General features: G+C 34.5%; 10 protein-coding genes and 1 pseudogene across 14 annotated transcripts; 7 read left to right on the top strand and 4 right to left on the bottom strand.

The window, feature by feature from the left end:
* Positions 1–8,737: 8,737 nt before the first annotated feature.
* On the top strand, positions 8,738–11,707 carry LOC118052375 (protein NRT1/ PTR FAMILY 2.7). 2 transcript variants are annotated; one of them, XM_035063341.2, is made up of 4 exons: positions 8,738–8,895; positions 9,034–9,251; positions 9,414–9,943; positions 10,529–11,707. In XM_035063341.2, the coding sequence occupies exons 1-4, from the start codon at positions 8,799–8,801 to the stop codon at positions 11,361–11,363; spliced, it is 1,680 nt and encodes a 559-aa protein (XP_034919232.1). In that variant the 5' UTR covers positions 8,738–8,798; the 3' UTR covers positions 11,364–11,707. The 2 variants fall into 2 exon arrangements, with proteins under 2 accessions (XP_034919232.1, XP_034919233.1); XM_035063342.2 differs by having other exon boundaries at positions 8,750–8,895; positions 9,021–9,251.
* A 2,630-nt stretch (positions 11,708–14,337) lies between these two features.
* LOC118052396 (uncharacterized) lies at positions 14,338–15,609 on the bottom strand. The gene is made up of 2 exons (XM_035063363.1): positions 14,762–15,609; positions 14,338–14,602 (listed from the first exon to the last, which is right to left on the bottom strand). Exons 1-2 carry the CDS (start codon positions 15,607–15,609, stop codon positions 14,338–14,340), a joined length of 1,113 nt encoding a protein of 370 aa, XP_034919254.1.
* Positions 15,610–18,528: 2,919 nt separating this feature from the next.
* LOC118052411 (nuclear transcription factor Y subunit B-1) lies at positions 18,529–23,310 on the top strand. The gene is made up of 7 exons (XM_035063384.2): positions 18,529–18,705; positions 18,997–19,218; positions 19,559–19,688; positions 19,819–19,824; positions 19,961–20,044; positions 20,150–20,188; positions 23,031–23,310. Exons 2-7 carry the CDS (start codon positions 19,001–19,003, stop codon positions 23,076–23,078), a joined length of 525 nt encoding a protein of 174 aa, XP_034919275.1. The 5' UTR covers positions 18,529–18,705; positions 18,997–19,000; the 3' UTR covers positions 23,079–23,310.
* A 10,089-nt stretch (positions 23,311–33,399) lies between these two features.
* Positions 33,400–36,490, top strand: LOC118052412 (probable RNA-binding protein ARP1). Of its 3 annotated transcripts, none has more exons than XM_035063387.2 (6): positions 33,400–33,875; positions 34,005–34,146; positions 34,572–34,704; positions 34,803–34,845; positions 35,127–35,361; positions 36,200–36,490. In XM_035063387.2, exons 1-6 carry the CDS (start codon positions 33,693–33,695, stop codon positions 36,238–36,240), a joined length of 777 nt encoding a protein of 258 aa, XP_034919278.1. In that variant the 5' UTR covers positions 33,400–33,692; the 3' UTR covers positions 36,241–36,490. The 3 variants fall into 3 exon arrangements, with proteins under 3 accessions (XP_034919278.1, XP_034919280.1, XP_034919281.1); XM_035063389.2 differs by having other exon boundaries at positions 36,174–36,490; XM_035063390.2 differs by having other exon boundaries at positions 33,401–33,875; positions 36,180–36,490.
* A 3,795-nt stretch (positions 36,491–40,285) lies between these two features.
* LOC118052414 (uncharacterized) lies at positions 40,286–46,651 on the top strand. The gene is given in 4 exon segments (XM_035063391.2): positions 40,286–40,306; positions 40,308–40,388; positions 40,577–44,883; positions 46,049–46,651. Coding segments are annotated over 3 exon segments (4,386 nt in total). The 3' UTR covers positions 44,861–44,883; positions 46,049–46,651.
* A 2,079-nt stretch (positions 46,652–48,730) lies between these two features.
* Positions 48,731–51,793, top strand: LOC118052397 (uncharacterized). The gene is made up of 7 exons (XM_035063364.2): positions 48,731–48,959; positions 49,059–49,247; positions 49,378–49,641; positions 50,015–50,049; positions 50,248–50,401; positions 50,480–51,103; positions 51,252–51,793. The coding sequence occupies exons 1-6, from the start codon at positions 48,731–48,733 to the stop codon at positions 50,689–50,691; spliced, it is 1,083 nt and encodes a 360-aa protein (XP_034919255.1). The 3' UTR covers positions 50,692–51,103; positions 51,252–51,793.
* Positions 51,794–52,238: 445 nt separating this feature from the next.
* Positions 52,239–54,246, bottom strand: LOC118052415 (small ribosomal subunit protein uS12). Its single transcript, XM_035063392.2, has 4 exons — positions 54,086–54,246; positions 53,223–53,378; positions 52,984–53,110; positions 52,239–52,650 (listed from the first exon to the last, which is right to left on the bottom strand). The coding sequence occupies exons 1-4, from the start codon at positions 54,088–54,090 to the stop codon at positions 52,510–52,512; spliced, it is 429 nt and encodes a 142-aa protein (XP_034919283.1). The 5' UTR covers positions 54,091–54,246; the 3' UTR covers positions 52,239–52,509.
* Positions 54,247–55,952: 1,706 nt separating this feature from the next.
* LOC118052419 (salt stress-induced hydrophobic peptide ESI3) lies at positions 55,953–56,840 on the bottom strand. Of its 2 annotated transcripts, XM_035063396.2 has the most exons (3): positions 56,652–56,840; positions 56,384–56,542; positions 55,953–56,263 (listed from the first exon to the last, which is right to left on the bottom strand). In XM_035063396.2, the coding sequence occupies exons 2-3, from the start codon at positions 56,462–56,464 to the stop codon at positions 56,180–56,182; spliced, it is 165 nt and encodes a 54-aa protein (XP_034919287.1). In that variant the 5' UTR covers positions 56,465–56,542; positions 56,652–56,840; the 3' UTR covers positions 55,953–56,179. The 2 variants fall into 2 exon arrangements, with proteins under 2 accessions (XP_034919287.1, XP_034919288.1); XM_035063397.2 differs by lacking the exon at positions 56,652–56,840 and having other exon boundaries at positions 56,384–56,635.
* A 970-nt stretch (positions 56,841–57,810) lies between these two features.
* Positions 57,811–59,161, bottom strand: LOC118052418 (uncharacterized). The gene is made up of 2 exons (XM_035063395.2): positions 58,852–59,161; positions 57,811–58,185 (listed from the first exon to the last, which is right to left on the bottom strand). Exons 1-2 carry the CDS (start codon positions 59,068–59,070, stop codon positions 58,072–58,074), a joined length of 333 nt encoding a protein of 110 aa, XP_034919286.1. The 5' UTR covers positions 59,071–59,161; the 3' UTR covers positions 57,811–58,071.
* Positions 59,162–59,242: 81 nt separating this feature from the next.
* On the top strand, positions 59,243–64,591 carry LOC118052416 (protein GET4). Its single transcript, XM_035063394.2, has 12 exons — positions 59,243–59,393; positions 59,695–59,774; positions 60,010–60,088; positions 60,796–60,877; positions 61,402–61,552; positions 62,215–62,305; positions 62,678–62,761; positions 63,130–63,176; positions 63,348–63,476; positions 63,745–63,829; positions 63,923–64,003; positions 64,369–64,591. The coding sequence occupies exons 1-12, from the start codon at positions 59,346–59,348 to the stop codon at positions 64,378–64,380; spliced, it is 969 nt and encodes a 322-aa protein (XP_034919285.1). The 5' UTR covers positions 59,243–59,345; the 3' UTR covers positions 64,381–64,591.
* Positions 64,592–64,727: 136 nt separating this feature from the next.
* On the top strand, positions 64,728–67,928 carry LOC118052417 (uncharacterized; annotated as a pseudogene).
* Positions 67,929–68,827: the final 899 nt, after the last annotated feature.

Genomic DNA, 68,827 nt, shown 5'->3' with positions numbered 1-68,827 from the left:
TCTCTATTTCTCTCTCACCTTTTCTTTTCTTTCTTTTCATATTCTGCTTCTGTCCAGTTGGCAACATATAAAAGAAATGAAGAGCTAATTTGTTTTATTTTTTAATGGAAAATAACAATTTTACTCTTAATGAATCGTTTTGCTTTTATTTGACGGTTTTTTTTATTAACACTATCAAGCTCCGTCCATCTTGAAATTTTAACCAAATTTATTCAATATATTTTAAGATCCCTCGTAAATTTTAGCTTAATTTGATGGCCGGATTGAAAATTACGTTCAATAACGTAAAACTGGTCAAATTATGATTTTTTATCAAATTTATAAATTTCTCCAAATATTCTGAAATTTTAACCCAAGTTAAAGCATCATATTAGAAGGCTTTACACAAATTTTTATAATTTTTTGATAACTCATTCAAGAATTATAATTTTTTTTTTATATATAAAACTAATAAAAAAAATATTGACCGTAGCTATAATTCACCCAAACCTTTAACATTCCGCCCTCGGTGATGGATTTATCTAATTACTTCTTTTTTTTCTTCAACAAAATAATCTTGGTTGGTTAAATGTTTTCTAATTTTCATGGCATGGAAATATGATTTCTAATTCTGAGCAAGTATGCATGCAAGCAGGAGGTGTGATGGGCTTCACACTAGCTGCCAGTGGGTGGTCAAATAATTGCTACTCAAATCAATAATATCATCTTTGGTTGCAACAATCTATTTCCCATTGCCGGAGCAATCATCTCCGACTCCTTCTTCGGCTCCTTTTCTGTCATTACTGTTTTTGCCTTTGTTTCTTAACTGGTGAGTTGCAGGTTTTTCCAGGTCTGCATAATATCGCCGCCTATGAAAAAGGAGCAAACCGCAGATTAGTTTCCCAACTCTCTACTAAATCTCAACCAGGTCCCCAAGCTACCTGTTTTCTCAATTGGGTCACCAAATTATTCCTTTGTCTATATCTGTTGATATCTCGATCTAGATTACATCCATTATGCTATAGAAAAGGGCATTTTTGGGTAAACTATAACCTTTTCGGTAAAAAATGGAAAGATGTTAAACAGGAGGCTTGATTTAGAAATGTATGATGCATTAAGGACCTGATTGAAGAAATTGATATTTTTGGTGACTCAATTCGGGATTTTATGTTTTTATCTTGCAATAAAATTTTTAAGAAAATGTATTTAGGAGCAAAAGAGAAAACGATACTATTCTTTGCATTGTCATCAATATATCCAACTACTATTTTTTTTAAGTATGTTAAGCTACCTTTTACCTTGCTGTAGATTTTCCCCTTCATTTTTTCATCTCTTTGCCCGTTGATAGTGAATTTCGCTGTACATATAACAGCATTTTGATTTCCAGCTAACCTGATATACTGAAAAGAATTTATTCATTGAAAATAAATAAATTTTAACATGTTGTTCTTCTTCTTCTTCTCTTCTTTCAGATTAGAAAACTATATAATTAAGTTGAAAATAATTAAAATTATAAGGAAAGATTATAAGGATAACGTATAAAACTTGTGGATCGATCCTTCACATTCCACTATAAAAAAGCAAGAGTTTATCAGTGAAAAGTGTCAGGCTTCCTTCATTAATGGCCTGCCGATACTTCATCCCTGATCTCTTTCAGGAACATGAGTCACATGACAATTCATAAATTATCTCATCAGCACAAACTTTCCAGCTGGAGAGGCTTGAAAAACGAGTTGGTAATAGCAGGCACATCCACTTCTGAACAAACAAAAGGTCATGTGGTGGGATGTTAAAAGATATCTATCCACATCTATTTTCCTTCTCCATAACATCTTCATCATGCTTGCTGGATATGCAGGGGCACGTCTCAACTTCGATGAAGATATCTCCACCTGCTTATACTGTCAAGTTCGAGAGTGAATTAATTGATAACATCTTTTATCCAGGAAACTCTCCTTACTCAAATGATTTCAGAACTGGTTTAGTATTCCTGGGTGCATGCCGAATAAAAGAGATCAAATCATCAACCAATGACGGGATACGGAAAAAGGCAATTTCCGGCAAAATGCCTTAATGATGTCATTGTATGGTATTTTATGGAGTATTTAGATTACAAGAAACAAGCTAATCTTTAAGGATAAGATGTCAGATTGAAATGCACAGTTTCAATTCATTCTCCATCATCTTATACTTTGGTTAAAGGCTTGGAAGAGGAACTTTACATACGCAAGAAATGATTTAATTAGAAGCTTTGACAGTATTTTATCATGAACTAGTAAGTGACGACTGACGTGTTCTTGATTTAAAAATTTGTCAATGCTTCTTTTTTATATGTCTCTTAATGTGTTTTGAATTATAATTTATTATAGTCTAATGGTATACTGTTTCCATCAATAATATCTCAATTATTATTAAAAAAAAAAAGTTGTACAAAAAGTAAATATTCTTGGTTATTATTATAAGATGCAGCAAGTAAATACTCTTTGTTATTATTATTTGATGCTGGAGCCATAATTGCAGACTCCGTTTTCAGCTCCTTCTCTGTCATCACTGCCTTTTTCTTTGCTTCTTTAGTGGTGAGTTTTATGAGTCCTTTGCTATTATTTTCGTTTTATGTTTTCAAAAATTTAAAGACAAAATAAAAATCGGTGTTTTTTATTTCCCAAATATATAAATCCGACAATTTGTTTTCAAAAAGAGTGGTTTTCAAAAACTATGAATATGATTGAATTTGTCGGTCTTGCTTCTCTCTTTTTTTTAAGCTTAACATAAGATTCCAAAATAAATAAGTTTTTAATTAACCAACGTTAACGACGTTGAACAACCCCTTAATTATCTGCTAGATTACATAATGATCTGATTAACCAATAAAAAGAAATTATAGATTCCTATTAATTAATTCAATAAGTTAAAGATGCCACTCAATAATTTTACTAAAATTTTCAGGGTGGCATCATGTTAACCCTTGCATCTTCAATCCATTCCTTGAGACCTCCACCATGTGTGATCGGTTCATATGCTTGTGAAACCCCGTCAAAATGCTGTACTCTGTGGCATTAGCACTAGCTTCACTAGGACTTGGAGGCACACGATTCACAACTGCAACAATGGGAGCCGATCAATTTGATCAGCCAAATAATCAAGTAACTTTCTTCAGTTGGTATTTTCTTACCTTGTACGTTGCTACTGCCATTAGCCAGCTCCACCGTCGTCGTCTATATTCAGGACAGTGCTAGCTAGGTTTGGGTTTTGACACATTTGTGTCGTTGGTTTTTTGCCGATGTAGCTTATGGTTCAGTTTCTCGTGATTGGCGTTGATGAAGCTTTTCATTTTCCAGGACAAGTTGCCTTGTATTACCAAGAATTCCCCAAGAAGCACTTCTACTGCTATGATATCACTGTTAATTGGGATTGGATATTATCTAAGCAAGGCAATAATCGATTCCGTACGCCGGTCTACAGGATGGTTGCCTGATAACATCAACGACGGGAGATTAGATTATGTATTTTGGTTGTTGACGGCGATAGCGTTCTTGAACTTTGGGTACTACCTGTTATGTACGAAGCTGTTCAAGTACCAGAACACTGAGAATCATGAGAATGAGGCTTCTGCTTAGTAGCCTGCTCTGATTTAAACTTTGTTACATGGGTCTTTTTGCTACGTGGTTATGGTTAAAGTAATATATTTTCAGGATAAAACAAGAATTATAATTTCTATAAGTTTTTTAAAATTTTTTGTTTTGTTTATCACAAACATAAACATAAAATTTATCTTGAAAAAACAAAAAAAAGAATAAAATTGTTTTAAATTATTTCTGTGAATATCAAATTAATATTTATAATAAAAATAATACTCTTTCAAGCCAAAAATATATATAGAGTTAAAAGACACATTATTTTAATCAATATATTTGTAGAATTCAAAATGCAACTCTACAAATAAATTAACTGAATAAATTTGATTAGAGGTGTTATGTATAAATATAACTTATTAGGTATAAAAAGTACAAAAACAATTATCTTCGGCTTGTTTTTAAAGTGTGAGCCAGCATATAAAAAAGTAATCCTATTTTTAATTGCATAAATAAATAAACAAATTGAGACTTGTGAGTACTTGTGAATTTGATTGATATATTGGTCAATTTTCCCAGCACCAATATATACCATAGTCAACCTTCATTAATTTTACTATCATCAATATTGTTTATCCTCGTGGATATAATTCGTTGTATTTTTTTTTTAATTTTTGAAATAGATCTAGGCCAGTTATTCATTGATGAAAAATAGACATGTTAGTAAGTTAATATGAACTTGAATATCTGCTTCGGTTTCATTATTAGTTTGTCATTAGTTTAATGGCTCTGCTAAATAATAACATATTTTAATTATTATATAAACAAATGCTAGTAAGTGTGTTATTGTTTTGTATAGAATATTTTAGATTTAATCTATAGATCTAGTATATTTACTAGTTAGATGACCCGCGCAGATGCCGTAAATCAATTTTGTTTTTGTAAAAAAAATATCAAAAAAAGTTAAGATCTAAAAATATAAATATTTCCTTCTTTTCTTGTATTCATAATATTTTACACCAGCAAAACATGTTTCAGCACTTGTCCTCATAATTAACTAGAATAATTCGTGAACTTGTGATATATGTTATGAAAATCTGATAACTAAATAAAATTTTTTTTAACATTAACAAATAAAAATAAAAAATAAAAAATTAATTAAAAAAAACAAAAAAAATCCGGGTTAACTTGTGAAACTAAGTTAACCTATTAAACTCGGAATCAATATCATGAAAATTTGATAACTAAATAAAAAAATTAACATTAACAAACTAAATTAAAAAAATATTAAAAGAAAAAAAAAAGAAGAAAAAAAACTGAAAGGCATAGAAAATAAAAAAAAAAAAAAAAAACAGTTTAAAAAAAAACACCTCAAAAACCAAAAAAAAAAGAGAAAAAAAAAAAACAACTCATCGTTTCACTGTGGATTGCCACATTAAAAGTGAAAGGCTGAGTAATTTTAGTATTAAAAAAAAAAAAAAGAAAAGAAGAAAGAAAAAACTGAAAGGCATAAAAAAATAAAAAATAAAAAAAAATATAGTTTTTTTTTTAAAAAACAGTTCAAAAAAAATACAAAAAAAAAAAAGACAGATTATTGTTTCACTTAGATTGCCACAGTAAAAATAGTAAGTAGTTTTAATTTATTAGATAATTTTAAAAATATTAACTTTTAAAATTGATTGTAAATTTTTTTTTTCTGACATTTTCAACGCACAAAATCACCACCACCACCTCCTCTTTAATGCATTTTCACCACTATCAACATGTTTGACATTTTTTTTTATTTTTATTTTTATTGGAAGTCGTTTTCATTGCACCCTTGGTGCTAGTGGTAGAGAGTTGACTTCAGTGCACTTTGGCTACGATGATTTCTTTTTCCTATTTGCAGAGCATATCACAGCAAATTCTGCGAAACAGGAAACCCAGCAGATGGCTCGATTAGTGTTTAAATCTGTTCTTGGTCTGTTCGAGACGTCAGGATTTAATTTGTTCTAAATATTTTAGTATCAAATCAATGTCTAGAGATGCAATTTCCTTCAAAGGTTTGCACAGCAGTAAGTTGGCAAGATTTTCTTTCGAGTTCCCTTCATTTTATCTCTGCCCGTTAATAGTGATTTCGCTGTACGTTTGATTTCCGCTAACCTGATACACTGAAAAGAATTATTCATGAAAATAAATAAATTAATTCTGACATTGTGTTTTTTTTTTCAGATTTGTTTTTTAACAGATTAAGTGGGTTTTGATTTCTCAATTAAAAATATATTTCTATCAATTTACATGAAGATATCTAATTAAAAAAATAGACTAAAGAATGACAAAAAATTATATAAATAAGTTGAAAATAATTAGAATTATAAAGAAAGATTTAGGATCACGTATAAAACTCGTGGATCCTTCACATTCCACTATCAATAAGCAATAGCTAATCAGTAAAAAGTGTCGGGCTTTCTTCACTAATGGCCACCAAATAATTCATCCATCTTTTCCAAAAACATGGCAATTCATAGAATGTCTCATTAGCACTGTAGTTGAAGAGACTTTCAAGAATAATTATTTGTCTCCAGTTGGCAAAAACAAGCACAATAACAGGCACATCTGGACAAACAAATAGTTTTATGATAAGATGTTAAAAGAACTATCCACACATATTTTTTCTTGTTCTAAACATTTTCATCATCTTTGATAGATACAGGGAAGCACGCCTTAACTTAGTGTCAGCCTGAAAAAGATACTTACAACCATCCAAAGAGAATTAATTACAAAGTATGACTTAATTGCTAGCAGATATATATAACTCTCCATGAAAACAAAGCTAATACAAGAATGTGGGGGAGAAGAAGCAAATAGTGCTTCTACTATCAAGTCCAAAAATAAATTAATTGATAACTTTTTTTTATCCAGCAAACTTTCCTTACTCGTACCTCTTGTGAAAAGGATTTTCCCTAAGATTAAAATGTTCATATGGTTGCTATTGCACAGCAGAATGTGTATTAGAGTCTTCATAACGCGCCATCATTTGATACATCCAAGTTAAGTAATATATTCCTTTTATGAACATGAAATAGAACATGATAATCATCTTTTTATCCATTACTAACACGCGTGGAGATTGTTGCAATAATTTCAGAACTAGTTTGGTATTTCTAAGTGCATGCTGAATAGAATAGATCAAATTATTAGTTAATGATGGGATATATATAACAAAAAGCAAGTTCCATCAAAATGCCTTAATGATGGTATCATATGATATTTTGTGGAGTATTTAGACTGTAAGGAACAAGCATATCTTTGAGGATAAGATGTTGGATTTGAATACACAGTTTCAACTTATTCTCCATAGTTTTACATTTTAGTTCAAGGTTTGGAACAATAACTTTGCATACACCGGAAATGATTTAATTAGAGGCCTAACAATATTTTATCATGAACTAATAAGTGAAGTATTTTCAGTTTAGAAGCTTGTCAATCCTTATATATATATAATTAATTAATTTATCATAGCTTTAATTAATGGTAAACCGGTTCCACTAATAATATCTTGATTATTATAAAAAAAAATTAAAAGGCACTAGTTCCAGTTCCACAAACCTTAGGATCATTAGAGGTTTACATGTTCATTAACTTCAGAGCCAATAAAATTAGTCGAGATGTATACAAGTTGGACCGAATACCCGTATTAATCAAAAATAAAAATTTATAAGTTAAAGATGCCACTCCATAATTTTACTAAAATTTTCAGGGTGGCATCATGTTAACCCTTGCATCTTCAATCCATTCCTTGAGACCTCCACCATGTGTGATTGGTTCATGTGCACAAACCCTGTCAAAATGATGTACTTTATGTGGCATTAGCACTAGCTTCACTAGGACTTGGAGGCACACGAATCACAATTGCAACAATGGGAGCAGATCAATTTGTAAAGTCAAATAATCAAGGAACATTCTTCAGTCGGTATTTTCTTACCTTGTACGTTGCTACTGCCATTAGCCAGCTCCACCACCACCGTCTATATTGAGGACAGTGTTAGCTAGGGTTTGGGATTTGGCATTTGCCTCACTGCAAATGCTACTGGCTTGGCTGTGGTTTTTTCTGGGAAAACAGTTTTATCGGCATGTCAAGACGAAGGGAAGTCCTTTAGCGAGCATTGCACGTCTAGTTGCTGCTGCAATTCGGAGAAGAAGGGTAGTGGAAACTGTTCAAAGCCAGCAAAATTATTATAATGGATGTGGAAATCCTATTGAAGCAGTTGGCTAGCTGTCCAACTGAAAGTCTCGGGTACGCTAACTCCACTCTTGATATAAATGGAATCAATCAATTAATTAATCCATGCATTAACAAAGAAACTAAATCATATTTTAAAATTATTGTTCATTCAGACTAATGCAACGTCTCTAAATTATAACAATTACTTCAGCCTATATACCTTTTTTTTTAATTGTGTTAGCAAAGAAACTAAATTATATTGTAAAATTACTGTTTATTCATACTTATGCAATTATCGATCATAATAGTTACTTCAATTTGAATATCTTTTTTTTTTGGTGCGTGCCTTATTATTTCTTGAGTTTGCATACCCTTTCTTTTAGTTTGTGTATTATTAAATAAGTGGGGCTGTACTTTTTCAAAAGTCTGTATTTATTGTCGTTTCTATTTGCCGTCAATTTATGCATTAAATAAGTGGGGGGAGTAGCATCATTCAAGATTATCTATAGATACTTGTGAAAGTCTTGACTTAAAAATAATAATTTCCTTTATGTATCATCCCCATCATCAATTAGTAAGTGTAAACATTAATTATCAATCTGTCTTACGTACAAAGCACTTCCAATAAATCAAAATTATATTAATTACAGAAAAAATACATTTTTATTTATTTATGTAGGTGTCCGGGCCAGCTTGCGAGCACCACGACTAATCCCACGGTCCACTGAACATCCTGCAAATCCAATAAGCATGAAAGACACCGCGGGAATAACAGGCGTGCACAATAAAATTTGAATTTTGATGTAGAGAAAAGGAACTCTACCATCACTAGACCAAGATTTCAAGTTACATTTTAAGAAAAAAAGAGATAGGGAGAGAAGTGATTAATTCATAACTCAAATATTTGTCAATTTCAATAATTATTTTGGTCATAATTGTGAGCTTCACGCCAGTATAAAACCAAGTAGATGTCACGCCACCAACAGCACAACTATAGCCCTGTTCCGAGACTGCCTTGAGAAAAAAAAAGAAGAAGAGAGAGAATGGAATCCTTGCAAACCACCTCCATTCCAAGTGACCAAGCACCGTCAATGAAGCACAGCAAACGAGGAGGATGGACTACCTTCCCTTTCATTATAGGTGAATCTTCCCTTTCTTTAATCTCTTTTTGTCAAGTATTTTTCGCAACTCTTGTTCTTAGATAGAGTTAATTATGCTGTTTAAACGTTATATTTACTGATATTGCAATATTTCTAATTTTTTAGCATGTGTACACAGGAGCTGTGATGGGTCTTACACTAGCAGCCGGAGCGGGGTCGTCGAATTTGATAGTATTTCTGGTAACTGTAATGAACATAAAGAGCATTAATGCTACTCAAATCAATAATATCATACTCGGTTGCTACAGCCTCTTTCCCATTGCTGGGGCTGTCATTGCCGACTCTTTCTTCAGCTCCTTCTACGTCGTTAGTGTTTTCGCCTTTGTTTCTTTACTGGTGAGTCTCTGTTCTTTGCAAGTCTGCATAATGGTTTTTTTTTACTGTGTTTTCGCCCTTGTTTTTCTCTTTTGAAATCTCTATATGGATGTTTATAAATTTTTCCTGAACTGTAAATTTTGTCCCTGATCATTTTATGATTTTTAACTCAACTTTCTGCAGAGCTTGATCTTGCTGACTCTAGCATCTACAATCCATTCCTTGAGACCCCCAACATGTGTGATTGGATCACTTGCTTGTGAAGCCCCATCAAAGCTTCAATATGCAGTACTCTACTTGGCGCTAGCATTAGCTTCCTTGGGAGTAGGAGGCACGCGCTTCACGATATCGACCATGGGAGCAGATCAATTCAAGAAGCCAAATGAGCAAGGAACTTTCTTTAGTTGGTATTTCTTCACCCTGTACCTTGCCAGTGCCATAAGCTTGACGGGTATCATCTACGTTCAGGATAGTGTGAGCTGGGTATTAGGGTTTGGCATTGGTGTTGTTGCTAATGCCATTGGATTAGCCGTGCTTTTGTTGGGAAAAAGGTTTTATTGCCATACGAAGCCCAAGGGAAGTCCCTTTGTAGGCATTGCTCGTGTTTTGGTTGCAGCTGTTAGAAAAAGAAGGAAACTGGAAACTGTTCAAAGCCAGGGTTATTTTCACGGAGACAACACAAAGGCGATTAGCAGTCCAACTGAAAGTCTCAGGTGCGCTCCACTCTGCAGTATTGTCATGGAATACAGTTAATTAAATAAATAAATTTTAATAATAGTGGTTCGGTGCTTAACTTTGCTTTCATGGCTTTCAGCAAGGGATTAGTTATTTAATTAATAGTGGTGTTTTTCATGGAGGATCAGCGGTCTGATAAATTATTTATTCAGCCAGTTAAATTGGAGAAGAATGAGTCACGTTAACTTGTATCGTATGTGCAAAATCCAAAGAAATATTCTGTATATTAACTTTAGAGATTCTTCTCCAATTAATTTAGCAATGGTACAGGAGGACATTGACACTTTACCTGCCCCCACATGCAAAGCAAGCTATACTATCAGCAATATGATTTTTGTATTTTTTTTAAAAAAATCAGACTCATAATCGTGTGGCACAACTTATTCCTTTTGAAATTCACAGTAATTTGTAAATATTGTTTGAGAATTGTAGAAATTTTATATGAAATTGAGTTGTTTTTTGACTGAAATTATTACAAACTTTCTTCTTGATCTTCAGTACCTTTCTGGTTGCTTCTCCTTGCCATGAAAAACACTGAGTAGACGACAATAATTTCCACGCAGATTTTTGAATTGTGCAGCGCTAAGATTTGAAGATGACCGAAAATCAGACGGCTCCTATTCAAGTTCCTGGTGGCTATGTACAGTGGAGGAAGTTGAGGATCTCAAGACCCTGATCAAAATCATGCCACTGTGGTCTAGCAGTATCTTATTGAGCACTACCATAGCTATGATTAACAGCCTAACAGTCCTCCAAGCCCTAACCATGGACAGGCACCTCGGACCACACTTCAAAATCCCAGCTGGGTCATTCCTGGTATTTAGCATTTTAGCCACAGCAATCTCAATCTCCATCATCGATCGTTTCCTGCTCCCAATGTGGGAAAAATTGACTCGAAGATCTCTGAAACCCCTCCAACAAATAGGTATTGGCCATGTCATTAACATATTCGCTATGGTGGGATCTGCCTTGGTGGAGACGAGGAGGCTTCGTGTGGTTCGAACCCATCACCTTAACCGCGAACCACCCGGCTCAGTCGTGCCGATGTCAGGTCTATGGCTTATGGTTCAGTTTATCGTGATTGGCGTTGGTGAAGCTTTTCATTTTCCAGGACAAGTTGCCTTGTATTACCAAGAATTCCCAAAGTCGCTAAGAAGCACTTCTACTGCTATGATATCACTGTTAATTGGGATTGGATATTATCTAAGCACAGCAATAATCGATTCCGTACGCCGGTCTACAGGATGGTTGCCTGATAACATCAACGACGGGAGATTAGATTATGTATTTTGGTTGTTGACGGCGATAGCGTTCTTGAACTTTGGGTACTACCTGTTATGTACCAAGATGTTCAAGTACCAGAACACTGAGAATCATGAAAATGAGGCTTCTGCTTAGTAGGCTGATCTGATTTAAATGGGCTGGGCTTAGCCTGCCGTAATGTTTGAACTGTGACGTTGCTTTCTAATAGGCCTAAGCTTATTAATTGAAATTTGTCTTAACACTTGCAGCAGAATAAAGAACAAGGCTTTAGCCTAACAGCCATCAAGTGGGCTTTAGCCCATGAAGAATGCAAACTTGTGAAGAAAATGGGCTCTTGCTTGCATATCTTTTACTTTCCCAACGCTATATTTCGGCTAAGGTTAAATTATAGGAGTGGTCGGTCCATTAAATTGTAGATCTCAGTTTTATTATCGCCTCGTTAGTGGGATACATTGGTCTTTTTGAGACCTGAAAGTGAATATGATCTTGAAATGACTCGAATAGATGTTATGTAAGTGGGAATAGTAAATAAACTTTCATGAGTAAGGATTATCATCTTTAAGATATTAATTGCTTTAAATATATTTTTGCTATATGATTTAAGTAATATGTCTTTAAGATACAACAAGGCAATAATTTTTATAAGTTTCTTAAAAAAAAATTATTTTATTTATCACAAACATGGACATAAAGTTTATCGAGAAAAAATTAGGGGGAAAAGTAAGATTGTTTTTTAATTGATTTCTGTCAACATTAAACTAATATTTATAAGAAAAAATAATACTCTTTCAAGCCAAGATATATATAGAGTTTAAAGAGACATTTTTTTAATCAGTATGTTTGTAAAATTCAAAATGCAACTCTTCAGACAAATTAATTGAATAACTTGGCTAGAGATTTCATGTATAAGTACTTGTAACTAAATCTCTTAAAAGACCTTTAATGAAATGATTTGCTAGATTATTACAAGATCTAATACACAATGATAAGTATCCCATCATAAATTAATTGCCTTATATATTAATGTTTTAAGTGGATATGTCTAGATTTTTCATTATGAATTTTATTAAATGCATCATGCATGGTTGTTTGACTATCACAGTATAAAAAAATAGATGACATCGATTGTAGCCACAACTTAATATCCAATAATATATTTTCCAACCATTTCATTTCCTTGCTCGCAGCTGCAAGAGCTGTAAACTCGGATTTAAGGGTGAGCAAAAAAACCGATAAACCGATTAAACCGAGAAAACCGGAAAAAAAATAACTGAAAAAACCGAACCGAAAAAAAAAACCAAATTAACCGATTAAAAAATCACAAAAAAATTCTGGTTCGGTTCGGTTCTGGTTTCTAAAGTCTGAAACCGATTGAACCGAACCGAACCGGTTCAATCAACCAGCAGGTCCAGCACTTAAAAAAAAAATACAAGTATAAATAGAAACATTTCCTAACCCTAGCCGCCCCGTCTCTCACTTTACCCCCCCGCCCCACCCTCTCTCCCTTCTCTGTCTCTCACAGTCTCACTTTCCCCCCCGCCCCCCCGTCTCTCACTTGAGTCCCCGGATGCAACAAGGCATAGTTTAATCACAAGGCAGCTATTCAATGGATTTAAAAAGCACGACTTGAAAAGACAGTCAAATATGAGCAGCTTGTGGTCTTCAACTTTTAGTAATTGGTTGTGAGAAGATTTCTGCCCAGTCTTCCTAGTTGATCCTTTATCAGTCCAAGATGCCAGCCTTTAAAGGAATTGGTTCAGTTCCTCGGCTTCGGCATAAATGCAGTGCCCGTCATTGAAGTTCTCTGCATCTCTCTCACTTTACCCTCTACTAGTAGATCCCTTCATTTTCTTTTGTTTTTCATTTCCGTGGAACCCCCTGCCATTTGATTAATTACAATGTTTGGGTCTTGGGTTTTTTGCTTGATTTGCAGGGTTGAGATTTGTAGGAGAAGCATAGAGGACCATTGGGTTTAATCGGTTTGGAAGGGAAAAAAACCAAACCGAACCGAAATTAATCGGTTTGAACCGGTTTTCGGTTCGGTTCGGTTCAAAAAATTAAAAAAAATAAATTCGGTTTGGATGTTTATTTTGGTTTAAAACCGGACCGAACCGGAAATGCTCAGCCCTACTCGGATTCCATTGCAAAACTAGGTAGACATGTTTGTTTTTTTAAAATCCAAGAAATAACATCGCCTCCTAGAATAGATATTCATATAGAAGTTGAATTATTACTCGCACTAGTTATCAAACTAACATTAGTATAACCTTCAAGTACAACCATAAAATTATTATAAATAATCTAAAATTCATAATCCTTTTCAAGTAACCAAGTACTTTTGTAATTTTTTTTCAATGATCGATGTTGAGATCTCTTGTGTATCTAGATAATTTGCACATTGTGAAAGCAGTATCTAATCCTATACAATGCATGATATACATTAACCTACCAATTATACTAATATGTTAAATATGAGCAATTGATCTATCAATATTTTTTGTCAACTTAAAAGAAATATCATATGGGGTATGTGCTTATTTGATATTCAAATTATTGGACTTTTAAAAAAAACTTTAACAAATAACAAAATCCCTCACTATGCTTTCTTTTTTCGATACCTAAAATTGTATCTATCCTATTTAAGTTTTTAGTTTTGAATTTTGAGGCTAGATAAAGACATTTTACTATACCAAAATCATTTATAAATTTAGAATAAATACATTTATAAACTCTATTATATTTAAAACCATATTCTAAAATTAGAGAATCAAATCTATAATGTCACTGTTTAAATGTTTATTTTAATCTATATAAAGATTTAATTGACGTGGAGTTTTCTCCCTAATTTTTTTTTTAATATCTAAATCTATTAATTTAGTATTTTTTCGTATTATAAAGCACAACAAAATCTTTTTTTCTTTTTAATGTGAGATAAAATTTTATTTATTTATTTATCTCATAAGCTATTTTATAACAATAGTTTGGTATTAATTTAATAATTATTTTATTTGATAAATAATAAATAGAATATGAATATTTTAATATTGTCAAACTCAATTTAAATATAAATTCAAAATTTTGTCTCGAAACTCGAAAATGATTATCAAACTCAGTTCACGCATGATGGTTCAGCGGCGGGTGAGGTCGGCTGTGGTGATGTTGGTGACTTTGGTGGAGACGACGACTTAGGATTCTTGGGGACATATTTCCTGGCCCAAACATGTTTTCCATTAATGGTGAACTTTGCCTTGCTCTGTCCCTGAAGAACGCTGTGAATGACGGCAGCAGAGGTCACAACAAGGCGTGCATACAGTGGCTGCTCCTCTGTCGAGACTTCTTGCATATAAATTGCCTCAATGCAATCTCCACGCTTCCTATGACCAGAAATTAAACGATGATAATTAGTCAAACTATTTTTAATTAGAAAATGTGATAATTTCTCAATACAAATTAAGAGTTTGCATTCTCAAAATTTTATATTATAACATAAAAAATATAGACATGTAAGAGAGATCGATAGAGAGATTAATTACTTGGTGAAAAAGTCTCTGATTTCATCTTCTGAAATAGGGTACCCTTTAGAGAACGTCAAGAAAATAGTCCTATTATCAGCATACACGTCCTTCTCTCCCTGGTGATCACCATTAACAATCTTTATACGATTCAGTACTCCGGCGATATTCTCAGTACTCGTAATCTGCCTCTGAACTGAAAGGTCATAAGGGTCATAAGCCGGCAAAATTCCAATATTAGGCGCCATGAACTGGGAACTGATCCCCAGACCATAAACACCAGCAGCAGCAGAATTATAACACAGCACAGGATCAAACGCTGGACCATAATAATTCGAAGGGTTCCCTTCTCGACCAATAAAATTTTCAGCAACAATAGTATTTCCTTTTCCGGCAGCCTTTTTTTCGATGACTTGTCGCGAAATATCTTCGAAAGCTCTTGCGCAAACTTCGTCGATGATCTTTGTGAGCACGCGAAGAATACCAGGTCGATTGTCATGGAAAAAACGAAGGGAGAGGCCAGTTTTTGTCAATTGTCGGGTCAAAGGAACTTCATCGTTCATACTTTCTGGAGAGAAGTGGAACCGGTCGGTCTCTAGGCAATTCAAACAAAGAACAGCCTCATCTGCTAGAGAATTGACAAGGGCATCAGGCAATGACAGCATCTTGTCCACTAAATTATCACGTGCCTCCTTTTCAAGCCAAATCCATAAGGCCATAACTTGCATGGACTCTGCGGGGTCGCGATCAAGATTGACAGTAAGTCTAGTATAGAGGGTTCTGTCAATGGTGTGAAAAATCTTGAACTCTTCTGGGGTCACCATGGAATTCAAAACAGAGGGAGAAGAGGGCACCGTCGAGGATTCCATGGCTGTTTAACTGTGATTTGGTTCTCAGAAATGAGAGACAAAATGGGGAAATCAACAGTGGTGTCTGTTGTATTCTTATAGAGATGCAAGAATACAGTTGTTGGATTTGAGTTGTGACTATGGAGAATGAAGGGGTATGTTTTTGGAGAGTTGCCATTGTTGTTGCAGAAATGGTATGTTTGTTTTAGCTTCCGTTTTGGGTTTCAATGGCAAACGTTCAAAATGGATATTCTTGGTTGGAGATTTGTAGGGTGCGGTGTATCAAAATTCCAATCTCACATACATCAAGTAATGCAACGAGGACCAAATTTTTTTTTTTCTTTTTTTCTTTTTCTTTCATTTGCTTGTATAAATAAATTCTCTTTATTTTCCCTTTTAAGCTTAAGATAGATTTGGACTCTTTCACTAATCTTAGCTAAAAAAATTATGCTGTTCAGTTTGTAACTACCGTATATTTGCAATATCGGATAGAATTAAATGGATATAAAAAAAAAGAAAATCATTTCATCATAAAAATTCTATCTTTTTAATTTTCTTAAATATATATATATATATATATATATATATATATATTAATTTCTTCTCTTATGTTTATCTTTATCTGTCTTTTTGAAAGGATTATTAAAAAATTATTTTTTTTATCTCGTAGTCACAATATTATAAAAATAATAAAATCTATCCATCATGAAAAACAATTTCCTAAGTTTGTTTATTAAATTAAGAAAATGATAGTATGAATAAAATTTGTTATAACCACATCACTGATGTAGTTTATTAAAGAATAATTATTAGTACCTCACAACTAATTAATGATGATTTTTATAGTATTTAAAAAATAACTAATTATATTTTAGTAGTTATTATCTAGATCTATGTTTTAAAGTGAAGATATTTTTATTATTTTATATATCATACATTTTATTTTTCTAGACTTCAGAAAATAATCAAATAAGATATTACTGCTCACTCTTTCACCACCATAAAATTTTCCACAACTAAAGTAAGGTTGAATTACAAATCAGAATTAGTAGATAATATTTACATTTGGCATTTATTCCAACCAAAATTGAGATTTTAAAAAACTTCTAAGAAACAAGAATGACAAGCCCGAGATTGCTCTACAGCAACGACATCGTTTTCCACCCGCCAGACACAACTCCCATCCACACCTACCTCGAATCCAATTCAGGCTCTTACACTGTCACACGGACACATATACGTTTGCTTTTTAGATTAGATTTAAATATGTATTTGGTAAAAAAAATAATTAAAATTTATATATAATAAAATATATGTATAAAATGTTTAGTAATTATATGGTTGGGATTATTTTTAAAATATTTTTTATTTGAAAATATATTAAAATTATTTTTTATTTTTAAAAAATTATTTTTTGTATAAACACATTGAAATAATCTGAAAAAAAAAGATAATTTTTTTTAAAAATATTTTTAAAACACAAAAATAAATATAATTTTATGAAACTAAATTACAAAAACATATAAAAACTATTTCTCAAAAATTAAATTTCAAAGTTAAATTTTTAATAAATCCTATTATAAAAAAATACAATTTAGTATGTTAACAAACAACTTTCTATATTTCAAACACAAAAATTCCAAGTAAACCAACGCAGCCATAACAACACGGCATTTCTCTTATTCTGTGGCCGACACTTACAACGACTTCCAAATTCCGTCAAAATCCTCTTACCTTCGAACCCACGATTTCTCTACAAATCCTTAAACTCCACAAAAAAAACACGTCAAATTATGTGTCAAAAAGCACGTCGGAGCAGCCTATCCTAGTATGTTTTTTTTTTTTTTTTAAAAAAAAAAAATTATAACCTGCATGCTAAATTTATGATTTTATTTTTTTTTAATTTTTTTTTTTAATTTTTTTTATACTTAGTCAATTTATTCAATTCTTTTTGTTTTTTTGTTTTTATGTATTTTCACCTTTTGTTTTTAAAAATTATTCCACAAATAATGTTTTATTGTATCATTGTAATATTATTTTGTTTTACAGTTATATCAAAAATTAGTTTGAAGTCTTATATATTTTTATTAATATATATGATTTTTGTTATATACAAATATCGATTTTATGATTCACAGTTATATTTTTTACTTAATATAAAAAAACACATTAAAAATACCTGCACAATAATTCTTTTCATTAAAAAAAAAATTATTCAACTTGTAGTTAGACAAGTTAAATAAACATGTTAACATTTTGCTTTTTTTTGTATTTAATAACACAAATAGTTCTCATAGATCTTTTAATTTACAGTTAAATTTAAAAAATAATAATTAAAAAGCTTGTATATTTATTTTTTTGTCAAAAAAAATTATCTAAATTACAACAAAGCACATGTCATATAACTAGTTTAATAAAGAAAAACCGTGGTTTTAACATATAATAAAATGGTGTGTTTAGCAGAGTGGTTCAACTTGCTTTTCGTTAAAATTTATTTATATTATTTCATATAAAAAATATTTTTTAAAATATAAAAAATAATTTTAATATATTTTAAATAAAAAATATTATAATAAATAATTATCACCGTACTTACAAACAACTCAAAATCCATCGAAGAATATATAACTGTTAAACTTAACAAGTTAAAAAAAAAAAAGGTTAAAAAATAAGAGGAAATTTATTTTTTAATTTATTTAGATTATTTCGTATAAAAATATTTTTTAAAATATATAAAAAATAATTTTAATATATTTTTAAATAAAAAAAATATTATAATAAATAATTATCACCGTACGTTCAAACAACTCAAAAAAATGAGAGAAAATGAAAGAAACGTGTGACTTCGTGTGGGCCAGGACAAGGGGACCCGCAAAACTTAAAACTGGGCAGCCAAACAAACGTAGAACCAACGGTGTAGATAAACATAAAGCCAAACCAATCAAAGAAAATCAAAATAAAATTCGGCAAATCATAAACTGCTATCTCCTTCATCCCTCCCCCTTCTTCTCTCTTCTCCATCGTCAGATCTAAAAAACTTTCTCTCTTTCTGTTTCTCCCCCCCTTCCAACTCTCGCGCCAAATACAAAACAGCTCCCCCCCCCTCTCTTTCTCCAGGTAATAACTAACAACCTCCACTCTCTCTCTAAAAGCCACCTCTCATAGGGTTTCGATTTCCTTCAATTCCACTCTCTTATATACTTTCTGTCTCCTATACCTATTCGTGTCCGTATCCGTGCGTGTATACGTATAGAAACGTGTTGTGTGTGGAATTTGAATTTATTATACGTGCAATCTAGGGTTTGATTAGGGGATAATTTTTTATGTTTGTGATTAGTTTATAATTGCTTTGAATTTTGAAATAACGAGGTGTGTTTTCTTTTGTGATCAATGTTTGGATTTTTTTAGTAAGATGGCCGATAATCCGACCAGTCCGGCGGCGGGGAGCCACGAGAGTGGTGGTGAGCAGAGCCCGCGGTCAGGGGTGAGAGAGCAGGATAGATACCTGCCTATTGCTAATATTAGTAGGATCATGAAGAAGGCGTTGCCGGCTAATGGAAAAATTGCTAAGGATGCTAAGGATACTGTTCAGGAATGTGTTTCTGAGTTCATTAGCTTTGTTACCAGCGAGTAAGTGAAAGAGTTGACTGGTTTTGGTTTTGATTATTGACAATTGCCCTTTGTTTGTGTATCGTACTCATAGAGATAGTGTGATTCGGTGTAGAACTGTTATTGGTGGTTTTGGAGGATGGGGTATTGATTGCTTTATGAAATGCAATGGTATTTTGGAGATGTTGCTTTTGTTTATCTGATTGGGTGGCCTGGGATTAATGGTTTTCTCTTGTTTTCTGATTAATGTAGTTGTGAATTGAGGCTTTAATTTGTGCGATGAAATTGTGCCTTTGGAAATTAGGGTTCTTGCACTGAGGGTCTGGTTTTGTGAAATGTGATTGGATGCTGTTTTCTTTAGGGCGAGTGATAAGTGTCAGAAGGAGAAGAGGAAGACGATCAATGGGGATGATTTGTTGTGGGCAATGGCAACGTTAGGATTTGAGGATTATATTGAGCCACTTAAGGTGTACCTGGCTAGGTACCGGGAGGTAATTAGTTTGTTTTCTTGTCTATGATTTATTTTGTTTACATATAGGTTAGTTTGTAATCTAATCATCTGACTCTTCTCTTTCCTTCTCTTTCACCGATTGGTTTTATTGGATCACTGCCATGTCACAGTTGGAGGTAATAATCATTTTTCTAATTGAAGCATTGTTTCCTTCTTTTATCGTTTTTTTTCAATTTAACCACCTTTTATATGAATATTTTTTCAAGAAAAAAATTCTATAAAGTTGTGTTATATTTTTAGCAACTTTGGCAGGGTGATGCAAAGGGGTCTGTTAGAGGTGGAGATGGATCTTCTAAACGGGATGCAGTTGGAGGTCTGCCTGGTCAAAATGCACAGGTAAGTTTGTAATCATGCTTTAGAGGTTGATTATTCTGACCTTACTAAGTTTCATTAGCTCACCATACTGTCTTCTTGTTGTGTTTGGATGAACTACCATGTCAGTTTGCTTTTCAAGGATCGATGAACTATACGAGTCCACAAGTAATCCTCTCTCACTCCCCCCCTCCCTCCTATTCCACACACACACGCACAAACAAGCACAGATTCTTAAACCTAATGGAATATATAGTCAAATGTTAAATATTTAAATCAACAGTATCAGAGAATTGTAAATCTTGATTTATTGAATTGGTTGTCTACTTATTAATTGCTCATGCAATTTCCTTCGCTCTTGGATTCAAAAACTGCGGCCATTGGGTCAAATATAAATAACATGCATATTATGCTAGAATAATTAGTCCTTTTCTTTCTTCACAAAAAAAATTATATGTAGCACTGTTTGCACTTGTCCCCAAAAGATCCTCATATTTTTAATCCTGGATTGATAGGAAAAACAGATTTGACTAAATGCTTGGCAAAAAATTAATTATGTTGATTGGTCAAAAAGTCACAAATTGATATAGAAAGTGTAAAATTAACCAATACTTAAAAGAGGAAAAGGGAAGGTAAAAGCTCACTGAGTGAAAGGGGAAATTCTGTAGGAAATTACACGTATATTTACTCACAATCATTTTGATAACAGGAGTAGGTAAGGTTCAGAAGGAAAAAAATATTTTTTAATATATTGGTCCAAACCAATCATTGCTGGGGAGTTACTTAATCACCACAAACAGTGACTTGTATATATTTGCAAACAAGTAAATTTTCAACCATTTGATTGTTAACAAAATGAAAGAATGCATGCCTAAATTGCTACTAGGCTCAGGCTGTACGTGATTGTTGGGAATCCTGGTTTTTTAGGTCTTATAAGATATATCTGTCAGGCTATCACCACATTTGCAGTGCTATGTGGTGTCTCTGCATCTGAAGCAATTTATGGATTTTATCCATGTTTTTGGGTGTGTTACCTATTGTTTTCTAAACTTAATGCTAGAAGGTTTCTATATGTAAAGTGGGGGATGCTTGCCCAAGTGTTGTCAAAGGTAAAAGGCGCTAAAATGCGTCAAGCCAGGAAAATGCCCAAGGCGATCAACCTTTATGATACAAAAAATTACATGTACAATATTACATATGATATAACTTAGTAGAAATTTCTGCAGTATAACAGAAGAGAGAGAAGGAATAACATGGAGAGAGAAAAAAAAAGTGAAGAAGAGAGAAATTAGGAAACAACAAGATGAGATGACAGAAGAATAAAAGATAAAGGAGTGCCTCTGATGTTCTTCAGTCTTCACTCTTGAATCTTCTTTCACTTCTTCTTTGGTGGTGTTTCACTTTTGTATCTGTTCTTCTTGTTTCAACTTTCAAGTCTGTTTCTCTTCGTCTATAACTTTTATTTCTTTTTCTTTTTTTACCTCAATCTATATTTTTTACAAAACTACTGTTAAATTTTTTATAAGACCAGAAAAAGAGACAACCAAGACAAAACATAAGTCTTTTTTTTTTTTTTTTAAAATAAAGATGCAGAAATCAAAGAGACACCTCTTCAAACCAATCCTTAGTTTCACATAATTTTCATCAGTTAACTCCTTTATTGCGTGCCTGTCATGGACAGGCGCTTGCCTTTTCTAACTTCATTACCCCAGGCTAATGAAGGTGCCTCCACCTCGCCTCCGGGGATTAAGTGAGGGCCCGGGTGCCTTGTGACAACACTGGCTTGCCCTAAATCCATTTACTCACTGTAACTTGCTGTAAGAATTGGTTTGGCGTCTCAAATTATATGCCAGTGCTTTCCCAGTATCCTTGTTAAATCACCCTTGAACACCCATTCTTGGAGAAGGGGCCTGAGGTTGTCATTGCTGATAATGACAGTTTCAAATTACTTGTCTTCAATCGTTCCATGAAAATACTTCTAATTTCTAGAGTCTCGGAAGCAAAATAATAACCTAAAGCTATCCCTAAGCATGATATAGGACGTGGGGAAGTCTGTTTGATTCAAGGTGAATAATGGTAAACCTTGCAGCCAGTCAACGATAATGTACAGCTGTCTGGTAAACATTTAACATGCAGATGATGAGCCCCTAGCCGCCTAAAGTAAAACCTACCCAATTTTCCAATTCTTCTTGGACATCAAATGATTAACATTCTTATATTAGCATTGTTTATCAGTGCTCCAGCTTGCTGGAATAACTTATGGTTGACTATGAGTTTTTTTTAGACCTGGTTTAATTATGTGAAAGATCATATTTGGCTTGATGATGGAGTCGTATCTTTGTCAGTGTCTGTCTTAAATGTTGGTCTTGAGAAATCTCTATAACAAAGCTACAATTTGCATCCTAATGATTTTGCATTAAAGGTCTTGTATTTCTAATTGAAACGGATCAATCCTTTCTAATCTATCCAGGAACGTTTCAAGAGTGATGGTGAACAATGCAAATCAGTTGATATTTTCATTTTAAAATCTTCTTTTGATACTTAGCATGAACAAAACATGAAAAATGTGCATCAATGTATCGGAATGAAAATATGAGGCATGCGAAGAACCAGGAGTTAATTTCTCTTTTTGCACGGTTTAAATTGAATGAGTTGAACAAAATTGAGGCACCTCATGTTATTGATTTTTATGCATGTAGTTTTTATCTTTTATTTACAAATGACTGTTCTTTGATGGCCTTTTTGCCACCATGCATTCATACTGTCTTAAATGTGTGTGCATTATTAGGATCTAGGATTTGATTACACGTAGGGTGTAGCTAGTTTAGTGTCTGAGTTCTTTCCTTGTTATCTTGTTCCATTCCTCATAGATAGATGTGTCAATAATCAATGTGGAAAATGAAATCAGATGCTCTTCCCCCCCATTCTTTTAAGGTGAAAGGGGATTAGGGGGTTGGTGAAATTGCAATTGTGGCTTGTATTCTTATGAGCTTCTTGCCATCTTGCGCAGGCGCAGGGACAGCATATGATCCTTCCTTCCATGCCAGGCAACGAGTAGGGTTTGGCTTTGATTTTGTCAATTCAGTGAATTGTAAGTTGTAACGTTGGTAAAACTTTCTAGTTCCAACACTTGTAGAATCTAATCTCTCGCATTAGTTGATCTGATTGGAACCAAAGTGCCCTATATATTCTGGTGGCTTTGGTTTTTGGTTGTTTGTTGGGGGTGGTTTGAATTTGGTTGATGCCTTCATCATCAGTGCAGTTTTAATAGATAGATTAATTTCTGTAAATTTGTTTTCTCAAATATATATTTTTCCGAGCATTGCAAGTATGATTTCTTGGAGCATTTGACGCTATACCTAATAAGCCGATGATGTCAGCCTTTGATTTTTCAGAAAGGTATATGCTTGTCAATTGTCAAATTTACGGACCTATCCTGATCTTCAAGGACGAGTCAGCGTCACTACCATACCTTAAAGTGACTAAAAACTGGAAACAGGGATCTTTGATCTGTCACTTTTCATCATTGATGTTTTTGCCTGTGAACTCCTGTGGTTCCTGGATTTTGAGCGACAATTCTTCGTATGATTTTGAATGAATTCATTATTGATTTATCGAAATTAAAATGTTTTTTTTTTCATTAATATTTAATACTATGGAAAAGCACAGTTTTAAAGACATTTTATAAATTACATCCAACTATAAAAACAATCTTGAACAATAGGGGTTTCTTAGCATCTTGTAATCCTGAACTAATTAATAAAGCTGAGTTTAAAGATGGCACCTTCACGGCGAAGAAACTAAAACAGAGATAATGGGGATAGAGAAGATAAAACATAATAGAGGAGATGGTGATAAAATGAAAATAAAAATGTGTTTGATATTGATATACAAGACAAGGTAATTATTGTGTATCATGTTTGGTTGATGATGGATAATGCATAATTAAATATGAGAAAAATCTAAATCAATTTTACTTTTTATGTGTTACTATCTAATTTATATACTTCATAAAATATAAATATTATTTTAGTTTAATTTATATTTAGTGTTGAAATTAATAATAATATAACAATCTTAGTTATAAAATCTGAATTAATCTGATGGGTCCACTCATGAAGGAGCTAACCTAAAATCCTGGCTAAACCAAGACTTGAACCAATTTGAATTTATGAGAAAATAAATGAAGAATTGGCCTAGTCTAACTCGAAACATGAGTCGACTACTACTCTGGTCAATCAAAGTAAAACATGGATAAAAACATGTTATTTTTTTTTTTTATCAAAACAATATCATTTTGATTATTTTAAAAAAAAAAAATTGGGTTAACTTATGTCAAGGGTTGATGTGGTTAACCCTTTGGCCCTTGAATCTCGGCTTTATTTTTTGTTGAGTTTTAAAACTATGATAATAATTATTTTTATACTTACATGATTTAGTTAGATAATTTTAAAATTAAGAATTTTTTACAAAGATATTTATTTTAAAAATAAAAATTATTAATTATTGTCTCTAAAAACATGTTTTTTATATATACTTCATGATTTAAAATTACAGAAATTCACTTTTAAAATTATTTTAGAAATAATTTTTTTATTATTTCTGTATATCTCTAGAAAAACATGTTTTTGTCGCTACTGATTCTGTCTTTTTATATATATAAAAACAGTAATTAAATGCTAATATACAAAATACATATAGGGTGTTTGGTACATGGTCTTTTAAGATCCTCCATATCAAGCAATTTGAAAAATGAAGGATATTTGAGTTTGTTATGCAAAAAAAATATATATATTAAATTGCCATTTAATCTAACATTTTCCAGGGCATTACATTTCCAAGACGGGGAATGTGATTTTATTCTAAAATGAGAGGAATCTTGGTGATCAGATTTTTTTAAAAATGATTGCCTTTATTTTCTATTTTAAGTTGAGCAATACAACCTTATTTTAATTAATAATAATACAATTATTGTAGGCGTACAAATTATTTGAACAACTAATATGTAATTTAATGACTTTACTATACTATCAAGATTATTTATCAAACAAAATCTAAAACGCATAGTTTTTTTTATGTAGTAATTTATATTTATTTTTTAAAAATTTTGTCCTCAAACCTTATTTTTCTTCAATTGCATCTTTTTATGCCCCATTTTATAAAAAATTATTAGGGATGGTCAAAATTGAAAAAGAGAAGCCCAAAGCGTGAAAAAAAAAAGAGGGGTTGTCGTTTATAAAAATATATAAATATTCATTTTGATCTTTTTACATTTTAGACTTTAGCTTATCAATCCCTCAATATTTCAAAATTTCAATTGCGATGCATAAATTATTCTCTTTACTTCTCCATCCATGGCATGGTATGAGATAGAAGAGAAAAGGCCATTGAACTCTAGTTATAGAGAGAAAAAATCTTAATCGACGATGATTTTGCCCATGAAAAATATTAATCATGGCGTCAATGAGTTTAATTTGATGTAGGAAGTCTCACCTATGTGTTATTTGACACTCCTATTGTCTAGAATAATAGATTTGAACTTGTTATTTTTTTTTTGTTTCTGGTTGATTCTGGATTTATAAACTGTTTTTAGAATAAATTAAAACTATATACGAGTTTATCAATATGTTATAGAATGTTTTATGAGTATATTGGGTAAAAAAATAGGTTGAATATTGGGTTTAAAGGTAAAAAACACTAATTTGAGTTTTTTTAACAACTATTATGAGCAGAAACTAAGAAACAACACACAATTTGTTGCTTGACTTAAATTTTTTTTTTCAATAAAATCAGATCAGGGCAGACAATATATCATCCATCCTATTTACATTAAAAAAAATAAGGGGTCAAGGTAGGTCCTTTTTCAAAATGGATCACTCATGCAAACCTAGCTTTCCAAGCGTGGTAACACCTGATTTTTTTTTTATATAGTTTTATTTTTATTTTTTTATTGGTATCTCTTTTTTTATATATTTTTTAAAAATATATTTTAATTTATATCTAGATTAATACCTCTTCTTTTTATTTTTTTAGATTTTTTATTTAGTATTTTTAATGACATTTTTTTTTGGTAAGAAAAGGTGACATTTGAGATAAAAAAAAAAAAAAAAAGATGTAAATTAAAGGGAAAAGTTTGAGTTGAATATAATAAACTTATTTAAATTTCTTAGGAATTTTCTACATAAACCAATCAGAACAAATACATTACTAACAATAATATCTCAAGAGAATGTCTAAAAATTCAAAGACCGAACGAGTGTATATAATCAACTAATGTTGAGCCTCGGGGCTTATTTGCAACCTTTATCTACAACCTCGACTGAAAGATGGGTGCGTTTTTTATTCGTGGATTTTGATTTTGCAACCTTTATCTCGAACTTTGACCGCCGACACCTTTTTTATGCGTGGGTCACCGTACAGCTTTAGTCGAGCATGGTGCAATGGCATGCTGCTTCTTTCCAGTTCTCTCCTGCATCTCTGTCTGCCATCGCTGAGAGACAGTGTCGGAGCTAGCCTTGCTTGATTCGGATTTTAAGCCCCCTGCTGAAAATTCTCTTGTTTTTTTTTTCTTTTTTTTTTTCCATAGTCAACAATTATACAAGTAATAGAGAATTGGCGTTTTATTGTGCTATAGTCCAATCCCATTTCAAAGCTATTTATCACGCCGGTGCAGGAGCTTAAGAAACTCAAATTTCTGTGCTTTCATGGCCCCTTTTTATTGTGCATAATTAGGTGGTGTTGAAAGCTACTGTCCGTATGCCACCTACCATACACACAACACTTGAAACCTACCAGCTGCAAGTGCCAGACACTTTTACATCAATGAACTCGCTGCCACCTAGAAGCACACATAGTAGCACGTGACAGATACAGTGACACGTTACACGCACGTGAGTAGTGATAATACAATCTTACAATGAGAGAGTCACCATCATCATACCACGCTTTGTTGCTGTCTCTCTCTCTAAAAAAAAAAAAAAAACACAAAACAAAACAAAACACAGCCCCCTTGCAATGTTTTGTCATATCCGATGTGGTGAACTTTCGTTCCTAGCTTGATGGATTTTTGGTTCAGTAGGATATATAAGTCTGTCTGTGTGTGGACAGATTTGAGAGAGAGAGAATAATGAACAAAGAATACGTTATTAAATACGAATAATTGTTACAAATAACAGGAATTATCGATAATAAGTAGCCTCACACCACTCTTAAAGGAATCACTGTAATATTGGCATCACACCAAACAAGAATTATAATTTCAGAAACACATATTACCTGCTACAGTCCTATTCTTCCATATATATAATTTTCTAAATGGCAGTTTTCTTGAAAGATAAACAAAAAAATTAAGGAAGAACAGTCATAATTAATTAATTTCTGTTACCATGTATAATTACAAGATAAACTTCAATATATAATCATTGTCTGCTGTCAACTTGTAACTTTGGAAAGGTTGCTTGTATTGAGAGATTTCATCTATCAGAACTTAACTTAGAACCAATGGTGATTGTCTGCTGGATAGTGTTTCTGTTGGCCGGAAACATTGAAATTGCATCACAATGTCTCCATCTCTCACCCCTTCCCACGACGTGACCATCATTTCTTGCCTGCACGAGGCAGCCAGCTCACCCCCCCACTTGCCCTCCTAAGACCAGCCCACGCCGTGCCCTAATTCGTTTATATTCTTGAAAACCTTTCAGACTACAAGAATAAGATTCGAACACAGAATCCTTCTTCTGCTACGCGTCCTTTCAAAGTCTTTCCTTTTCCATGAGACCTTTGGACTTCACTAAATCCATCTGACTCTCGGAGTATTCATGTTGAATTAACTTTTTGAATTGCATATCGTTTATGCACTTGGGAAATCCAGCTAACATGTTCTATCGCTGTTTTGGGATGATCGGCATTGTTCAAATGGAAGAAAAAAATGAGTTTGAACCCTATATTTTCCTCGAAAACCACAAATTATTGTGTCATTTTGTTTTTTTTTTTTTCTAAATATTAGTTGATGGATTGACTTATAAAGATAAAAGATGATACTTGAACCTAGACCACGCCTCTCTTTTTTCTTGCTGGTTACATCTTGTGTTAGGTTAATCCTGATACCCCATGATTCATGTACGCATGAGATATTATTCCCATTTGTCTAATGTACAATCATGTTAGTAGAAGCAGCAAGTGTCTCCATGTCTGCTCCTTGCCAACTCACGCACAGAAAATGGTCCAGCTCACATCACCAGCACCCCTTGTTGGATCGTCCTCATATGTTTGTTCATAATTTACTCCCAAAACCAAAATAAAGTGATGATCCTCATCAAATTCAGGACTGTCTAGTCTGTTTTTTCCATGGTCAAACCAAGGTTATAGCCCCTTTGCTACACAGCTGGCCACGTTGTGGTATTCAGGGAAGTGAGCGAGAGCTAGTGAGACAGTTAACATCTGCCATCCTCACGTGGAATAGTGCTGGTTGAACCCAAAGTGCATTGCAAGCACAGACCCTTTTATTCTCTTGTTTCCATCGCTTGACTGCTACTAGACACGCGCGCTTGCTGTAAAAGCAGCTGGAAAATTGGAAGCCAAGATGATAGTAATTAATGCCTTCAAATTGAAGCACTATATCGATCGGAGGGTGGTTTAAAATTGATGAGTTCAAGAGGTGTACTCGACATTCATCAACTATAACGAGAAATATTAACTCGATTCGATTCTGGTTCTTGTTATTTTCAATTATTAAGCATTTTCAATTATACTTCATGTTGTTATTAGCACATATAAAACGGAACAAAATCAAATGATAAAATTAACATAATTATCAACTAAATTAACGATGAAAAATAAATTGAGATTTTTTAATCCTATTAATTGTTAGTGAATTCGAGATTAAAGCCACGCTGTCATAGCTCCATGATACAGTGATAATTACTTTATTAATATCATTATAATATAATTTATAAACGATGAACTCTTACACAGCACCTTTACTTTGACCAAGTAATTAATTATGAAAATAAAATATTACTGCTGGTATACTCTAGAATATGATGGTATATTCTAGAGTGAATCAACGAAACCATCAAAAGATTCGATTTTTTGTTTTCATTCACGTGAGATTATTTCAAGATACCGTTAATTATTATCATTGTTGGTCATCGATCGTGGTATGCAATTAGATTGCTAGTTGTAGACATTTATTTTTTAACCTTTTTAGAGGCTATTGATGATAAAAATCTCAATTCATAGTTTATTACCAATCAATTAAATAATAAAACTTAATGTATATATTGTGTAGTGGTATTTATTTATGAGTGACTAAAAAAATGTCAATGATAGTAATTTAAAAATAACAACATTTTGAGTAGTAATTAAAAATAATAAAAATAAATCATTTCAAAATTATATCAATGATTTGCATAAACAAGAAATAACATGGAGTATATATGTGATATCATAAACATTTTTATTTTGAACAATTAATAATATATACAGAAAATTAAAAAAAAAAAAAAAAACGAATTTTTCCCGAGGGTCATTGACGTGGAATTTGTGGTGGCCACTCGACAATCAATAAAGACCCCAACAAATATGACAGCAAATAAAATGGCTTTTTTGGTTTCATTTATATCCTTACTCTTTTGTTTCACCTCGTCAGAACCTCGGAATGCAAAACCGAGGGCTTTCACTGTGTGTGATCTTTTGAAAACCAAAGGAAACAAACCTTGCTGTTGTGGGCCAAATGACAGCAGACTTGAGTGCTGTTTGGCAGTGGCATGTTATAATGTAACTAGCAAAATTACTGCTTGTAGTAAAAGAATTTAAACTTCAAAAAATCGAGATTTAAAGGAGAGCTGCGGCCCTCATCGAACATTATATTGATTTTGACACAAAAAGTCAGCGAACATTTTTAATTTGTTATTAAAATGGATGTATAAACAGATTGATTACAATTTACAAAGTTGACAAAGAGAATTGCATACTTGTCACTCACGTATTAATATCTAAAGAAATCCAAGTTGTTTGTGTATACTTTCATAGAAGCCCTTACGTTACATTGCCAGGCATACATACCTCGAAATCCTTTATGGAGACAAATAAACCGAACATGTTAGACATTTGATGTTCGGTACGAGATCGTCAAAATCCCCTCAATCAGCGCCTCCATTTTTCAGCGAAACCACCCCGTTGATCACGTACGCGGTGAAGAAAAACAAAGTGCTAAACCATGTAACCAGCTGATTACAGTTTCTAACTAGGTAGGTTGCTACGTGCGGCCAATCATCTCTCTTCGATTCCTAGATTCTCCTGTGCCAAATTGACAACAAATACATATACACACACACACACACACACACAAACATTGAATTCGAGAAAACCTCATCCTTATAAAACACATTTTAAAGATTTATATGAACGAGTAAAACTGTTATAAATTCTTACAAACGCTATAATTTAAACTCAAGATCTATTATTCAAATCGTAAATTTTTTGTCATTATGCCACGCTTCTCGGACATTGACAACAAACATGCGAACCCCTCAAAAACAGTTTGCACAGCACAACCTGCTTCACACCAGAGACATTTGTTGTGGGACCCCATGATCATGAACCCAACAAATCGAGTTTTAAACCAAGCAGAGTTCGAACATGCTGCCAGTTTGAGAAGAGGGAAAGGGTTGAGGATTAGGGTACTGATTACCATTGTTTAGACTCGAATATTCTATCTGTTCTATGTACAATCCATAAACAAAATCTGCAACACTGTACAGATAATAAACTACACGGTTGTCACGTGGTTGCATCGCCTATAAATGTATCTGTTAGTGGTTTTATTTGAAGTATCAGTACGTACGTTCTTGGTTTTATTTGAAGTATCAGTACGTTCTTCACTTCTTCTCTAGGAAAAAGAAACTCCGATTGATTTAAACTTCCAAGTCGGATGTAATGCGTAAGGTGTTAATTAGTTCAACAAAATTACTGACTGTCACCGACCCAAATACAATTAAACAAATATGAAAAGCTAGCGTGATATAATTTTATAAGTATTAGGATCACGAAAAATTTATAAAATTAATTAAGATATATATAAACTGTTTAAATATCCAAATTAATAAAAAATAATATGAAAAGCTGATAAATAAATAAATAAGTGGGATGGATATAGTGAGGAGGGTGATCCGTACTTTTCATTTTAAGCATTTAATGATTTTTCTTTCAACCCACTTGGATACACCACCCAGTTGGCTACAAGCTTGTGCATATTTTGTATTGATAGAGTGGTGGTGGAGGCGATTCAGTCGTCCGGTCGAGGTTGACGCTGATGTCCATCGTCGGAATTCTGAGTTCTGACTTTGGCCAATTCGCTGTTTCCAAAATATTTTCATAATATTATCTATATACTAGGTGTTTGTGCTTCCAAGCCATGGGTGCCAAGTCACTGACACGTAGCCCATGATTAATTTTTAATTTTTTCATGGTTGAAAAAACCGAACATAAATGAAGGCAGAAGCCATATTAGCCACCCTGGAATGTGGCGTGCGTATGTGACATCCTTGCCTGAGTTTTATCTCCCCGTGCGACTGCAAGCACGGGCGGAGGGGTGGGGACCTGACACTCTCAATTCTTGAAAAATACTGTCCAGTCCTTTATTCTTTTAGATATATCCCTCAATTTAATACATATTTTGCACCCACAAGCTCTCCCTTTATTGTTGTATTTGTGAATTTTAGCTTCATTTTTTGTCCATATTAGCCTAATCCCGAAATTGTATTTCCCTTTTTGGATGCAACAAGAAGACTTCTAGGCACCATTTCTCTTGTAAAATCTCCATAATTATATAGTGATTTGGGCAGCCTTTTTTTATTGTGTATTTAAATTCAACATTAATCTTAGATTTTGTACTTATAGGAATAATATATTTTCTCTTTTCATATTCCCTTTCTAACCTCGAGAGTTGTATAATACAAGCTTGACTGAATATGGCAAGGCATGAAGGTTATTTGGGTAATGAGAGCGAGTTGCAGAGCAAAGTGGCTGATTATAAGTGTCCCTAACGACCTCCCTTCAAATTCAGACTTGGAATTCTTACGACTGCACGACGCGCTCGTTAACTTTGTCGGACCCTCTCTCTCAGGCCATGTACGGTGTTTAGCTGTCTTTTGTCCCTTTTATATTACCCGACTTCTCCACGCGTGAGAACACGCTCCGTCATATTAGGAATTTGGGTTTTTCTTCTTATTTCTTCTCTTTGCACTTTCCCTGCCCCTCCATATGATTCAGCTATCCGAATTACAGATAGATCATACAATTATTTCCGATGAAATACCAGCTGGTAATTATTGACTTAGAAATTTGTAATTTTAATTGTTAATTAAAAACTCAATTTAAAAACTTAAATTAGGTAAGTGAAGTCTATATATATATATATATATCGTTGTAATTTAAAAATTCAAGTGTTTTGGTAAGTCTCCAAAAAAATAAAAAAAAAAGTTTAGAGATCAGTGATAAGAAAAGAAAATATACTTTTTTATAAAAGGGTTGGATAGAATAAAATATTCTAAATAAAGTATGAAATAAATTTTATTTTTTTGTGCACGACAGACATGGTATAAATGGGATTAATTATTTTTAATGCAAATTAAAGTTACCTTGTTTAATCTAATTAGCATTGTATGTGGCTTTAAAATTATATTGTGGAAAAAAAATTAATTATAAAAAAAAGAATAAAAAAAATTAACTAATCAAATCTTTTTAGTTGCACATATTATAATCTCGTTTTATTCCCTCTAAAAAATCTTCAATAAAAATCTAATAATTAATAAAAACTTAAAAATAAAAATATTTTTTATAGTGATTAGAAGAAAAGGAGCTACAACCTGCCCATATTCTAATTTTTTTAAAAAAAACTAGATAATACACTTTAATATTTCTGCCTTTATTTTTTCCCTTAATATACTATAAGTTGAAAAAAAAAAAAAAAAAGGGAACAAAACAACAATGAGCGTTATGGGCTTTTACTAGGTTGTCCTTTAGCTGGTAGATAACAGTAAACGGAAAGATGGTTTCAACGCAACGTTGACGCGCGCTAGGGCATGCAGTAGGAAAGATTCTCAGATCACGTTCTATCCAACCTTAATATGAGGCGAATCATACATTCTTAATTAATCGATGCGCGTAAGAGTGAGCGCGAGTAACTTAAGCTATTTTTGGAAATTGTTTTTTAATGTGTTTTTATTTAAAAATATATTAAAATAATATTTTTTATTTTTAAAATTATTTATAATATCTGTATATCAAAATAATTTTAAAGAGGTTGTCTAATTAAAGAGAAGTGCGTCATCAATCGCTAAGTGCTATTATGTATATATGTTAGTGTGATCACGTTGTTGATAGCCTGAGCACCAGTTAGTCCATCTGTCTGCCTCTCTGTCTCCATTGTTTTTCTTGTATTCTTTTATTGCTTTACCACCCTGTACTCTTTCTCCTCCTCACTCTCCTCCTTATATCTCCCTCCCTCTCTTCTTCTCCCTTCTAAATATCCATTCTTGATCACAGACCACTCTATCTCTTTCCCTGAGCACAAAAAAATTACACGTTTCGTCGTGGAAAATAGATAAAAGTTTAGGTTTGGAGTATAGTGCGTCGAATTTATTTTTTTGCGCAGGGATCTAGTAAGGGAATGACAATGAGCAACAGTGTAGGGCAGTTTGGTGATACCACACTGACGAAAGTGTTTGTTGGAGGGTTAGCGTGGGAAACACCAAAAGAGGCCTTGAGAGAGCATTTCGAAAAGTATGGTGAGATCTTGGAGGCTGTGATTATTTCTGATAAAATCACTGGTAGATCCAAGGGCTACGGATTTGTAAGTTTTGATTAATCTTCACTGTGATTTCACTACTGCATTTTCATTTTAGGGAAATAAAGATCATTACTGTCAAATATTACTACTGTTTTTCTAATGTTAGCTCTGGTGATTGTATTAATCAATTAGGTTACGTTCAAGGAGGCTGGAGCGGCAAATAAGGCTTGCGAGGATGCTGCACCCATCATCAATGGCCGCCGTGCCAACTGCAACCTGGCTTCCCTTGGTGCACGCCGCCCTAGGTCTACAACACCGGCCCCTCCTCAACAAGGTATGGATATTTAAACGTATATGTGTGTAAACATGTACCTTGAAAAGGAATATTTCCTTTTCAGGTATATGGAAATTAAGAAGAAAGAGAACAAAGTCGGATCCTTTCATACACGGACAGTCACATATGCTTGATAAATTTGGCAAGCTAAAAACATGACGAGCGTCTGATGCATGGTATTATCAATTACCATATAAAAATAATCTACAAAACCACTGCATTAATTTCATTGCATTTTAACAACGAATTTTGGTATAATTTTCCAATTAATTAATTTGTATAAACTTACTCTTCATCGAAAGGCAAAAAAGACCATGGTACACGCATAAAAACGAGAAATAAATCTCTAACACACAATGGGATGCTAGTAAACATGAGCATCATGTATAGCTTGCTAATATTTGTAATTAAATTTAATCATGAAGGACCTAACATCATCGCTGGACCGAGGTCCACGCCAGCAGCGCCAGCAAATCACGTCCAGTGGTATTATCCGGCAGGGTCAGCTGCAGCGTCACCATTTCACCACCAGCATCATCAAGCCGTTCCTTTTTATGGGTAATCCAGTTTGTATGGCTTCATGGCTCTTAATTTTGCGGTATGAAATATTGCGAAGATGGACTTTGCCTTATGCTGTAGTTACCTCTTAATTTCAGGTACTCTCCTGCTTACATTGCCACAGATATCAGCTACAATCATGTAAGTGGTTCTGCACTCTTGTGATGATTTATGAATAATCATGCAAGTTGATAAAATCCCAGTAATTAAATTAGCTTCCTCTGTATTTAGCCAATAATAATATTACTTATTCAGTATCGTACTTAAATTTTGAGTTGAAATTCTCAAATTTAAAATAATTTCTCTCTTAAACCAACAGAAAAACTTCCTGAGAACCAAACATTAACATAAACTCCCCCCTTCTCATTAGTCTTACAATTCTTATGAGCTGAAGTAGTATTGCTGTGATGGATGGTCCACAGAAGCTAAGCTACACCGGCGGGTCCTACATGAATGGGCATTTCCCTCAGGTGTATCCAGGGCAAGCTATGGTGGGTGCTAATACATTGATGCCAATGTACCCTCTTTATCACTTCCATCAATCACAAGCGGTGGGCCTACCTGCTGCCCACATCTTCCCACCAAACGCGGCGGGTCCCCTGACAGCGGTCCCAACTATCATGTCCAAACCCCCATCGATTGCTCCTCCTAACGCAGGTACATACACTTTCATACACGTTAGCTGTACACGATGATTTTACAACCCCCTTGTGTTTGCTTCACATGGTAACGTGATCAACCTAGTCAATGTAAGCAAAAGAATCATTGCATCCCGTGCCTACGGATTGAGTGGGCCCCCCTTACAACTGGCATGCTAGAAACTCACGTGTCAAGAAGACCAAAATGCCCTCTTTGACAACCGCATGCTAGTTGGTGTTTACAGTAACAAATTGATCGTAGCAGTTAAGAATTTATAAGTTTTGTTTGATTCGTTGTCACTTGCCACCTCATGCTTCTTGAAGAATTTAATTGACCGACCAGCTTGTCGTTTCTGATTAGCGGTTACGGCAAGCCAACAAATAAATTATTTACCGTCTTTCGGGTGCAGTGGTTCATGTCTGAAATAGTTAAAAAGAGATTTAGTTTTGGAACGTCGGAGATTTATTAAAAAATATAAAAAAAAACTTTAGAAAAGAGAGAGTGATAAGGTTAGTGCACAAAAAGGGGCTTCAGACAGAGAAAAATGGTGTTTGGCCTTGAAGTTTAACTGTATTATTGAGAATTTTTTATTTTTTAGTTTAAAATTATTATTTTTTATCATTTTAAAAAATAACATTTATCACCTTCACAAACATGCACGGATTCTACATAATAGCAGCGATAGTTGGCATCACGCTCAATGTCTCCTTGAATATACCTCGAATTATTATTTTTTTCGTAGCTTTTTTCTCCTTTTCCAATACGGTCGGACGGTGCTCTATATATGCTCAATGGAGACCATATGATAAAAATATAAACTGATGTTACAGACACAGTTTGCTTGGCTGTCGAATAGGTACGGTCGTCACAGGTGAAAGCCTTAAAAGGCTTGGATAAGAGGGGGGCACTTAGATGGCAATAACGAAAGGAGAAGGGAGTAGCTGCTGCAGAACAACGTTATTATCAGATCTGTTGCGGCTCTTCTTTCCAATTATTTTTTATTATTTTTTATGATTCTTAGGTGTTTGATAAGATTCTTTCATTCTCTAACATCTCAGCATGAGCTGTGAACTATTAGCATTAAAAAAAAAAAATGCAACAAAAGTCATGTGTGTTTGCCCATGTCTCATGGCTTGCTTTTGATGGCTTCAATGAACTTTTCCACTTTAAAAGCATGGCCCACGTTCATATAACTTGTTGCCCCCCACCACCCCTCGGGACTATTGGCATGATGTTTGTATATTATATAGTCTTCTATAACAATGCTCGGGCTAGCTGTATATTATACCGAGAAATTCAGCCTGCGACCACCGTGACTTTACTTTAATTTACAAAGTAGCCATCTTCCTTTAATTAATATGAAGTGTTAAATAATTATATCTATCAAAAAAATTTAAATTATTAAATGAGATTTCAAATATAATTTTATAAAAACACGTGACTGACTCATCATTGCAACGATTCTCTGCGGAGGGAAATGGGATAAAAGGTCAATGATACTGGATGGGTTTTTTTTGAATAATTGGTATTATAACTAATATTCACGTGATCAGTTTAATAGGTATAATTTTTTATTTATGGAATGGGTTCATCCCTTTAGTAACAAGATGAATTGAGTTGTATTTTTCTATGCTAATTAAATCTGGCTATCTTAATTATTTTATTTATTTTAGTGTCTCAATTTTTTTAGAACTTATATTTGCTCAAAAAAATCTCCTTTCTTTTCTGTTATTTTTTTTTAATCTAGAAAATAGATTTACATGTATAAATTATACATATAAAAACAAAAAACAAGTTATAATGAACTTGAAAAAAATAAAAATAAAAAATAAGAATCCTTCACCAATGCTAATAAGAATCATTATCTTATCGACACAAAAAACAGGTAGAAAATGCCTTTGCTTGTATCCAAGACTAAAATGATTTTTGTTTTTTTCAATTTAACTTTTTTTTCTCATCAGTTATCTTATGTTTAATTTCAGTATTTAATCAAATTTAATTCTATTAGAATAAAAAAAAAACTATGAATAAATTACATCATAGCTAAATATGTAAATAATTACATAATAAGGGATAAAGTGAAATAGTCTTCTATAACACTGCTTAGGCTGCATGTTATACCAAGAAATTCAGCCAATAACCAAAATATAAAGTGTGAATTTATTTTTCAAAGTAGCCATCTTCGTCTAATGAAGTGCCAAATAATCACACACACACACACACACACACACACACACACACACACATATATATATATATATATATGAAAGTTATTAAACGAGGTTTCAGACATAATCTTATAAAAGCACATCACTGACTCATCATTGCAAGGATTGATCGGACTCTAATATTAGACCGTAAAGTTTATGGCTTTATGCAGTGCCCAGATCATAACTCGGGCCCAACGCAAATAAATAGAGGCAACATATGTTAGATAATGGGCCAAGCTTAAATGGGCCACTGGAATCTTTTCTGGGTCCGAGGCACTTTCTTAAATTTGGTTTTCATTGCTTTCCCTTCTTTCAAGTGAATCCATTATCATGGTGCCTTTACCCGGAACACAACTGCTGGACTTTCTCTCTGGAAACACAACTGGGTTTTTGTCCTGTAAAATTATTGTGGTGCTGTCTTAATCATGGAAAACGGTCTGATTCCCAACATGGATTCCCTAGTCTCAAGTTTCATCCCAGCCATAGAAAGAATCAACCATCATCTTGTTTCGAAAAGAACCGTTGTGAATTCCAACTTCCGAGCAAGGTTCCATAAAAATTCAGCTTCGCTGAAATTATACAACAATCGTCTGAAATCGGGCAAGATTTTAACGATTCCATCGACCTGGAGTGCCAATCTCCTTTCAATTTTTGTATGGGATCTGAATAGTTGAGGGTGATCTGGAAATCAAGATTTTATCAACACCGTGGTTTGACCAAAACATAGAAAGAATCGATCCGTCATCTTGACCGGGGAAGAAGCACGTGACTTCCGAGTTCCGAGCAAAGTTCATTCACTTCTTTCGACTTCGATTGTTTTTGTATTTTACAAATATTTTATAAAATTTTAAATTTTTGTTATTCATTTTAAATATTTTTTTTCATATTTTTATATTATTTTAAATATCAAAAATATTTTTTAAAAAATAAAAATATTTATTATTTTAATATATTCTAAACAATAAATATTTTAAAAAAACAATTTATATTATATTTTCATACACCAAATAAACCAGCCAAACACGACCTTGAAATTTAGAAACGTGTTACTTTACTATTTTTTCTAGTTTTTTTTTTTTCCACTTGTATATTCTTTCTTGTCAGTTGCCACGCATGCAATGCATAAACTAAAAGATGCACGTAACCAGATAAATTTTAAGGGTGTTTTTGTATTTTAAAAATGTTTTTAAAAAAATTTAATTTTTTTTATTAATTTTAAATTAATATATTTTTAGTATTTTTAAATTATTTTGATATATTAATATTACAAATAATTTTTTTAAAAATAAAAAATATTATTAAAATATATTTTAATATAAAAATTTATTTAAAAAATAACCATAATTATTATAAAAACAAAATCTAATAAATCTTCTTGGCCCCGGTTATACTCCTCGTGAGAGACTGCCCATGCCAAGGATACCGTGTACCTGTAGTTCATGTCAGAACTCGAAAAATGAGCAGAGAGCAACTCAGTGATACTGTCGTGGTGTTTGCTACTGTGTTGAAAATGGTAAGATGTTTGGTGTACGAACGGGTTGATTGATTTTGATTTGCTTCTGATCTTCACCTTCCCGATGTGTTATGCGCGTTGTATTGGGGTGTTATGTAATTTTCTAAGAAGTTTTTATTTTTTCTTAAAATACAATAATTTAATATTTAACATTGTGACTTAATTATTCTTAAAATAATTTTTATTTAAAAATATATCATAATAATATTTTCTTATTTTTTAAATTTATTTTTAATATTAATACATTAAAATAATCTAAAACAAAAAAAAATTATTAATAAATAAACATGATAACATCACGAAAATAAACAAACCTTAAACATAATTTCAAAAGAAAAAAACAAATAATCTCTGAAGTCAAATCTTTTTTAAATATAAAAAATTTATTTTGTTTAAATTAAAAATTTATATTTTTCTTGGAAACTATATGCTATGACTCAAATTTACATAATCTATTTGGTATTATAGTAACAATTATTTTTTAAAATGTTTTTACTTTAAAATATATAAAAAATAGTATTTTTTTAAAAAAAATATTTTTTATATCAGAACATCAAAAAAATATAAAAATATACAAAAAAAATTTAATCTAAAACAAAAAAATTAATTTAAATTTTTACAAAAATACTTTTCAACCATAAAAATAAATATAAATAGAATTGATAATTTTCTATTTCTAATAAGAGGAGCGGTATCGTAGCGTGTTTCGATTTTTTAATTTAATATCAGTAGGTTATATTTCTCCTTAAAGGAAAGAGTTCATTGAAGGTGCAAATAATTCTCTCAAAAGAATAATAATTGTTTGCCCGAGATTCCCTTAGCTCCTTTTGCTGCATAAACTGGGCAGCGAAAAACAACATAAGCATGTAGATTCTTAGAGCAATTTTGAAGATTGAAGTCAGAGTGGAACTGTTATTTGTAAAAAAAAAAAAAAAAAAAAGAAGAATAATCCTGTAAAAGAAGTGAAATAATTTGTTTTTTTTTTAATATTAAATTATAATTTTAATGTGGATATAAAAATTTTTCTCTACACGTGTTCGAAAATCACTAGACTGTCAAATTCCATATGTCACCCACAAAGTTTCTCATCCCTCACTGATGGAAAAATTGAAGAAAAGCCTGTTGAGAGTGCTGACCAGTCAGAGAAAGAGGACAAGAACCCATTATACTCGGGCTTTGTTTACTTCTCTTAAAAATCACTTAAAATGAAGCCTGACTTATGATCACACCCAAACACTGCCTTTCTTTTTTTCTCTTTCTCACTCCAAAAACTCGAAACCCCCACAATCCCCTGGCTTCCACTCCTTACAAGATCTAAAGAGGTAAACACATAATCTTAAAAAAAGTCACTCGTTTTGTTCTTTATTATCTTTTTTCTTAGTTACATGGCTTGATTTCTATTTTTCTCGGTTTTAGGGATTATCACCTGATTTCTCTTTTTTTTTTTTTTTAATATTTCGGTTCTTTATAGTAAAGAAAGCTTATTTTTTGGATCTTGAAATTGACCCAGGTACTGTTTTCAATGGATGAATGCAAGAATGAGAGTGTTTCCGCAAGGAATGTTGCGGAATTATCGACTGTGAGTGTTAGTGAACATGTAGACAGTGGTGATAGTGAGAAAACCACTATAGCAACGACTCCAGTTGTTGTTGACTCTTTTGCCAATGAGGAGGATCAGGATAAGATTGGGTGTTCTTCTAGTGAGGATGTGATGGCAAAGGCAGTAGGTTCTTGTAATGGAGATGAAGTAATGGTTGAGAGGTCTTCCAGTGAGGGTGTTGATGGTGGTTGCACACGTGACTTGTGTGATGGAGGTGGTGGGGAAGCAAGGAAGGAAACTGCTGGTGGTTGTGGTTGTGCCGAGGGAGATGCAACGCATTCAGATGGTGGTGGTGTAGCTAGTCATTTAGGAACACATGAGAATAGGGATTCTGGTGTTGATCCATCAAACTCAGGATTTGAGTCTTCTCGGCCCGCAGAATCTGAAGAAGGGAAACCAGTTGAGAGTGGGGAGAAGGGGAGGGAGGTCAGTGGAAACAGCAGCAAGGCTTCACCTGAAGTTCAGGAGTTGAGGGTTGAGAGTGAGGTTGGACAGTCTTCTAAGGTTGCAGAATCTGAAGGAGAAGGTAAAGCAGTAGAGGGTGGAGAGGAAGATATGGAGGTCGGTGGAAATGGTGATAAGACTTCATCTGAAGTTGGGGTTGCAGATGCTGACGCTCATGTTCAGAGTGTGGAAAATGCAAGTGGTATTGGTGGGGAAACCCAAGTTGTGGTGGAAGAAGTAACATTTGTTACAACGGAGGAGAGTTTGAAAAGGGAATTGGTGGAGGAAGGTGTTGAGGGAGAAAAGATTGATGCAAGCCAGAAAGTGACTTCTCAAGAAATTGGGCTGTCAGAGAATGAATCTCAGGATCAAAGAGCTGAAAATGGGGCGGGATGTCCCTCTGTGTTAGTAGGTGCTTCAGTAGGTGAAACCCAAGTTGTAGAGAAATCTGAATTGGTTGAGGAGGCTGCAGGGAAGGCTGAGGATAAAGATGGCAATGTGAACGATGCACTTCAAGATTCAGAGACACTAGAACTGGGTGTTTTGCATGACGAAGTGTGGAATTCTGGAACTAAAACTGCATTGTTAACTTCTCCATCAACCGTGGAAGGTACAAGTGTAGAGACCGAAGGTATTGAGGAAGTTGCTGTAATGGCTAATAATGAAGGCTTAGATCCGAAGGTTGAAGCAAGTAGGAGTGATGCTCTGGAAAGAGCACTTGCTGGTAATTCGGAGGGGCTTATATCAGCTTCTGAAGGATCATCAGTTTTACCAGAAAACAACGGCCTTTCCAACCCAGACTCCAAATTGTTGGATAAACAAACTCAAGTTGCTGATGAAGTGAGGGTTGCATCAACTGCGGACGAAAACATCACATGTCCTAACACCGAAGGTATGGACACTGATGGTTTTAGTGAAAGTTTTTATTTTTCAGTGGAAGAACTGCAGGGAACATCCGAGACAGCTAATGGGAGCACTGAAAATGGCTATAATGTATGTGCAGATTCTCAATCTTCGTATCAGCCAGCTCAAGTAGTTGTAGGAGCTGGAGTTGTAGCTAAGGAAAACAATGTGCTTCTAAATCCTGTAGAGAGTAAAAAAGTGATAACTGAATGCTTAGTTAATGATGCTGAAGAAGCTGGTCTACATAAAGAGCAAGTGATAACAGTTTTGCAACAGCAGAAAGCTGATATTGTTAGTGGAAGCACTGAAACAAGGACTAAGACAGAATGTGGAGGGATGGAAATAGATGTCGAAGTGGCTTTAATGAACAATGTTGAGGTTTTGATCTCACACACTGATGTTCCAGATCCTTCTTTAAAAGATCAAGAGTTGAAGACTGAGGAAGGCTCAGGGAAAAGTGCATCTTGTCATACTGCTCGTGTTGATTCAATTGAAGAGCAACTGATGGAAGGTCAAGAACAGGCTACTTATGCCGAAGAGCTTGGAGGGGAGAAGAAAAGGGTAGTAGAACAGAACTCACAGGCCGAAACAGAATCTGGGATCACAGAGTTAGATGGTCGGCTCATGGATGGAGAAAATGTCATAGCAAGCAATGAGGAAGCTTTGAATCCCATAACTGAACTCAAGGAGCTTGCTGAAAGCGATCAGCAATTAAAGGTTGCAGAAGGTTTGGATGAGGGTGCATCTCATGGTCTTTTCGAGATGGATTCGCATGTGGGGCAAGAAATGACAATTGAAGAACACTTTCTTAATGCTGAACAGGTTGATTTACTAGAAGGGAAAGAAATGGAAGTTGAAGAACAGGATACTGACAATGAACAACTGAACAGCATCGAGGAGAAATCTGCTAAATTGACAGCTTCAAAGCCTGGAAGCTCAGAGAAAGCAGATCAGGCTTGTTATCTACTGCCACCAAATAATGAAGGTGAGTTTTCTGTATCAGATTTGGTATGGGGTAAAGTAAGGAGCCATCCTTGGTGGCCTGGCCAGATATTTGATCCATCAGATGCCTCCGAGAAAGCAATGAAGTATAATAAGAAGGACTGCTATTTGGTAGCATACTTTGGAGACCGAACATTTGCATGGAATGAAGCATCTTTGCTAAAACCTTTCAGGTCATACTTTTCTCAGGTTGAGAAGCAGAGCAATTCAGAAGTATTCCAGAATGCTGTTGATTGTGCCTTGGAAGAAGTTTCAAGACGAGTGGAGCTGGGTCTGGCTTGCTCATGTGTGCCAAAGGATGCTTATGATGGAATCAAATTTCAGGTTGTTGAAAGTGCTGGAATCCGGCCAGAGGCAAGTACACGAGATGGTGTTGACAAAGATACAAATGCTGGTTTGTTTCAACCAGATAAATTAGTGGGTTATATGAAAGCATTAGCGCAGACTCCAGCTGGCGGGGCTAATCGATTGGAGCTTGTGATTGCAAAGTCTCAGTTGCTGGCCTTCTATCGTTTGAAAGGTTACTCTGAACTGCCTGAATATCAGTTTTGTGGAGGGTTGTTGGAAAAGTCAGATACTTTAGGATTCGAGGATGAAGTGATTGATCATGCATCGGCTGTTTATGAGGATCATGGGCAAATTTCATCTGGTGAGGAGATTTTGCCAACTCAAAGAGTCTCTTCTCGCAAATGCAAACATAATTTGAAGGATTGTATCAGTCCCAGGAAAAAAGAGAGAAACTTGTCTGATTTGATGGGTGACTCGTGGGATTCTTTGGATGATGAAATTGGGTCTGATGGGAAAGCAAACAATAAATTAGTTTCTCCATCTTCTGGCAAGAAAAGAAAAGGCTCTGATACCTTTGCTGATGATGCATCTATGGCAGAAGGGAGGAAGACCATATCTTTTGCAAAAGTGTCTTCAACCACAACTCTTCCCAAGCCTTCCTTCAAGATTGGCGAATGCATTCAAAGAGTTGCTAGCCAAATGGCCGGGTCTCCTTCTATCCTGAAGTGTAATAGCCAGAAGGTAGAAGGAAGCAGCGATGGCCTCATTGGGGATGGATCTGATACTTCATCTGTGCATCCTGAGGATGCTGAGATAAAGAAAATGATCGTTCCAACAGAATACTCGTCACTTGATGAATTGTTGTCACAGCTTCACTTGACAGCACAAGATCCCTCGAAAGGCTATGGTTTCTTGAACATCATCATTAGTTTCTTCTCTGATTTCAGGAACTCAGTGGTTATGGACCAGCATGATAAAGTAGGTGGTAAGAGAAAAACTTCCCATTCTTCTGTTGGTTTTCCAGAAACATTTGAATTCGAGGATATGAATGACACATATTGGACAGACCGTGTTATTCAAAATGGTTCTGAAGAGCAACCACCACGTAAAAGCAGGAAAAGGGATAATCTTTTTGTGCCTGTTGTTCTGGATAAACCCAGCGGTAGGTCAAACTCTAGGAAACGCTATTCTGATAGCAGTTATGATGTATCAACCCAGAAACCAGTTGGTTATGTGGATGAGAAGGCCCCGGCAGAGCTTGTAATGCATTTCCCTGTGGTGGATTCAGTTCCTTCAGAAATAAGCCTAAATAAGATGTTCAGGCGCTTTGGACCACTAAAAGAATCCGAGACGGAAGTTGATAGGGATACCAATCGTGCCAGAGTAATTTTCAAGAGGTGTTCAGATGCAGAAGCTGCTTATGGGAGTGCTCCAAAGTTCAACATTTTTGGTCCAATTCTTGTGAATTACCAGCTCAACTACACTATATCTGTTCCATTTAAAACTCCACCACCAATCCTAGATGAGGAAGATGTAACTCTTTTTCTTCAATATTGAAGTCAATCTGGTTTGATACTCAGGTAAATATTTGCAGCTGGATGATAATTTCCTACTGTATTAGGAATGTCTTTTTCATACGGTTTCTTGGTAAATATTTGCAGCCGTGTGATAATATCCCTCAGTACTTGAAATGTCTTCTCCATATGGCTTCTTGGTAGAGCTTAATTTACTTAGAACTGGTTAGCTGATTTAGGACAAATAATGACTTAATCATGATTCACAATTATTTTGACATAAATTCATATAATCGTAGTAGCCATATCTATCTATCTATCTATATATAAAAAGTACCATTTATATCTAAACATTTCATTAGAGTAAAATATCCTTATTTTTTCCCCTCAAATTTCCTTATTATTTTCTAATTCCAAATAGAGATAGAATTCATAGCAGGTCAAACCTCTTCTTTTTTATCCTGATGTATTACCTTGCTTTCCCAACAAAAATAGGAGGCATAGATCAAATTTCCTAATTATTCTACGGTATTATTTTACTACCCCTTCTGCTTTGGTGCTGGTACATCTTCTATTATTGCCTGCTATTTTTTTTTTTTTTCAACTTGTCCGTTTTGCTAGTAGTTGAAACTGAATAACTCTATGCTATTTCTTAGTAGAAAAGGAGCTCACAGGTATTTCCATACATGCCCTCATTTATTTAACAAAACAGCAATATTTCAACAAATCATTTGGTGTATAAATGTATTTTTTAAATAATAAATTAATTTCCAATTAACCAAATTATACAGAGTCAAAATTACTAGTAATATTGAATATTTGAATTTGTTCAAGAGCGGAGAGTGCCTGGAAACCAAGAACTTTTGCGGGGGACGGGACGTTAGGCATCTTGATTTCTGGGATAATGGGATCGGCAAGTCTCGGGAGTCTGGACCACTTGGATGGAATGATACATGTGTGCTTGGCGTGCATGCCTTTCATTGGGTGATATGCTCCCTTAATGCAGTTGTTAATACTGATCTCCTGCCAAGAATTTGAATTGTCCTGAAAGTTCTCCCTTTCAAAAAATTATAAACATTTTGAGGAAACGCAAGTACTTCAAAACTGTGGAGATCAACTTGTCTGTCACAGCTGCAGGACGCCATAACAGGATCTTTATAGCTCCTCATTTGTTTGGCTTCCTTGGTTATCTGAAGTGCTGCTTATATATACTGTTCAATTTTTATGATAGGAGATGGCTGGTGTTGAAAATACATGCAGACACAACATAGCTGCTGGTGATGTCTAGCCTATACTTCACCAATGAGTTCGCTGGAAAAAGTAACGAGGCTAACAAGTTAACCGTGCTGCTGCTGATGTTTGACATCTATTCAGCAGACGGGTTCGCTGATGAAGATAACCAGACTAATAATAACGTATTTTGCTGTATCTTCCACTTGACTGTCCTAAGCAGGGTGGTAGAAGGTTGGCTTGTTAAAAAATCTCAATAGCTTCAGCTTATTGCATTGTAAAGAAGCTTGTTAGCGGAACGTAGGTAACTTTCTTGATGAGTAGGAGATTCGATCATGGAATCATGCTGCCTGTTCTTCGTTTTTGGTTGGTGGGTCCACATGTCAGGTAGAACGACTTTCCTTCAATATGAAACTGCGAGAGAGGAAGAACACCTTTGTTCATAAGCTGAACGCGCCGGCTGTTTAGATGCTGTATTTGGCAGGTAGCCGAGTCTATCGCATGTTTCCAGTGCTCGCTTTAAAGAAGCGATGGCCTTGTTCATCGTTTGATCATTAGGCATGTGTAGCACAAAGTTCAATAAAAGATCAATTCTTTCTTTTTATGCTTTTCACGTGAAAAGCTGATCAGAAGAGATAACCAAATATTATTCCCGGTTGCTTATCACCGTTAAAATTTATGGACGGAAATAAACTTTAAACTGCCTCCTCTCCCTTAATTTATGGGCTTAGAAAATAAATTGAAATTATTTGTCATATTTAGCAAACATTTGTTGTTTTGTCAGATAGAATTGTGTTGGTGTTATTGATGATATACATATTTATATACATGTATCTCAAAAAAATAAAATTTTATTTATTGGTAGAAAATAAATGCCAATATAAAATGTAATTTTGATATGCAATTATGTTATTTTAGGTAGAATAGGAAGAAAATGCTCATAATACTTTTATATTTTTAAAATTTCTTGACAATTCAAATACAAATTTTTTAAAACTTCCTGAAGGTAAATAAATTACAATAATTAAATGTTATTTAAATTTATAGTATGTGTATTATGAATTTTCAAAATAACTTACATTTGTTTTTACTTGTTATTGCAAGAAAATATTATTTGATTGATACTAGATATTCAAATGAGTATAAAATATTTAGAATTATATAAAAATGAGTTATTATTTTCAAGATATTTGACATTAAGGATAACAAACAAGTTGGAGAAGAGCGATTTAATCATATATACTTATCACTTCACAATATCATTGAACATACATTTATAGTATGGAAATACAAATGAAGAATTTTACAAATTATGCTCGTATACCCCTACAAAAAGCAAGTCAACTAGTCAAGGTTGTAATGACATCAATGACATTACATAACTATATTAAAAGAAAGTCTCAAGAAAATGTTGCGTTTACAAAATATAATCGCAACCCTAATTTCATTTTATATGATATTTTTGTCGATGTTGTTCAATATTCTCAAAACCAAGGCAACTCTAGATCATCACGAGATTATATTCATGATGGGATAACAAATAACTTAATAAGATGATTGAAAAACAACAAAAATGTAACATTTTTAAAACATGTAACTAAATAATGCACACTAATATTACTAATAAATTGAAAATTCATACATGCATTTCTTGGTAATTTTACTACTAAAAGCAATTACAAAAGTTATTTACCAAACACATATAAAACTGCTTTGAAGACAAATAATTTTAATCATGATTTTAACCACACATATATTTTATTACTGTAAACCATAATACATATATACATATATTTTTTTACGAACCATAACCACACAAGTAGTCTCCCAAACACATTGGAATACGAATCATTGTTTCTCCCGCGGCCATGCCTTTAATTATTAGCCGAAAAGACTTGACCTTACTGGACAAAACCTGTAAATGGCGCGTAATTGAGCCATCATCCTTTACGTCCCTAAATCGGAGCCTATAGGATTATTCACTTTTACCATTTTGAAAAAGATAAAAATTAGAATCCTCAATGCCGCTCCTCAGCACAAAATATCAACAACAACAATAATAATAATGACAGCAGTTTTTTTTTTTTCTTATTATAAATAACGACTTCAATTACTCAAAAATTTATTTCTCTTTCACTCGTTATAAAAATTTAAAATTTTCCCTCTCCATAAACTTCTCTCCCTCTTTCTAAATATTATTAGTATTATATGCGTGTTAGAAAGACTTCAAGAACTGAAGAAGAATCCTTGAATGAACGAGAAGAAAACAAAATTCATAAAAAATGTCCGCTGTAAGAAATTTTCAAGATTTTCAATTCTCAGGTACTTTCTCAATGTGTTTCTATGCAAGAAAGATTGGTTTTGATGTTCTTTTTTGTTTCTTTTTATCTTCGTTTTATGTTGAGTATTTCTTTATCTTTTTTTCCCTCTGTTTTGAAATGCCCTGTATTTTGTCATTGAAATTTAATCCCCTTGTGCTTTTGCATTTAATGGATTTCCTTTTCCTTTCCCTTTCATGGATTTATTGTATTCTTGATACTATAAGGAATGCCAAGAATTGCTGTAATAACTGTTTATGATGCAAGAAATGCCTGGATTTTTTTTTGTATTTATTTTCTATTGATATCGGTTCCTTATTAATTAAGGGTTTTCTTTAAATAAATGTGAAAAGATTGTCTTAATAATGGGATGGAAAGGAAATTGTTGCTTCTATACCTTTTGCCTTGGTCCCTTTGATTTTGCAGAAGTTTCAGAGAGTAGAAAGAAAGTTGATGTTCAGAGCCTGGATCCTCAGCATCTTCAGAATCATGCTGATAGAGTTGGACATAGAGAGACGGATGCTTCACAGTCTGAATCCGAGTTTAACTTGCGCCAAAGTTTGGCATGGGACAGTGCCTTCTTCACCAGTCCAGGTTTGCTTCCTAGGTTGACAAAAACCTACTTAACAAGTGCTGCCAATTGTTGTGATCGGATGAAAGTTGGAAATATGAATGTGTTCTCTGCTTCCATAGGAGTTCTGGACCCTGAAGAGTTGGAGACGCTTAGTATTCGGGTTGTGGATAACGGAGTAGACACAGCTGGGGGTGGGGATCTGAGGTCTGTACCCTCTCGGTCTGCAGGACCAGAAGGGAAGAGTGCAATTGATGAGTGCAGTTTGCGCAAAAGTTTAACTTGGGATAGTGCCTTCCTTACAAGTTCAGGTTACGTTGTATATTGTTTAGAAGTCTCTGTCAAAGCTCCATATGTAAATCAATGCTTGTTCTTCTTGTAATGTTGTGTGCATTTCATGTTTCGTTGTGGTAACTGTAATAGAAAGTGTACTGCTCTCAGGAGTTTTGAGTGCTGAGGAGCTGTCTTTTGTTAACGGAGGATTTCGACTATCACAAGGACATACACGTCCTGGGATTAAAGAAGTCTGGAGGTCTGCTGAATCAAACTCAACAAGAAATGCCGATGCTTACTCCCTTGCAAGCCTTGAGATTGATCTTTTTGACAATATGAGAGTGTCCATGCAGAAATCAAACGATGCATCATCCGCTAAGGAAACTTCTTCTAGAAAAGTTAGAAGAGAAAATGAAATGCAAAGGGGTAAAAGTAAGTATTTGCTGTTTCTATATATATATCTAGGCATTGAGAGTGAAGAAGGCAGTTATTCCTTCAATTTTGGGACGAATTCTATTGGTCCTTGTCTGGCTGTGAAACGATTTCATTCTATCATTGAGTCTCATTCCTTCTGAATATGATTGCTGTCCATCTTAGCCATGTTAGGCTAACCAAGCAAAAAAAAAAAAATTCATCATTTTATTCCCTGTAGATTTGTGTCATTGTAACTGCTCAACTGTCTTTTAAACTTTTTTAGCTTTATGCTGTGTGCATTTCCTTGTTATATGTATCTTGTTCTCCTGTATTCACCCTCAGTAATCACCTGTTCGATTCGATACTCATGCTGCTTTTGTCGTTTCTTCAGCTTCAAAAACATCGGATGCTTCCTCTCGATTAAGAGTAAGTAGTGTTGATTGATATTCACTACATCATTTTATTGGTACTGTACCAAGGCCTCACCTATGCATCATCTGAAATGGTCACCAGTTCGCTTTAATTTCATGGTTTAGCTTAAGTAGCCATTAAAGAGGTGTTCTACTGTAAATAGGAACTGAACTTTTGAATGTGATTAAGTAACATCAACTGCATTATTACCAGCCAAAGCAGGGACCTAATAAAGAATCCAAATCGTTTATCAAGTCACCAAATATATTCTGCCAAAAACGCAATCTATCCGCAGCTCCCAACAAAAGGGCCTCTTCGGGTGCAAACCATGTTAAATTGGAAGACAAAGGTGCACAAGCTGCTTCTGGTAAGAATTTCAAAAATTGATTCATCTTCATAAGAAAGATACTGTTGTTGGTAATGACCTGTATGTTTATTCTTATAGTGAGAACCAAGATTGTGTCAAAGAAAACTTGTATCTGGGATTCATGCAGTATTGTCCGTAGTTCAACACCACCAGTGAAATCATCTTCTTCAGCTGCACCCTTTGGGAAAGAGTTTGGAGGATCTGGCTGTGCTCCAAATTTCACTGTTAAATCTTCTCCAGATTCTCTGAGGAGAACAATTAATTCCCAGGTCTCTGCTTCAATCTCTTAGAACTCCCCGACAACATTCGGCTGGAAACATAAAAGAGCTGGTGAATTCTAGCAACTCTACTTGTTTGTTATCCACACCCAAGTCGTCATCCTGTACATCGCCTGCTAGTTCCACAGATGGATGCTCCTCAGAATCATCTTCCACAATTCTCAACACAAGATCTGCTGCCATTCATGCAACTACAGCATGCAGAGGGATTTCTTTCAGCAAGGATGCCTTTCAAATATCAGATTCTAAGAGACGTCAGTGCAATGAATCTTATTTGATACATGAAAATCATGAAACAAAGTTCATGAACGCACAACTCAATAAAATCCCAGAGCGAACCAGTCTTATCGCATCCATTGTTTCAAAAGGTTTACAATCTTCAAGTCTCCGAATGCCATCGCCAAAGATAGGATATTTTGATGCGGTTGGTTTTTTTTCCGTTCACCTTTTTTATTTGAATGCTTTCCATTTTGCTATGAGTAGATTTGAAACAGTTAATTTCACATCTAGGTAGAGATGCATGCATTGTCCAGTAAATGCTTTAAATGCATTAATAATTCTTCTTCTACCAGGGAAATTCCGTGGATATAACACCAAATGGAGGCCTGAAGTTTTCTGGTGTACAATCCACTTCTTCCAAAAACAGAAGTGGTATTAGTAATGCAAATGGAGCTGCAGATAGAACAAGAAATAGAATGCATCAATTTGTGGGAACCACACCGATATCTGTAAATAGAGCAGGCGCAAAGGAGCCGGTCTGCTCACAGGAGAAGAAGCAACCTTTGAAGGAGCTTGAAGTTGTTAAGGCACATGGTCCTGAAAATAAAGTGCATAGATTTAATGAAGATAACAAAGAGAATATAGGTAGTTTTGAAAATCAGGTTGATGACCTGAGTAGACGTATGGAAGGCATTGCTTTTTAGGAGGGACTTGGTTACGTAGTCTGAAGTAAATCAATGTCTTTTACAGTGCTATCTAGATTATTTACAAGGATGTTGGATTTTCCTTAATTGTTCAACCAAAGAATTCCATAGTGATGGCTGAATTATGACTTTGTAAGCGTCTTCTCCCTCTATATTGATGCGGTCATAAAGCATATCGACGAATCAACAAATCTGGGTACTTTTCTTAGTGAACAGATAAATCTAAGAAACTCAATGCATAGCTGTTCTCTCTTCATATCTCTTATTTCAGGGTAAACTGCTGTTGCATGATCTAGTTAGTGCAACATTGAGAATTGGATATGCTATATTGACGAGCTGAGCGTCAGATATCACTTCTTGTCCGAACACTTGTGATCAAGCAACTATCTTATCCATAGCAGGACTAGATGGAGATGGGAAATGGATCCAGGTTAGGACACAACAGTTGCTTACAAGCGAAGAGACTTGAAATAAATGGCTTGCCTTATTTTTTCACCTTCTCCCTGTAGAAGGCCAATACCAGTTGTGGCTTTGACTAATTTTCACAACAATCAAACTAGCTTTTTTTCTGTTAAAATGGATCGATCACAAATGACTTGCTAAAAAGATAAAGAGCTTGAAGGTAAATCTCCTACCTAAGAAATATAAGGATCTGTTTGGCCATCCCAGGCTCAGTTAACAATTCAGTAGAACAAAATACAGCAAAATAAGGGCACCACAATGCAGAAAAATGTCATCAAACATCACCATTCTACTCCAAAATTTTGTTATCTCAAGTCGAACAGATTCATTTTCTAATTTACGGAGAAGTCATTTGCAAAATTCTGCAGTACATTTTAGAGCCTGCCATAGATAAAAGGGTAAAATAGGAAGGCGGATGAATCAAGGAAAAGCTCTCCCAGCAAATCTAAGACCTTGGCTTTTCCTTCTTCTCTTTAAACAGTGCAAGAAGGGATACACCTGACACCTTCACCACCTTGAACCTGACTCCAGGAATATCTCCCACAGCATGTCCCTTTCGTCCAAATCCAGCAATCAAAACCTCATCCTAAGCACCAAACGAACTAAAAATTAGATCTAGCATATACAAGGCAATGACCATAACATAGAAGACTTTTCCATTTCAAGCTTTCTAAGAAAAGATGACTTCTGACAACAAATTTCTGCTAAGCAATTTCAGGAGCAACAGTGTACCATGAATAATTGACCTAAGTGTCAGGAAATACTAGAAGAGCAAAAGATAATAATGATCAGTAAATTATGCTCCAACTGTTATCTCCTTTGAAACTAAATATCATCGTGCAATATTGGTGGGCTAATAAAAGTTTATGGTATTAGGCTTGTAAACTTTTAACACTTTAAAACCATGCAAATAACTTACATTTTCCTCGATGTAGTTTAAGCAACCATCATTGGGTACAAAGGCAGCAATTTTCTTCCCATTCTTGATCAGCTGAACACGTGCACATTTTCGGATAGCAGAGTTTGGCTGCTTAGCCTCAATGCCACTGCATAAACCAATTAATAAACATCCAAGCCCCAGTTGTTAGCACTATGAATATGGTAGCAAATCTTCAAGAACAATTCCCTTAGCATGAAATAATGGGAAACAGACCTTACATCTTTTCAAGAACAATTCCCTTAGCATGGGAAGACCCAGCAAATGGTTTCTTCCACTCATTTCCAAGGTTAGATTTCTTGTATGACTTGTCAGCCCACCTTTGTCTTCTACGGTGGGACTTCAGCTTGCGACCAGCTCCCATTCCACGAGTCTTACTGTATTACACACATTGCCCAAGTTACAAACCCAAGCATTTTCTATAGTACCATGCCACTGTCATTAAATCCTATTCTAGTTCCAACACAGGAAAAAGGTGCAGCACTGCTCAAATTCCTCTTACCAAAACAATTGAAAATGACTTATCAGTGCACAACCAGTAAATACATCTACAGATTGCAGCGTGAATAATAAATTAAGCGTTCATTTAAGCATTTTTAGCCGCAATCTTCACTTACTGAATCGCAATCAAGGAAAAAACTTAAAACAATTGCCAACGATCCAATCAATTCAAATCAACACAAATCAAGGGTCAGACATAAGAACACAAGAAATTATATAGAGTTGTAGCTTAAAAAGAAAAACACACATGCTAACAACAACCCCGTTAATTCACAAAGCAAGAGTTTAACCAAAAAGCACAAATAGATCACAGTTTGAAAATGTTTTTTTTTTTTTGCAACATAAACCATAAAAGGTTCTAACTTTCACAGTTTATTGAACTTTCCACATTTTTCTCAGCGACCCTTTTTGAGATTAAGAAAAACTCAGTTTGGAAACATAAAAAAGATCTCAATTTTATCAAAACAAACGGAGACGCGTAACCACTTGATAACTGTAAACTAGAAAGCAAGCATAACAGAAACAGAGCCATAAATGACTTAGCAAAACAGAACAAAAGGTGCGCATTAAGAGAGAGACTGACCCCATTTTGGCTGAGAAAAGTGTTGCTAGGTTGAAGAGACGGGGATTAGTTGTTTAATGCAAGGACAGCGTATACGCCTAGTGAAAAAAAAAGAGGAACACCAATCCGGTGATTGGGAGGTGTATATTAGGGTCTGTTTGGTTGCTTGCTATTTTCATGAATCGACGAAAATAGTCTTTTGTTTTGAATATTATTACGGATGTGTCCTGGTGAGCTTTCGGTTTCTCTTTCTCTTTCGGGGCTTTGAAGGATAATTGATTATAAGAGCCCATTACAGATCACACTGACCCAGAAATCCGTTTGGGCTCATAAGCCCAATAGAGCCTGCAACCCTTCTTGGGCTCTCTACAGATTTTACACACTAAGGAGGATTTTTAAATTGCTTTTTTGTACTTGTTTAAATTAATATTTTTTTATATTTTATTTACAGTTTTAACATGATAATATAAAATATAAAATTATTATTTTCATGTATTTTTAATTAAAAATAAATTTTAAAAATCACCTTCATATCAACATCCATATCTATTTTAAAATAATATTTATATTTTAAAATACTATTTTAAGCATTTTAATTGTCATGTTATTATTCTATTCATAATTATTTTATTGATCTAAAGTAAAAGAAAAAGGAAAAATACTCTCAAATTAAATCAATTTTGAATAGTACACTTGGATTTATTTTTCAAATATTACTTTTACTCTAATAAATTAGGCTAGCCTTTTTTATCTTTTCCGAAATTAAATCCGCATCCAATTACCACGTGGTTATATTATTCCAGTATTATTGAAATGCTAACGAGGAGATTGCTTGATTTTTTTCATCTCATTCTACACTTCGAGACTACAGAGACCATTTGATCTGGCGTGTCCATAGCAACAACATTCAATGATTAATGACTGCCGTGCAACACTTTTGGCAAAATGAGGAAGATTATAAGTGATTTTGCAGATATAGTTGATACTTTATATTATATAAAAAGTAACATTAAAAAATTTATTCCGTTTCCCTTACTAATTTCTTACAATATCCATTAATTAAATAATATTATCAGCTATAATATTTGCATAAATTAATACAAGCACACCAGCACTTGAAATTCCAAGCAGATCCTTCCTAGTAAGGATAGACTAGCAGGGGAACTACTTGAGCCCCCAAAGGATTGGAGCAGAGGTGGGGAAAAACCAGAAAATTAATTAAATTGAAATAACTAAAAAAAAAAATAACTGAAAAAATCTAACCATGTAAAAAAAAAATTAATTAATTTTTTTTTTAAAAAAAAAACACTAACCAAGCTAAAACCGAGTCAAACTGAAAAAATCAAGTCAAACCGGAAAAAAACCGAGTCAAACCAATTTAAACTGATTTTATTCTAAAAACCCAAACCAAACCAAAACTAATCAGTTTAAACCAAATTTAATTTATTTTTTTGTTTTTGTTTTTAAAAAATCGATTTAATTACTTCCTTTTAATAAAAATCAAAGAATCATAGCTAGGAGTCAAGTGAGGCTCGAGAAAAGTAATGGGTTCGTCTGGGTAACACTAAGGTAAGTCAAGAGTAGAATAAAACCATAATCTTTGTTTTTCGTGAATCTGCTGATCCTGGATTACAAGTAATTGTGGTCACTTACTGGAAATCTTTGTGGAAAGGTTGGCGAGGAGGGCGGCTTCCTTCACAGGAATGTGGATGTGATCTTACTCTCGCGAGAGAAGTAGCCAGGGGTAATTGCCATTTTCTAACCGATCGAAATCATAAAAAAGAAACTGAATATGCTACCCCATATGAGATCAAGAAAGCTGACTGAAGTGTGTTAATGTTCAAACTGTCAAAAATTAAGAACAAAGAAGTCCACCATGATCTGATCATACAAGATCAAGAAAGCTGACACGACATTTATTAATGTTCAAACTGTCAAGAACTTAAGAACAAAGAGGTCTACCATGATCTAAACCATACTGAAACAAACAGTGATTATCTGACAAGAAGTGAAAACAGCTGATCTCAATAAAAACAAGGCAATAAAACAAGAGGAGCAAACAGGATTGTCCTTGAAACGTAAAAACAGCAAACCTCACCAAGAGAGATTTTTACACTATCCAACTAAGACATAAAGGGCATATATAATCCCTGGAATATATCCCAGTATGGTCAACAGCAAACATATCCAAAACTCCACCTGCATATACAATAACCAAAAAACCGAAACCAATCAGCCCTTTTTCCAAAGCAAAAGTAAACATAAACATGAAATGATGATTGCATAAAAAGGGTGTTGTTCAATGTGAAGAATTATTACTCCACAGCCATAACGCAGGAAGACCCCGACGGGTGGAAGGATAATCGCCAATATCACTTCTAGGAAGGTCTCTGAACCCATGTTGCTATCGTTGGTGATGGTGGTTGTGGTGTTTTAATATCCTAAATCGCAGCTAAGCTTAGCTACCGATAACTTTAGCTATCACGAAGAAGCAGGGGTTAGAAGACAAAACAAGAAAAATGGTGTCACAGATGTAGAGATATAGGGTGCCACGTGTGTGAAAGTTTGGACAGGTGTGTAGTCTTACCGATCTTGTAGTGTTTCCTTTTGATTTGTACGAAGACACTGGGTTTGGATCTGATCAACAAAAGATCTGAATTCAGTCATTGATGCTGCCGACACATGTGAAAAGATCAGGATACTTCACTAAAAATGTGCCCAATCTGGTGGCTGCTCCAGTTGTTTGGTCACGGGTTCGAGTTACATTACCAAGATAGCATATCCAGGTCTGAGTAGTATGAAATTTCTACGTTATAACTCAATTAACTGCACGCACTTCGTCCCTAAGAATTTCAAAGCTTGTTGTTTAGTTTCAAGTCGAACATCAAGACGATAATTACTATCATTCTGGCAAAATATTCAAGAAGGGGACCAAGAATAAAGTCGCGTAAATCAATTTTACGTTACGGTCCGCTTGTGTTGCCACACTTAAAGGCGATCAGGTTTTTTGTCTAGAGCCAGAGAACACTGTCAAGTCTGAGAGAGGGCATACATTTCATTATTCTCTGTATCTTAAACCCGTGCCTGCCACCAAATACTTTCAAGGAAACAGAAGAAACGCTTAGGGGGCACTGCCCTTTATGTAACAGACAGGATTTGCAACCTATCATGGTCGTAATCTTTTGAAAAGCAGGCTTTCTTTACTGTGCGAACATGAAATATCGTCTCAAAAAATCAGCTAAATGGCTTCGCTAATTCACATTATTAATGTTTCTAGCTAGCCATTTATTTTCATGCAAGTGATTCAGATGACGTGTTTGATTATCGAGCATTTAGCTTAGCAAATCTTAATTCAGACAAATGCAGAATCAAGCAATATCCATTGCGACTTGCCAATGTCATCCTGCTCTTATCACACCAGCTAGAGGTGGTCTTCGTCCAAGGAATAAGTTACTGCACGCCCATAACTGCTGTTTTGTAAAATCTGACAACATGTTTGACCAATTGGAGATGGAACATAAGGGAATAAGATATTGCACATCCATATTATACTACTACGTCACAAATTAAGTATCCAGTGACAAGCTTGATAAAAACAAAATCTCAATGTCCGAAAAGGAGATGGACACAACAGCGAAGAGAGGCAAAGAGGGGAAGTTTCATATTGCAAATCATTTCAAATAGAAAATAGCTGCAATTGGAACTAAACGATGCTCGAAATTACACTGCCTACTAAAGAAGAGAAGTAAACAAATTCATAACTCCAAGATGAATCTCTTATTGAAAGTGAACCTTAATGATTTTGTTGACAATTCATTAAGACGGACAAGTAATTAGCTCAAATATAAAGGTATTCAAAAAAAGGAGACGTGGCCATTGGTATTTTGCAAGCATCAAACATGGAATTTTCCAAACAAACAAGGAAACAAGTCGAACGCTGGCTCAATCAAAGTTTTTTGAACTAATTTTCTTTCTGAAACAAGAATTTATTCAAAACCAACCGACCATCAAGACTGATAAACCTCCGGAAGCTGAAGACCTACACTTCCAGCTGATTTTCGTAGTGTTTTTTTCATTTCATCCGATCTATCCACAGCAATGTTGTACGAGAACAGCAACTCCTGCAAAAAACAATAGCCAGCACCAGCATTGTATTTAAGCAACACCATAAAATGCTTTCTGCTAAAATACGACCCACATACAAAACAAAGAAAGAACATTCCTACAAGAACACCATTCTTGCCAGTTCATTGGAACAACTATCAAGTATTAAATTATATTCAATTCAGAGGTTTTAATAAAATTTCATATTTGAAATCATCTTGAGTGCAACCGAATTCCAAATGAAATTTAATCTCTAAAATTGATAGAAAAATAAAGCTAAAGTGGTGATAAGGATAATATAAAAAATAAAATGAATAGAATTTTACAAATATATGAATTCGATTTATTTATTAATTAAATTCAAATGAAACACTAAGAATTGATTTCAAACAACCCACAAGTACACTACAAGGGAACCCCTTCTCCTTCCTGAATTCCTCTAGCCCCAAGGACGGAGAAATTATAACTTAAACCTGGTCCTAACTTGGACTTTGATATCTCATACCAAGTGACTTCACTCAAAATTAAAAAGGCTAAGCCAGCACTGACTAGAAGTACAATATTAGCAAAAATTAACAATTGGGTTATGCCCCTCTATCAAAGACATCAAGAAAAATGGAAAACTAAAATAAATTACCATCAATCTTAATACCATTTTAGATACCAATTAACATTTTAATTACCTTGTGATGCTGCACGCTGTTAAGTAAGAAAGTGTAATCACGAGCAAGCTTAAGCTTTTGCTGAACAGAAGATTGGTCTAAAACATTGCAGTTCTTTCTAAACTCTTGCGTTATATAGTTTCCAAAATGATTCTTATACCCTTCTTTGCCTATGTGTTTGTTGACAGATTTGAGAAGATCCCTATATATCTTTGAAGCTTGTAATGTCTTGGAACTCATCTCCGCAAAAAGAAATCAAATTTTGTACCTTTGTTTGGTTACTGAGAAAGTGTTGGAATTGACCAGAAGCGAGATGCGAGAAGGGAGGATTTTTATCTCAAGGGGTTTTCTTGTTGGGTCGTAGGGCTCAAAGATTATAGCCCATTTATGGGCCCAATGTAAGCCCAACAGAACAAAAAAAAAAAAAACAGGGGTCCCTTTTGTTTCTTCCTACTAATTCTACAACAACGTAAGCTGAATCTGATCTCTGAGTCTGTGAAGAAGAGGAGGGAGACATGTCGCGACAAAGACCAGGGAAGGCTCCTCTGCCTCCAGCTGAAGTGGTAATTGAATTACGAAACCACCCTTTTAACTCATGTTTGGATGCAGAGAAAATTGGATTCGTAATATTGTTGTTTTGATGGGCTGTATTGATATATTTTGTTGAAAGTGGATGTTGATAATGGGAAGCATAAAATTTTAGCACGAAATTGTCGAATCATACATCAGCTATGCAAATGAGATAAAAAAAAATGTAAAGCTTGTGATTTCTTACAGTTGATGCGGGGTTTGTCTGCTTTTTGTGTAAGAAGAAGGAAGATTGTTTCTAATGGCTTTGCATTATGTTTTTGGTGTCAATTGTAGAATATTGAGAAATTGGAGAATGTGATAAATGAGGGTAATTACTATGGAGCTCAACAGATGTACAAGTCTATCAGTGCAAGGTATTCATTTTACCGTGTATTTTTTTTCCCCGGTGAATCTTGTTTTAGTGATGTTTGTGCAACTGATTGCATTGGTTTTTACTAGTCTAGATAGATGTGAATAGATTAAATAAATGTAATTTTGTTTTGGTACACAATTGGGGCACATGCATGTTAATTGATATTTAAACCCGTTCCCATTTGTTTTCTTCTGAGATGATTCTTCCGTATGATATTGAAACTTAATTTGTTACAGATATGTATCTGCTCAAAGACATTCTGAAGCTTTGGACATTCTTCACTCGGGTGCGTGCCTCCAGCTGAAAAACAGCCAGGTTATTCTCTTTCAAGTCCATGGTTACTAATTATGTCAGGTGATTTTTGGATGCTAATATTATTAAATAGAAGCCAATGCGAATGTGAAATTTGTCCTGTTAAAGAAAAAGATTAGGCTGTATGCTGAGATATCCAAGCTGCCTTCATAAGCTGATAATTGGTTTATGTTGTGTCCGACTGGTTACACGATGAGTATGAGAATATGAATGAAAAATTCCGATATGGTAGGAACCTTTGTTAAGTCCCTGCTATTAAAATTGATTGATGTCAAAGGTTGATGAGTAGTCAGCATATTAGAATGGAGGAAGCATATCAAAGCTGTTGACTGCTAGAAAATACATTATCTGTCAATCCATTTGAAAATTTCTTATGTTTTTTGCCTGCAACTACATGGATACACAAATGCATGGCTTCCATTAATTTGGGATGCAACTTTGCATATTTTAGATGTAACTTGTCCAACTGAATTGGGATTAGGGATGTTAGCTTAGGATTTTCTTTCCCCCGAAAGCAATCTTCTACATGTGAAAGTCAGGCTATCATTGTTCCATTTCATTTGCTAGATGATTTACTTTTTTTGTTTTGTTTCTTGAGTTGGATGTCTGAGTAGCGTTTACATAACGTGTGCATAATGGAATATATTGCTGGATTTCCAGACTATTCTCGTACTAGAATTACAATTTATTCCATAACAAACCAATCTCAGGTTACTTGTGGGTCGGAGCTTGCTGTGATCTTTGTGGAGACGCTTGTTAAAGCAAAAGTTCCTTATGATGATGATGTTCTTGGTTAGTTCAAACTTAGTGATATGGCTTGTAATGCTTTTCAACCCTCCCTTGATCAATTTTAGATGTTATGATGTGGTTCTTAATGCTTTCTAATTCTCCCTTGCTGCAGTTTTCAAAAAAGAAAAAAAAAAGGAAAGAAAGAAAGAAAGAAAGAGGGTGCTTTCTTTCATCTGTTTTGTTACTGAGATTTTAGTGCCTTGTATGAATATTAAACTAACTTAGAGAGAGTTCTTTCTTTGATTTTCAACCCTCCATTGGTCAATTTTAGATGTTTCGGAGTGGTTAATGTTTCTAATTCTCCCTTGCTGCAATTTTCACAAAAACAAAAGGAGTAAAGAAAGAGGGTGCTTTCTTTCATCTGTTTTGTTACTGAGATTTTAGTGCCTTGTATGAATATTAAACTAACTTAGAGAAAGTTCTTTCTTTGATTTTCAACTTTTTTGCATAGCCATGCTGAATGCTGCTGCCTTTTTTGATTTTTCGACAATGTTTCTCTATTAATTATGAGTTAATATCCATCTTAGATCGCATCAGAAAAATCTATAAGACATTTCCTCAGATACCTTTGCCACAAGACTTGGGGGAAGATGATGATATGCAACAACTCAATGAAGCCCTTGGGGCTGCAAAAACACGTGTCGAGTGCTGCTTGTCATTCTTAAAAGCTGCTATCAAGTGAGATATCCTGTCTTTCTCTTTTTGTACTCTTTTGGAAATTATAATATGCTGTTGCGATAATAACTGCAATACATGTGCTTTTGTGGAATAGTTTAAGATGACTTTTTTTCCCTCCTTTATCTCTTCTGGTGGCTGTTAGATTGGGACTGAATAGCCCCTTTTTGGTTGTATAAAGGTGTATGGAGTAAACAGTCCTCTCCATCTGATTTCTCCAGTTTTCTTGTTTCCAAAACCTATGATTTTTTTCTTGGAGCTCACATATAGAACCTGTCTAATGTGGGCCAACCAGCTTGTTATTTATTGGGCTGGATAAGCTTTTTGTTAATGTGGAGTATATGAATCTATGAGGGTGTTTTAGAGTGTTTGAGTTTCACTTTCATCATACAGAGATGAAAACATGGGAAGATTTGACATGGGGCAAATAATACATGGAGGGAGTGAAAAGAGTATAAGACAGAGACAGTGAGGATGGTTGGTCTGGGAAGGTGTGATGGATAAAAACAAAAAAGATGTATCCATGTGTATCTGCTTGTAAGAGGAAACAAATAAATGCAGCGTGTTTATGTTTGTGTCTACACGTGTATGTAGCACATACTTTGACTGTTTCCTGTGGCACTGATATTAACTGCCTCATTGATGCGGAGCTATTTTGTTTTTAGGTGGTCTGCAGAGTTTGGAGCTCATAGGAATGGATCTCCAGAAATACATTTTATGCTAGCTGAATATGTTTATTCTGAATCTCCTGAGCTGGTATGTCTGAGGTCAAATTTGTTTGTAAATAATTGCTGGTGAATTGGCTATTGGTTGGATTATTTTCCTTTCACTCACTCAGAAAAGATGTTGTTTCTTTTAGGTTGTTACAATCATTGTAGGGATGGTATCATATTTCCCTTCGTTTGATTCTGGATGGCTGTTTTCAGCTCTAACCTGCTTTGACAGATTCATTGGACTTTCTTTTTTCCAGATAAATTTTCATTATGCTTTTAAAGTTATGATATTTTGTTCTCTAAAATGTACCGCGTAAGGGATGATATGGAAAATAGAGATCCATATTATGCATGGTTTTAACTTTTAAATCATTTCTATGTGGAGTGATCAATGATATGTGCTGCTTTTGTACAGGACATGACTAGAGTATCATATCATTTTGTTAGAGGCAACAACCCAAAGAAGTTTGCATCTACTATAGTAAATTTTATGGGCAAGGTTAGTCTTAAATGATTCTATATAGATAAATATTATTCAAATTGACTGTATCTATACTGTTCCATCAATTGTTATCTTGTATATTTATAAAATATGTTTATGAAGTGTTTTTAGCTGCTGACTATTGGTCGTATTTGATAGCTAAGATTAATAAAGTATCTCCAAATCATTTGTGTCAAGATTCTAGTCTGATAAACTATAATCATTTATTTAACAATTATTATCTAGAAGTCATGATTGCTGTAATCTTATGCTGAACAGACCCAGAAACACCATATCCATTATCCAGTAATTTGATGCAATATTTCATTTGTTATAAGGGCAGGTTTAACTTTTTCTTTGTATTTGATGGATTTCCCACCTTGCAGTGTTATCCCGGTGAAGAAGATTTGGCTATTGCACGAGCAATTTTAATGTAAGCACTTCTAAAACATTAAAAAAAAAAATTGCCTGTGGTTTTCTGTTATTAATGCCAAAATCATGGAACATGTTAATAATAACCGCTGCAGTTCCTGATCCTTTCCCCATTATGTAATGGTAGTCATGTGAAGTTCCAACTTATCAGGTAATTCTCTTCCTCTGGTAGGTATTTATCAATGGGTAATCTCAGAGATGCTAATTTTCTGATGGACGAGCTAAAGAAACATGCACAGTACAAGGAGCATGACCTTCCCCAATCAGATTTGATCCAATTCATCAATTATCTTCTGCCAACGTAAGTTGCATTTTTCTTCCATGGTGGGAATAGACTTTAGAGTTCAATGTCCAAATTGACTAAAAGAATCTTTAATTACTTTTGAGACATCTTTATATGATACTGAAATTAATTTGATTCGCAAAGTGTCGGATATTTGTTGTAATTCATCCTTAAGTGGAATTAGCCACTCAATTTTAATCATGAGCTTCTTTTGTGGTTATTTCCTGGAAAGTATTTGGCATATCTGCTTGATGATAAATGATTCTGTGCATTTTTTTCCTGACAGGTTGCAGAGAGATGCTTTACCACTTTTTAACATGCTGAGAACAAATTATAAGTCAAGTATAGACAGAGAACCTGCATTCAACGAGGTGTGCAATTTTCCTGCTAACTAGAATTTTTTTTACCTGTGGCTTGTGATCAACTTTGGTGAATGTACGAATTCTAACGTGATTATGGTTCAGCTACTAGATGAAATTGCAGAGTTGTTCTATGGAGTACAACGTAGAAATCCCTTGCAAGGGATGTTTGGAGATATTTTCCAGGTAAATTTCTCAACATCGATGACCCTACCATTCGACAACACAGGTTACATAGGCTTAATCCTATCAATTAGGACTTTGATGTTCTGAACGATAATGCGATCTCTTCAAATGCAATATATAATTACATATGATGACAGACAGAGAAACGTTTGCTAGACATCTACGACAAGAAGTGCAGTTTTTCTACCGTTTCGTTAAAATAACTATGTTACTGATGATTTATTATTTACTGCATTATATGTGAAATATGCAAAATAGAGTTAGGATACATTTATGAGGAAATTATTATTCTTTTCCTTTTCTTTTGCAAGTGGAAATTATAGTACTTCTCACTGGCGGAATTCTTGTAACATCAATTTTTGCAGATGATGGGCTGATCACAACATGAAGACAAATTCAATGTATCGGCAACTAAACTGGTCCAGCAACAGGACATTGCTGTTTCCTTAGATGAAATGATCATCTGTTTGACGCGTTAGAAGCATAATTTGAATAGTTGTAAAGTCCTTGTTTTCGAACAGTAGAAGATCTCCTGTAATTGACCAAAACTTTTATACTTGTCCCCATATAAAATTTTCCCTTTTCTCATTCTTCTTTGGCTAACTTCTCCAAGTATGACAATTGGCATGCCTGTGAGAACAAGTCTGCAAACTTGCAAAATTTAGCTCTCCACCGAGGCAAGTCGTACTTGAAACGTAGGCCATTGTGCTACCTTTAGTTTCAAATACTTTGACGCAGGGGCATGTTCTTGTAAAAGAAGACAGAATGTCCTTGCTTGGTGACTAGAAAATGGAATTTTTACAGGGGATATTGAAAGTGGCTGGCTCATAGAGGAGATGAATTCCTACACCCCCGGCCCAATCTAGTTTGGAGGTGAGCGGGACAGGATTCTGACCCGACTCCACCTGGCTCGTCAGCAATTACAAAGAGTTTAGTCCCTGCGGCTGAAACGACGTCATTTTGTCGAACGAAATCCAAACGCGACGTCGTTTGAACCTTTCCAGCCCTTTTCCGGTTTCCCTCTCCCGTTCTCTGCCACTACCGGCTTCTTCAGCCTGGCCTCTAAACCCTTAATGCGAAAGTCCTAAAAAAATCTAATCAAAGCTCGAAAATTCTCAACAATGGAGACACAATCACAAAATCCCCAAAACCCTAAACCACAAACACAACATGACCTATTAGAAACCCTAACAAAAGTCCTAACTTCAGAAAACCTCACGCTTGAAACCCTAAACCCCTACACTCCCCACCTCTCCACAGACCCTAACCTCTTAATCTCTCTGTTTAATTCATAAACCCTAATTCAAAACTCTGACACTCTTCTTCAGTTATTCAAATACCTCCCTCCTTCAATTACCCACCACTCACCAATCCCTTGGCTCTCTCTTCTCCCTTCCCTTCTCCGGCGCTGCCATTTCATTACCGCCAAACCCCTCCTTTACTCTTCATCTCCGCCGAAAAATCCAACTCCCTTCATCGCCTACTCCTCCACCCCCCCAAAAACTCAATCACCCCATCACCTATTTTAGCATTCCAAAACGTCTTCTAGATACTTCCATTGGAGCATATGTCGCGTGCGGTAGGCCCCGCAAATTTTTAACAGAATGAGGAGATCGGGTATGCAGCCTAACTTGTTAACTTGCAATACTTTATTAAATGCTTTAGTGAGACACCCTTCACAAGATTGAGCCTACAGCTGGTTTTACTGATTTAATTAAGATTAGTGTTAAGATTAATACGAAGACTTAATATGTTGATTTATGGGTCTTGCATGGGGAACAAGCATGGTGAAGCAATAAGGGTTTTAGGTAAAATGGAGGATTTTTATGCTCGCTGGATATTGTTACTTGTATTACTATCTTAGATGGTTTCTGTAAGAAAGGGAGATTAAATGAGGATATGAATTTGTTGTTGGATATGAAAAATAATGGGACTACATATAATAAATTGATTGTAGGGTATTGTAGGTTAGGGTGGTTAGAGGAGTCGGGAAAGGTTATGTAATTAATGTTGCGGAATAATGTGATGCCAGACGTTTGGACGTGTAATGTGATGATTAGTGGGTTTTGTAAACAGGGTAGGATTGATGAGGCGTTGAGGTTGAATGAAGAGATGGAAAAACTGAAGCTGTTGCCTGATGTGGTAATATGTAATGCTTTGATTAATGGGTGTTTTCAACATGGGAGTAGTGAGGAGGGGTTTAAATTGATTAATGGGTGTTTTGAAGCGTTGAGGTGTTTATATAATACTGTTACTTGCAATGCTTTGATAAGTGGGCATTGTAATGCATTGTAAGTGGGCATTCAGATTAATGGAGGAAATGGGGACGAAATGTTTTGTGGATGAGGGTAGTTAAGACACTTTGATCATGGGATGTTTCAAAAATGAGAAGGCAGGTAAAGCTTTGAAGCTTTGGGATGAGATGAAGGAGAAAGAGATAGCTCCAAGTGTTATCACCTATAACTCTATTATTGCAGGCTTATGCCAAATGGGAAAAACTAATCAAGCAAGAGACAAACTGAATGAACTTCTGGAGAGTGATTTGGTCCCTGGTGAAATTACATACAGCATGATTATTCATGGACATTGCCGGGAAGTTCAAGTTGAGAAAGCATTTCAGTTCCACAACAAAATGGTCGAGAATAAGGTTTAAGCCAAATGCATTTCCTTGTAATGTTCTTTTCGTGGGCTTTGCAGAGAAGGTATGCTTGGAAAACCTCTTAAGCTCTTCAACACATGGATTTCAAAGGGTAATGCCATTTCATACAACACGATAATTTCAGCCCTTTGCAAAGAGAAGAGATTTGAGGAAGCATCTGATCTTCTTGCAGAAGTGGACGAAAAGAAACTAGAACCTGATTGTTATACATATAATGCTGCTATTCTCGGTGGGCTTACTGATGCTGGAAGGACTGAGGACGCAGAGGAGTTCATATAAAAAATACTGGAGAAAGGAAAATCGGATGATCAGTTTTTAGAATCAAAGAGGTGGGATGTGAGGACAGTAATGTTCCTCACGAATCTCATCCAAATTGCTTATTCAAACAAGATTAATGAGCTTTGTTCTCAAGGGAGATACAAGGATGCAACAAAATGTTTCCATGAATCGGCTCAAAAGGACATTGCTGTACCTAAATCTACTTGCATTATTCTGATGGATGGGCTTTTTAGGAGGGTAAAAGGTATACCAAAAGCGTGACTGAAGTGACATATTAGTGAGGTTCTTATGGAAAGTTTGATTTTGAGAAGGCTCGTCATCATGTTTGGCACAGATTCATCTCGGAATTATGTTCTGGAAAGTGTTGGTTTGGAGAAGGCTTGTCAATCCACCGGGATTTTTTTGGATCAAGTTTGTTTATTTTAAGAAAACAATTCCATGATGGATCAAGTCTGGCAACGAGAAGGGTCTAATGTTTTGGTTAAGAAATAGTGTGAAGGATTAGAGCCGGCCTTCTGAAAGCCAAAGAAGGGGAACATACACCAAGCTCAAAAGAGAAGAGTTGTGATCCTACCAAATTTCAGTGAGCTTTTGTTCCTCAAAAGACCGGATAATTCTTTAGTCATTACTCCTTTTCTTTTGTATACTCACGTATTGATTTTCAATTTAGTTAGCCATGTACATATGCGAGGATCAAAATTTAAATTTTTTTGGTGTGCATTTTGCAATAGGATAATGACGAGCAGTTGTGTTCCCCTAGGTACAATTACTGCATGAAACATTGCAATAAAACCTCACCTTCCTATTGCTGGGATTGTTGTGGATCGTATTTTCTTATGGTTTGATAGCGTCTTACATTTGATGTAAGAATTTATGTGCTTCAATTGGAAGCCTTTGCGGTAAAAGCATGCTCTTGATTACATGACAGTTAGAACTGAAGAATAGCTATAGTTTGTGGATGAAAGTAAAGTCCTGAAGTTTTTCTTAGATTCCTATGCTATACATTTTGAATTTGAATTTCCTTTCCATGGTTGCTAGGATGTGAACTTCAGATTTCCCTGTTTAGTAGAAGAAATAAAAGATGAAAGACGGACAACCCATTGTTTTTTCCTTGATAGCCCATTGTTTAGTACTAACAGCTGCTCATTGGAGTTCTTTAAACATATTTCCAATTTTTCCTCTTTCTCGCCCATTAAATGGCAGACTTTATATCCATAATTATTGTTTTTTCCATTTTTATTGTTGTTTTCCTGTAATCCTATTTGTGTGAAGTTCACAGGAGCGGCATTGCGGATGGCTGATAGATTTTGCTCTGTGTAAACATGGTTTGCTCTCTTGCTCCTCCCTTTTGATCACTATAGAAAATGTGAGGTCTTACGAGCACGCTACTATTTGTTGACAAACAGAGCAGCTACTTTAAAAAGAATCGCTAGCTTTTGTCCCTGAAGAAGGGTTTCATACCTTGTATCTCAATCCCGTCAGTTGTCCATGGTCAACCAGAATGAAGCACATCTAGACCTTTCAAAAGATTAAGGACGCCCGCCTTTCTGCTTACTAGCTATAAAGTTACCTCAACAACTCTCTTCTCTAAAAAGATAATATACTTTTTTAGGTGCATATCTGAAGTCTCCGATGTGCGCTCCCTTTCCTCTCCGTATCCCTTTTGGAGGATTTACTACTTTTTAGCTGCAACAAGTTGGTGCTTTGTGATTGCATTGATTTCCTGTTTAATTAGCAGTTAATGTGGATCTCCATGTTTCATAGTCAACTAGATTGACCCATGTCTGAGATTTGCAAGGAACGTTTAAATCTTAAGGTGGCAATTGCATAACATTTTCATCAGGAGGATTCAGGCAATATGGTTGTATCATTTTTGTACCAGTCCT

The sequence above is a fragment of the Populus alba genome, chromosome 8 (assembly GCF_005239225.2).
Source record: "Populus alba chromosome 8, ASM523922v2, whole genome shotgun sequence".
Taxonomy (NCBI): domain Eukaryota; kingdom Viridiplantae; phylum Streptophyta; class Magnoliopsida; order Malpighiales; family Salicaceae; genus Populus; species Populus alba.
This window is presented reverse-complemented; position numbering and strand designations above follow the sequence as displayed.

Excerpts from the sequence above, each read along its gene's own strand:
- LOC118052375 (XM_035063341.2), top strand. The coding sequence starts at position 8,799 with ATGGAATCCTTGCAAACCACCTCCATTCCAAGTGACCAAGCACCGTCA. Across the intron at positions 9,252-9,413 it reads TCGCCTTTGTTTCTTTACTG|AGCTTGATCTTGCTGACTCT; the intron begins GTGAGTCTCTGT and ends AACTTTCTGCAG. Across the intron at positions 9,944-10,528 it reads AGTCCAACTGAAAGTCTCAG|ATTTTTGAATTGTGCAGCGC; the intron begins GTGCGCTCCACT and ends ATTTCCACGCAG.
- LOC118052396 (XM_035063363.1), bottom strand. The coding sequence starts at position 15,609 with ATGGAATCCTCGACGGTGCCCTCTTCTCCCTCTGTTTTGAATTCCATG. Across the intron at positions 14,603-14,761 it reads ATCAGAGACTTTTTCACCAA|GAAGCGTGGAGATTGCATTG; the intron begins GTAATTAATCTC and ends TTCTGGTCATAG.
- LOC118052411 (XM_035063384.2), top strand. The coding sequence starts at position 19,001 with ATGGCCGATAATCCGACCAGTCCGGCGGCGGGGAGCCACGAGAGTGGT. Across the intron at positions 19,219-19,558 it reads ATTAGCTTTGTTACCAGCGA|GGCGAGTGATAAGTGTCAGA; the intron begins GTAAGTGAAAGA and ends TGTTTTCTTTAG. Across the intron at positions 20,189-23,030 it reads TGAACTATACGAGTCCACAA|GCGCAGGGACAGCATATGAT; the intron begins GTAATCCTCTCT and ends CATCTTGCGCAG.
- LOC118052412 (XM_035063387.2), top strand. The coding sequence starts at position 33,693 with ATGACAATGAGCAACAGTGTAGGGCAGTTTGGTGATACCACACTGACG. Across the intron at positions 33,876-34,004 it reads GATCCAAGGGCTACGGATTT|GTTACGTTCAAGGAGGCTGG; the intron begins GTAAGTTTTGAT and ends TTAATCAATTAG. Across the intron at positions 34,147-34,571 it reads ACCGGCCCCTCCTCAACAAG|GACCTAACATCATCGCTGGA; the intron begins GTATGGATATTT and ends TTAATCATGAAG.
- LOC118052397 (XM_035063364.2), top strand. The coding sequence starts at position 48,731 with ATGGGATGGAAAGGAAATTGTTGCTTCTATACCTTTTGCCTTGGTCCC. Across the intron at positions 49,248-49,377 it reads TGCCTTCCTTACAAGTTCAG|GAGTTTTGAGTGCTGAGGAG; the intron begins GTTACGTTGTAT and ends TACTGCTCTCAG. Across the intron at positions 50,402-50,479 it reads AGGTGCACAAGCTGCTTCTG|TGAGAACCAAGATTGTGTCA; the intron begins GTAAGAATTTCA and ends TTATTCTTATAG.
- LOC118052415 (XM_035063392.2), bottom strand. Across the intron at positions 53,111-53,222 it reads GGAATTGTTCTTGAAAAGAT|TGGCATTGAGGCTAAGCAGC; the intron begins GTAAGGTCTGTT and ends TGGTTTATGCAG. Across the intron at positions 52,651-52,983 it reads TAAACTACATCGAGGAAAAT|GATGAGGTTTTGATTGCTGG; the intron begins GTAAGTTATTTG and ends TTTGGTGCTTAG.
- LOC118052419 (XM_035063396.2), bottom strand. The coding sequence starts at position 56,464 with ATGGGTTCAGAGACCTTCCTAGAAGTGATATTGGCGATTATCCTTCCA. Across the intron at positions 56,264-56,383 it reads TCCTGCGTTATGGCTGTGGA|GTGGAGTTTTGGATATGTTT; the intron begins GTAATAATTCTT and ends TTGTATATGCAG.
- LOC118052418 (XM_035063395.2), bottom strand. The coding sequence starts at position 59,070 with ATGAGTTCCAAGACATTACAAGCTTCAAAGATATATAGGGATCTTCTC. Across the intron at positions 58,186-58,851 it reads ACAGCGTGCAGCATCACAAG|GAGTTGCTGTTCTCGTACAA; the intron begins GTAATTAAAATG and ends TGTTTTTTGCAG.
- LOC118052416 (XM_035063394.2), top strand. The coding sequence starts at position 59,346 with ATGTCGCGACAAAGACCAGGGAAGGCTCCTCTGCCTCCAGCTGAAGTG. Across the intron at positions 61,553-62,214 it reads TTCTTAAAAGCTGCTATCAA|GTGGTCTGCAGAGTTTGGAG; the intron begins GTGAGATATCCT and ends TTTTGTTTTTAG. Across the intron at positions 62,762-63,129 it reads TAGTAAATTTTATGGGCAAG|TGTTATCCCGGTGAAGAAGA; the intron begins GTTAGTCTTAAA and ends CCCACCTTGCAG.